General features: G+C 44.2%; 1 protein-coding gene across 1 annotated transcript; it reads left to right on the top strand.

Annotated features, from left to right (window-relative positions):
* The first annotated feature begins 30,636 nt into the window (after window positions 1-30,636).
* LOC123450670 lies at window positions 30,637-67,648 on the top strand. Its single transcript, XM_045127807.1, has 4 exons — window positions 30,637-30,762; window positions 63,642-64,029; window positions 64,115-64,267; window positions 67,144-67,648. Exons 1-4 carry the CDS (start codon window positions 30,637-30,639, stop codon window positions 67,302-67,304), a joined length of 828 nt encoding a protein of 275 aa, XP_044983742.1. The 3' UTR covers window positions 67,305-67,648.
* Window positions 67,649-72,089: the final 4,441 nt, after the last annotated feature.

Below are 72,089 nucleotides of genomic sequence, written 5' to 3'. Positions count from 1 at the left end.
GACCGGAGAGTGTCTCGGTCATGTCTGCATGCTTCCCGAACCCGTAGGGTCTACGCACTTAAGGTTCAATGACGCTAGGGTTATATGGGAATAGTGTACGAGGTTACCGGAGGTTGTTCGGAGTCCCAGATGAGATCCCGTACATCAAGAGGACCTCCGGAATGGTCCGGGAGTGAAGATTGATATATAGGATAAGGGGTTTTGGACACCGAAAATGTTTCGGGCGTCACCTGTAATGTACCGGGACCACCGGAAGGGTTCCAGGGGTCCAGCGGGAGGGGCCACCAGCCCCAAAGGTTAACATGGGCCAAAAGGAGAAAGGGAACCAGCCCAGAGTGGGCTGGTGCACCCTCCCCTCTTAGCCCAAGGCACAAGGAGAGTGGGAGGGGGCAAACCCTAGGCGCAGAGGAGGCCCAAGGCCCACCTAGGGCGCACCCCTCCTGTCCACCCTTTGGCCGCCGCTCTCCCTACCCCATCTAGGGCTGTCGCACCCTTTGGGGTGGGAATCCTAAGGGTGGGCACCCCCTCCCTCTCCTCCTATATATATATATCGGTGGTGTTGGGGTTGTTTGAGACACAGAAACCTCTCTCTCTCTCTCTCGACGCAGCCCTGCTCCTCCTCTTCCTCCTCTTCCGCGGTGCTTGGCGAAGCCCTGTCGGAATACCTCGTAACTCCACCGCCACCACGCCGTCATGCTGCCGGAGCTCTTCCTCAACCTCCCTCCTCCTCGATGGATCAAGGCGTGGGAGACATCACCGGGCTGTACGTGTGTTGAACGCGGAGGTGCCATGATTCGGCACATAGATCGGAATCACACCGCGATCTGATCAATCCGAGCATGACTCCATCAACCGCGTTCCAGTAACGCTTCCGCTTAGTGATCTTCAAAGGTATGAAGATGCTCTACCCCATTACTCGTTGTTGTTTTCTCCATAGATAGATCCTTGTTTGGCATAGGATTTTTTTTGAAATTACTACGTTCCCCAACAGGAGGCACTGCCGGCCCCCGATGCTTAGATGAGCGTGATGACCCAGCCAGTTGGGACCGGGAGGTGGCACTGCTGGAGCGCCTGTTATCTTCCTGCTTTCTTTATTTCCAAGTTTGTTATGGACAAGTCCACCCGATGGGTGAAAGTTTTATTGTAATGCACTCTCGGCCTTGCGCCTCTATCTTTCTATTTCGCACTGCAGTTTTAGTTTGAATCTGTTGTTGTTTGCTATTTCGTTCGGTACCTTTGCTTGGTTTAGTCTTTTTCCCATGTGCCCGCTCCATTACCTTTTCTCCTACCGGCCAACCGGTTTGTGGACTGTGGCCGGGAGAGGAGTGGGATGGCGGAGGCAGGTTGTTGGTACTTTGGCTTTTCGCAAGTTGAATTTTTTGAACGATACGAGTAGTGTGGCTGGACCCGGCCCGCGCCTTGTCAACATTTTCCATGTACTCCACCCCTTTTGTCTCTGCGCGTGCCAGAAGGACAACCAGGTTGTGGTCTGTAGCCGGCAAGGGCTAAGCTGCCCAGGAGGAGCAATCATGTTACTTTGTCGAGCCGGGGTGGGGCTTGGGTGACCCGACAGTCCCCGAGTCAGCCGGCAACGAGGAATAATTGGACCATAGCTAGGATGGGAAAGGCGGTCCCCGAGTCCTGTTGTGGGGTGCCGGTTGTTCATTGATTGAAAGTAGGGAAGATACGTACATACGCTTGTTCAACTATAAAATGGGTGGAGGAGCTCTGCGTTCCGCAGTCGCTGTGTCTCGGAGCAGGAGGCGTCGTTCTTGTTTTTTATTGCCTTCTAAGCATCGATGAGATAGTAGGCGTTATTGCTCTGAGCTTTGTTGATGATGAATGGGCCATCCCATGGGGTGGACAGCTTGTGCTGGCCAGCTTTCCATTGGATCACCGGAGCACCAGATCACCCTCTCGGAATGAGAGTGGCTTGACCCGCCGGGTGTGGTAGCGGTGCAGGGCCTGCTGGTAGATGGATGTTCTGGACAGCGCGAGCTCGCGTGCCTCCTCGTGGAGGTCGACGCCATCTTCTCTAGCTTCTTTTGGGTTGGCCTCGGTGTATAGGGTGACCCGTGGCGAGTCAAACTCGACGTCGGTAGGTCGGCCTCGGTGTATAGGGTGACCCGTGGCAAGTCAAATGCAACGCTGGTAGGGATAATTGCCTCGGCCCCATACACCAAGAATAAAGGGGTGAAACCGGTCGACCTGTTGGGCGTAGTTCGCACGCTCCATAGCACAGCTGGCAGTTCCTCAACCCAGGCGCCCGCCGAGCGCTCGAGCGGCTCGACCAGCCTGGGCTTGAGGCCGGCCAGGATGAGGCCGTTTACCCGTTTTGTGTGCTTGTTTGATTACGGGTGGGCCACGGACGCGAGGTCCAGCTGGATTCCCTCCTCATTATAGTAGCGGGTGAGTGCACCCTTGGCGAAGTTGGTGTCGTTGTCGGTGATGATGCTATTGGGGCACCATAGTGGATAGCGATATCCTTGATGAACGTGATGTTCGTCGGGCCGTCGAGCTTCTTGATTGGCCTGGCCTCGATCCATTTTGTGAATTTGTCGAGGACCATGAGGAGATGTGTCATGCCGCCTCAAGCGGTTTTGAATGGACCCACCATGTCCAGGCCCCATAGGCAAATGGTCATGTGAGAGGGATGGTTTGCAGGTCTGCATCCGGCTAATGGCTGCACACCTTGAAGCGCTGACACACGTTGCACTTGTCGACCAGCTCCTTGGTGTCTTTCAGGGCAGACGACGAGTAGAACCCGTGGCGGGATGCCTTGCCCACCAGGTAGCGCGAGGCAGCATGGTGACCGCACTAGCCCTGGAGGATGTCGAGGAGGTCTCGCGGCCTTTGCCCGCTTCAACGTAGTGCTGGAATACTCGAGACACGTTGCGCTTGACGAGCTCGTTGTTGATGATGGTATAGGCGGCGGAACACCTTTGGATCTATCAGGCCTCGACCTCGTTCGCACGCAGGGTGCCGCTTTCGAGGTACTCGAGAAAAGGTTGCGCCCATGACGGGGTCGTGGCCACTATTAGCACGACCGCCGTGGCTGAGTCTGTTTGAGTAGGGCGACAAGCGGCTGGCCGACTGCCGCAGTCCCCGAATCGGATGGGAGGGACCCCGAGGGAGGGCCGGCAGCCCTCGAGCCGGCTGGAGCATTCGACAGGCGAGCTGGAGTCGCACCTAGCAGGGTGCACGCAGTCCCCAAATAGGCGTTGGTAGCCCTCGGGACTGACGGCGCAGCCCTCGGGTCTGTCGGGACGTAGATGGACTCGGATTCTAGAGAAGGTGTGATGGAGTGCTTGCGAAGGTGCTCTTGTTGGGGAACGTAGTAATTTCAAAACAAATCCTATGCTTCACAAGTATCTATCTAGGTGAAACCAGCAACGAGCAATGGGGCAGAGCATCTTCATACATTTGAAGATCGTTAAGCGGAAGCGTTACTAGAACGCGGTTGATGGAGTCGTACTCGTAGCGATTCATATCGCGGTGGATTCCGATCTAAGCGCCGAACAACGGCGCCTCTGCGTTCAACACACATGCAGCTCTGTGACATCTCCTACGCCTTGATCCAGCAGAGAGAGGAGATGTTGAGGAAGAGCTCCGGCAGCACGATGGCATGGTGACGGTGGAGTAGCGTGGTACTCTGGGAGAGCTTCGCCAAGCGCTACAGAGGACGAGGAGGAGGAGAGGTAGGGTTGTGCCAAGAGAGAGATGAAATTGTGTGTGCAGCCCCAAAACCCCTTGGGTTTATATAGGAGGAGAGGGAGAAGGGTGCGCCAACCCAAGGTTTTCCACCCTAGGTGGTGCGGCAGCCCTAGATGGGGAGGGTAGGCGGCCAAGTGGAGAAGGGGCGGCGCCCTAGGGTCGGCTTGGCACCCAAGGCAGCCCCCGCGCCTAGGGTTTGCCCCTGTTGGCCCTCTCTTGTGCCTTGGGCTCAGGTGGGAGGCGCACCAACACATCTAGGGGATGGTTCCCTTCCACTCCTGGCCCATATAGCCTTGCGGGGCTGGTGGCCCATCCCGGTGGACCCCCGGAACCCTTTCGGTCTTCCCGGTACAATACCGACGATCTCCGAAACTCTTCCGACGATCAAAACCTTACTTTCTATATATGAATCTTTACCCCTGGACCATTCCGGAACTCCTCGTGACGTCCGGGACTCCGAACAACCTTCGGTAACCACGTATACTATTCCCCTTACAACCCTAGCGTCATCGAACCTTAAGTGTGTAGACCCTACGGGTTCGGGAACCATGCAGACGTGACTCAGACACCTCTCCGGTCAATAACCAACAGTAGGGTTTGGATATCCATGTTAGTTCCCGCATGTTCTACGATGATCTCATCGGATGAACCACGATGTCGGAGATTCAATCAATCCCGTATGCAATTCCCATTGTCTACCGGTATGATACTTGCCCGAGATTCGATTGTCGGTATCCATATACCTTATTCAATCTCGTTACCGGCAAGTCTCTTTACTCGTTCCGTAACACATCATCTCATGGCTAAATCCTTAGTCACATTGAGCTCATTATGATGATGGATCACCGAGTGGGCCCAGAGATACCTCTCCATCACACGGAGTGACAAATCCCAGTCTTGATTTGTACCAACCCAAGAGACATTTTCGGAGATACCTGTAGTGCACCTTTATAATCACCCAGTTACGTTGTGACGTTTGATACACCCAAAGCACTCCTACGGTATCCGGGAGTTGCACAATCTCATGGTATAAGGAATGATACTTGACATTAGAAAAGCTTTAGCAGACGAACAATACGATCTAGTGCTATGCTTATGATTGGCTCTTGTCCATCTCATCATTCCCCAATGATGTGATCCCGTTATCAATGACAACCAATGTCCATGATCAGGAAACCATGACCATCTATTGATCAACGAGCTAGCCAACTAGAGGCTCACTAGGGACACATTGTGATCCATATATTCACACATGTATTACGGTTTCCGGTTAATACAATTATAGCATGAATAATAGACAATTATCATGAACTAGGAACTATAATAATAACCACTTTATTATTGCCTCTAGGGCATATTTCCAACAGTCTCCCACTTGCACTAGAGTCAATAATCTAGTTACATTGTGATGAATCGAACACCCATAGAGTTCTGGTGCTGATCATGTTTTGCCCATGGAAGAGGTTTAGTCAACGTATCTGCGACATTCAGATCCGTATGTACTTTACAAATATCTATATCTCCATCCTGGATGTATCCATGAATGGAGTTGAAGCGGCGCTTGATGTGCTTGGTCTTCTTGTGAAACCTGGGCTCCTTGGCGATGGCAATAGCACCAGTGTTGTCACAAAAGAGAGTCATCAGGCCCGACGCACTGGGAATCACTCCTAGGTCGATGATGAACTCCTTCATCTAGACTCCTTCTTGTGCCGCTTCCGAAGCAGCTATGTACTCCGCTTCACATGTAGATGACGCCACGATGCTTTGCTTGCAACTGCACCAATTGACTGCCCTACCATTCAAAATATACACATATCTGGTTTGTGACTTAGAGTCATCTGGATCTGTGTCGAAGCTAGCATCGACGTAACCCTTTACGACGAGCTCTTCGGCACCTCCATAAATGAGAAACATATCTTTAGTCCTTTTCAGGTACTTAAGGATGTTCTTGACCGCTGTCTAGTGATCCACTCCTGGATCACTTTGGTACCTCCTACCATTAGGTCCAGTACACAGCATAGCATACATAATAGAGCCTATGGCTGAAGCATGGGGGACAATACTCATCTTTTCTCTATATTCTACCGTGGTCACGAGTTGAGTTCTACTCAACCTCACACCTTGTAATACAGGCAAGAACCCCTTCTTAGCCTTATCCATATAGAACTTCTTCGATATCTCGTCAAGGTATGTGCTTTGTGAAAGACCAATGAGGCGTCTCGATTTATCCCTATAGATCTTGGTGCCTAATATGTAAGGAGATTCTCCAAGATCCTTCATTGAAAAACCCTTATTCAAATAGGCCTTTACGCTTTCCATTAGTTCTATTACATTTCGCATCAACAATATGTGATCCATATATAATATGAGAAATGCTACAGAGCTCCCACTCATGTTCTTGTAAATACAGGCTTCTCCGTAAGTCTGTACAAACCCAAACGCTTTAATCACCTCATCAAAGCGAATGTTCCAACTCCGAGATGCTTGCACCAGCCCATAGTTGGAGCGTTGGAGCTTGCATACCTTGTCAGGATTATTAGGATCGACAAAACCTTTCGGCTTTATCATATACAATTCTTCCTTAAGAAAGCCGTTCAGGACTGCCGTTTTGACGTCCATTTTCCAGATTTCATAATCATAAAATGCGGCAACTGCTAACAAGATTCAGACCGACTTCAGCATTGCTACGGGTGAGAAGGTCTCATCGTAGTCAATCTCTTGAACTTGTCGATAACCCTTAGCGACAAGTCGAGCCTTATAGATAGTCACATTACCATCCGCGTCAGTCTTCTTCTTAAAGATCCATTTATTTTCTATGGCTCGCCGATCATCGGGTAAGTCCACCAAAGTCCATACTTTGTTCTCATACATGGATCCTATCTCGGACTTCATGGCTTCAAGCCATTTGTTGGAATCCGGGCCCGCCATCGCTTCCTCATAGTTCAAAGGTTCACTATTGTCCAACAACATGATTTCCATGACAGGGTTGTCGTACCACTCTGGTGCGGAACGTGTCCTTGTGGACCTTCGAGGTTCAATAGCAACTTGATTCGAAGTGGCATGATCATCATCGTTAACTTCTTCTCTTGCTGGTGCATGCACCTTAGAAAAAAAAACTTGTGCTGCACTACTCTCTGGTTCAAGAGGAGGTACGATTACCTCATCAAGTTCTACTTTCCTCCCGCTTACTTCTTTCGAGAGAAACTCTTTCTCTAGAAAGGATCCGTTCTTGGCAAAAAAGATTTTGCCTTCGGATCTAAGATAGAAGGTATACCCGATAGTTTCCTTAGGGTATCCTATGAACACACATTTTTCTGCTTTGGGTTCGAGCTTCTCGGGTTGAAGTTTCTTCACATAAGCATCGCAGCCCCAAACTTTTAGAAACGACAACTTATGTTTCTTGCCAAACCATAATTCATACGGTGTCGTCTCAACGGATTTAGACGGTGCCCTACTTAAAGTGAATGCGGAAGTTTCCAATGCATATCCCCAAAATGATAGCGGTAAATGAGTAAGAGACATCATATATCGCACCATATCTAATAAAGTGCAATCACGACGTTCAGGCATACCGTTACGCTGTGGTGTGCCAGGCGTCATGAGTTGTGAAACAATTCCACATTTTCTTAAGTGTGTGCCAAACTCGTGACTCAAATATTGTCCTCCACGATCAGATCGTAGGAACTTCATTTTCTTGTCACGTTGATTCTCTACCTCACTCTGAAATTCCTTGAACCTTTCAAAGGTTTCAGACTTGTGCTTCATTAAGTAGGCATACCCATATCTTCTTAAATCATCAGTGAGGGTGAGAACATAACGATAGCCACCGCGAGCCTCAACACTCATTGGACCGCATACATCGGTATGTATTATTTCCAAAAAGTTAGTTGCTCGCTCCATTGTTCCAGAGAAAGGAGTCTTGTTCATCTTTCCCATGAGGCACGGTTCTCATGTGTCAAATGATTCAAAATCAAGAGACTCCAAAAGTCCATCTGTATGGAGTTTTTTCATGCGATTGATACCGATATGACCAAGGCTGGAGTGCCACAAGTATGTGGGACTATCATTATCAACCTTAACTCTTTTGGTATTCACCCTATGAATATGTGTAACATCACGTTCGAGATTCATTAAGAATAAACCATTGACCAGCGCGGCATGACCATAAAACCTACCAGTCATATAAATAGAACAACCATTATTGTCAGATTTAAATGAGTAGCCCTCTTGCATCAAGCGAGATCCCGATACAATGTTCATGCTCAAAGTTGGTACTAAATAACAATAATTAAGGTTTAAAACTAATCCCGAAGGTAGATGTAGAGGCAGCGTGCCGATGATGATCACATCGACCTTGGAACCATTCCCGACGCGCATCGTCACCTCGTCCTTTGCCAGCCTATGCTTGTTTTGCAGTTCCTGTTTTGAGTTGCAAATGTGAGCAACATCACCGATATCAAATACCCAGGAGCTACTACGAGTGCTAGTAAGGTACACCTCAATAACATGCATATCATATATGCCTTTGACGTTGTCGGCCTTATTATCTGCTAAGTATTTGGGGTAGTTCCGCTTCCAGTGATTGGTTCCCTTGCAATAATAGCACTCAATCTGTGGCTTGGGTCCTTTCTTTTGCTTCTTCCCGGCAACTGGTTTACCGGGCGCGGTAACAGCTTTGCCATCCTTCTTGACATTCTTTTTACCCTTGCCTTTCTTGAAACTGGTGGTCTTATTCACCATCAACACTTGATGTTCTTTCTTGATTTCTACCTCCGCAGATTTCAGCTTTAAATACAACTCGAGAATGGTATTTTCCATCCCTTGCATGTTGTAATTCATCACAAAGCCCTTATAGCTAGGTGGAAGCGACTGGAGGATTCTGTCAATGACCGCGTCATCCGGAAGTTCAACTCCCAGCTAAGTCAAGCGGTTGTGCAACCCAGACATTTTGAGTATGTCCTCACTGACAGAACTATTCTCCTCCATCTTACAGCTAAAGAACTTGTCGGAGGCCTCACATCTCTCGACCCGGGCATGATCTTGAAAAACTAGTTTCAGATCCTCGAACATCTCATATGCTCCATGTTGCTCAAAACACCTTTGGAGCCCCGGTTCTGAACTGTAAAGCATGCCGCACTGAACCAGAGAGTAGTCATCACTCCGCGACTGCCAGGCGTTTCGAACGTCTTGGGTTACCGCGGGAACAGGAGGGTCACCTAGCGGTGCATCAAGGACATATGCCTTCTTGGAAGCCATGAGGATGAGCTTTAAATTACGAGCCCAGTCCGCATAGTTGCTCCAATCGTCTTTCAGCTTGGTTTTCTCTAGGAATGCGTTGAAGTTGAATGGGACATTTGCACTGGCCATTGGATCTACAATATTTGTAAAGACAAATTTAGACTAACTTCATGATAATTAAGTTCATCTAATGAAATTATATAATTAACTCCCACTTAGATCGACATCCCTCTAGTCATCCAAGTGTTAGATGATCCACATCGACTAGCCCGTGTCCGATCATCACGTGAGACGAACTAGTCATCAATGGTGAGCATCTCCATGCTGATCGTATCATCCATACGACTCATGTTCGACCTTTCGGTCTCCCGTATTCCGAGGCCAGGTCGGTACATGCTAGGCTCGTCGAGTCAACCTAAGTGTTTTGCGCGTGTAAATCTGGCTTACACCCGTTGTATCTCCAGTGTCCATGGGACTCCATTCCCACAGGAACAACTGACCTGGATAAATTTCTATCTCACAAGGTTGCTATCCTGGACTCCTATGTTCCAGGGTTGACGGCATCGTGCTCCTCTCCGAATGAAATCTTGCCAAGACAATAGCCAGGGACAAGCTAGTGAGTACTTTGAATGTACTCGCAAACATCAAGAAAACAAATAGGTTAAAGTAGGTGAGATGCATGCATAATTCACTTAATAACTCTATCATGCCATTAGAATTTAATTCATGGATGTATTCATGCAGATAAGCAATTTCCACCAATGTTGTATAAACAAGCAAGGAAGGTAACCATGAATAAGTAATAACATGCGTGCCGTAGTCGGGCATCGGAGCGAGACCGCCTAAAGGGCTCACGGGCAAGCAATAACAGTTGCCACAGTCGGGTGTCTAAGCGACACCACCGTAAGGGCTTATAAGAAATAATAATGAGCATGCCACAGTCGGGCGTCTGAGCGACACCACAGAAAGGGCTTATAAGAAATAATAATGAGCATGCCGCAGTCGGCCGTCTGAGCGACACCATAGAAAGGGCTTATATAAAACAATAATAACTATGGAATATCCAGGAGGTAGAACCGTCCCAGGGATATCCATCAGTCATAATCATAGGGGTTAGTCCACAATAATAATAATAATAATATGATCATCCACCACATTTCCTAATTAGTCTCGTGATTTATTTAACTTCCTCTGAAGACCGACACTCGGACCGACACTTGACTACTCAACTAGTCATCCTTGACCGTGGACACGACTACTCGAATAATTTTGACTCTGCAAAGGGTGTACTCTTTACCCACATCCCATGGGTTTCAATGGTCACTCAGACTAATCCCGCGTACGGTATATCAGAAGTAAACACTCAGAACCAGTACACACCCATTTTTCTCCCGCGAAGGCCGACATTACTCGGACTACGCTGCCAGAGAAAAACCATAAGACGAGGAGGCTCCAACCTCGACTAGCATGGGATCAAATTTATACCGCGCGCTACAAGGGAACGGTCGTTCCCTCTCGGTCCCAGACCGGAAACACCCATGCCCCGTGACCGGATGACTGGATTTAGTCCAAGGCCATGGATACCTTCATCCCGGCCTCTCTACTTGGTGTGTACCTAGTAAGAGATTTACGACCTACTAGACCGTATTCCCTTTCGGAAAGAACTACGGCAGCACGAAAGATAAGGTGATACACATACAAGACTCGATCTATGGTCGACTTAGGAGGTTTAACATTTTCCTGCAAGTGTTAATACCAAAGAATCTTGCTTACGGAATTAACTCATGGTTACTACCATCACACCCCGACATGCTTTCACTGACCACTCTCGTCCCACGAGATGTCAGCCCATGGTATCATTTCCACCAAACACACCTTACTCCGAGGTTGTCCATACCAACATAGCATGCAAATTATGAGGCAGTAACCACTCACCACTTGCCTTCCACAAACTTAGCAACAAAAATATCCATCACATGCTATTATGCAAGGTATGACTTCATGCGAGATTTTTATTAACATAATGTAAAATCACGCAATAGATGCACCACAGCAAACATCACACCACTTTATGCAAATCAGAGTTCAAGATGCCTGCCTTTGGAGTTTGAGGAGGGTGAGGTGTACCCCAAAATCTTGAAGTAGGTCTCCTCTCACCAAAATCCTATTTCGAAAATATTTCAATGAACACACAAACACAAAACAGCACACAAAAGTCGTTTGAATTTTTTTGAAATAATTTGGTAAATAAACTAGAGTAATTTTTAAAGAGGTAGGAAAAAGAATCAGTCCATTTGGAGTTTTCTATAAAAAGTTAGAGCTAGTTTAAAATCCTGCATGAATCTGTTTTTAAAAGAATCACAAAAGAACACAGTTTTATCAAACTACGCTACCGAGGAAGGGGAGGCGCACTCACGGAAGGGCGCTTCCTAAGTGGGAAAGCGCAGAAAGGGGCCGCGCCACTCGAGGGCTAAGGCTGGCTCACCGACAGGCGGGGCCCGCTTGTCGGTTTCTTCTAGCAACTCCCACGTGTGCCTAGGCAGGGAGCAGGTGCGAGCTCCGACGATGCTCACCGACAGCACAGGGCACCATCCTCGATGCTCGACCCATCCACAAGCTCACGAGGACGAGTCGCACCAAGTGGAGGGTAGAGGAACGCCTGGGGGGCTCTCGCTAGGCACGGCTTCGCCCATGGCGGACGAAGGCGTCGGGCAGGAGGGGAACCCCGGCTACGGTGGTTTCAGGGCTGAAAATGGGACGGGGATGGTCTCCTAGGTTCCTTAGGAGGCTAGAGGAGGCCTTAGGGGATCTGGATATAGCAGGAGGCGCCAGGAAAACGGCGGCGGTGCCGCGGTCGAAGGTGAGCAGGGCGAGGGGCTCCGGCCAAGCTGCTGCTCGGGATGAGCTTACTATGGAATTTTTGTCCAAAAGGACCCCCTCTCGAACGTGAATGCCAGAAAAGACCACCTGCGAATGCTAAAAAGGGAAAGGACCAGCTCCCCGGGTGGCGGCAGGCGCGCCAGGCGGCACGTGGCACCTGCCGCCACCGCCCGAGGCGGCTGGGGCCTGCCGCCACAAGCTGAGGCGGCCGGCTACGGACCCCGTTCCCGCCACGCCGGTCCGTAACGGACAGTGACTGGATGGGCCCTGCCGCCACCACCCCCGGCGGCCGGCCGAATCTCCGCGCTGCTCGTGACAGAGACGTTGATTTCGCTGACTACGAGGCTGCTGTCTCGGCAAACGGCGCTAACTTCCCGCTCAAATTTTTCCCGCTCTAACTTGCATGTGGTATTGGATGTAGTCCCTCCGTTCCAAAATATAAGACCTTTTAGGTATTTCACTAGGAGACTACATACGGAGCAAAATGAGTGAATCTATACTCTAAAGATGTCTATGTACATCCGTATGTAGTTTATTGTACAATCTCTAAAATGCCTTATATTTAGGAACGGAGGGAGTTTTTTTTTACAGAGGGAGATTTCCTAAATATAAGTCTTTTAAGAGTTTGTACTACAAGACTACATATGGATGTATATGGGCTTATTTTAGAATGTAGATTCTGTCATTTTGCTTTTTATGTAGTCATCTAGTAACATATCTAAAAAGACTTATATTTAGGAACGGAGGGAGTACACTTGTAAAAATAATACACGCCTTTGTAAAGTATTGCACTTGTAAAAATAGAACGACATTTCAAGCAGGGCCTAAAGGCTGATTGCACTAATAGCCACATGCACGCGATAACGACAGACGAGCAGTGCAATTTTTTCCCGCGTAAGTTTCCCGCATTATTTTCCCGCCTAAGTTTCCCGCTGAAGTTTCTCGTTTTCGCGCCATTTTTTCCCGCGTAGACATCTGACAGAGCCTATAAAAGGAGGCAGGGAGTGAAACTCTCTTCACCATCAGCCAGACTTCAAAGCACCTGCACCTCCATAGTCAGTATGAGTTTGCCTTGTTCGGATCAGAGCATTAGGCCTAGGAAAATGCAGAGTGCAAGCTTGCCTCGGGGGGTGGAAGCAGTTCGATGTTGGTGCGGAGATGTCTGCAAGGTGAAGGAGGTGATGGATTTTTCAGATTGGTTGGGCATGAAGTTTTTCATGTGCGCCAATTATGAATCTGATCCACCCGAATCTATTTCTGCGTACGTCAGGCCTCCGGTATGCTCAAGTCATCCAGATTATTGTTATTTGATATTATTGTTTACTTGAATCTGATCCATCCTTTAGTCTCCTCCTCCTCTCTGCATGTACTATCGTTGGATTGACACGGAAATGCCGGACTGGGCGGTGACCGAGATTCGTGAAAGAGGTCGCCGTGCATGGGCTAGCTTGGACTTGGAAGAGCGTCGTGAGAAGGCTGAAGCAGAGGAGAAAGCAGAGCAGAAGAAAGAGTGGGAAGATTACTGTGTGGAGCAGAGGGATTTTCATGATGAGATGAAAAGGAAAGATCAAGAAGAGAAACTTCGGCTGGAGGAGGTTTACAGACAGCGGGAACAGGCCTGTGAAGATGAGAGGGAGAGAAAGAGAGAAAGGGCTCGTGCCGCCAAGGCAGCAGAAGAAGCTCGTGATGGAAAAGGAAAATATCCACGTTGGACTCAGTAGATTTATTTTATTGTATGTTAATTTGTGTTAGTTGTATCTTAATTTCTGCAAGTTGTATCTTAATTTTGGCAAATTGTATCTTATTTTCAGCAATGTCTATCTTAATTTCCGCAATGGGTATCTTAATTTCAGCTACGTGTATGTTCATTTTATTCCGCCATTTATTTCCCGCCTCGCTTTCCCGCCATTTTTTCCCGCGTATAGCTTTGCCGCCATTTTGTTCCCGCCTCGCTTTCCCGCCCTCGCTTTCCCTCCTCGTTTTCCCGCCATTAGTTATTCGTCTCGCTCTGCTGCACCTATAAAACCCCCTCCAGACCAAGGTGGGTAAGGAGTGTCCTGAAAATATCCCATTATCCTTTCGATCGTAGTTTTCATAGTGGTATGTCCGAGTGTCTTCTGCGCTTAGCTAGCAATTTCAAGATAGATAATAGAATAGTTTCATGGGACGAACTCATCAGTAGTGACACGCTACTGAATGAGGTTGCCCACGCATTAGCTAGGAAGGGGTGGCCTGCAAGGACATATAAGGAGATTCGGAATGAACTTCTGTGGTTGAATGAAAGATGGAAGAAGAAAGGCCAACACATACGCGGTGGAGGTGGAGTAAAACATCCCTTTTTATGGATTGACGATAGTGAGGACGAAGACGATATCTTCATGCCGAGTACCAAGAGCGCATCATCGACGAAGGCCAATAGCGCATCATCGACGAAGGCCAAGAGTAGCGCTTCGTCAAAGGGCGAGAGCTCTGCATCGTCGAAGGATGGCGACGACTTTATGTAGTTTTTTTATGAACTCTACATCTTAATGTATCTTATTTTATGTATGTTATTTTATGAATCTTATTTTATGTATCTTATTTTATGGAAGCAACTTTAAATATATCGAGAACTTTTATTTCATGAAACTACATAGATGTCTTGTACGTACATCTGAAAGTTTGAAACTGACATAGAGAGATGCAATAGTTCGCACACATACATAGACGAATCACCCTATGCGACAACGACCAGCTGGCCTTGCCCGACGACCGGAGGGTGACAATCGTTCAGGGGGTCTGTGTTCACGAAGACCACGACCGTACTGTCCCTCGTGTTCATGTGTCTCCGACTCATGCATAGGTGGTGGAGTCTGAAATCCATATTGAGATGATGATTCTAAATTGTAGGTGAATGGCTGTGACTCAGAATTGATATAAGACGGACCAATAACGTCCTGCCCGAAAAAATCATTTATCATTCCTGGGAGCGTGCATTGAGTATCATGGGTCTGTGTGAGTATTTCTTTCTGTACACCACGCTGGGTATGTTCATCTCCCCATGATGGATCATTAATTTCCTGCTCCACGAAAAATTGTGTTTAAAATAAACTGTGTGTAAATAGAAGTTATGTAATTGCTTATTATAATTGTACATACCTGACCGCTGTTGTAGCTTTGTGCTCCCTCGCTTGTCTCAGCCCAACGATTCTCGTCGGGCATCCTAATCCCTCGCGTGGGCAGATATGGCTGAGATCCATGAGTGTGTGCGCCATATGCTGTATATGCATCCTGCTCCATGAAATGAGTCTGTTCGGGCGTCGAACCTAAATCTGGAGCATTTACCTGTGATGTCTGCCCATGTATTGGTAGAGACGAGTCATGTCGTGGAAGTGTCAGCGTAGTATTAGGACCCTCTCCCCACCGCATGGACGACGACGGCGCCGCACTCGGTCTAGCTGACCTCGGTTCCGGAATGTTGTACGCTGCAGTGACAACATCGTTCTCTGTACCGCATCTCGTAAACCTTGTGCTGACGAATTCGCTAATTTTTTTAAAGAAGGACCTGCCTTTAGGATCAATTCCCTAGGCTCGCATTCCTTCCCTCGCCATCGCTTGTACTTGGGTGCAAATATCAATCTCAAAAAAATCGTTGTTCGTTGGTTGAATTGTTCATGAAATGATGGACCTGAATAGCAAGATGTTGATTATTACTACGGAGTCACGATAGTAAGCTGATGATGTGTCCATCCGTCTCTGCAACTGTTCCATATGGGTTGGATGTGTTGGCATCGTAGGTGGTTCACTCGTCAGTCTAGTACGCGTGCTCATGCGATACCAATTATAGTATGCTTCTGTCGTAGTTGCATCGTATGTTCTGCATAAATAAATTAACATTAGTAAAGTTACATCACATTCTGTATTTTATAAGCACATAATTAAATTAACATTAGTAAAATTACCGTTGCCGAGGCACTATATTTTGTAGAGCTTCATTATTCCACTGATTTATCCATTGAATGTTTTCTGCATTCCAGTCCACACCAGATCTGCCCATATTGCTCATCCTGTAATTATAGATAACAAAAAAAATCAAGAATAGGTCATGGAATATCTATTTAGCTAGGTCACATCTTACTTAGTTATGAGTTTCTTCGTCGATACATCTTGGAACCGGTGGTGGAATATCTTGATATAGAACGAACTGTCTCATGACACGGTCAGGATTGTACGGTTCCACAAACCATAGATAGAGTAAATTGCAGCGAGTCATCCAGAAGGCACTATCTCTCACGCATTCCACTAGCATGTGTTGCAAACCAAATACTATATCAATGTGCGTCTCAGTCCACGGGTTCCATGTTATTAGTGAGTCGTTAAGAAGCTCAAACTGATCATGGTATATGGGGTAACAATTTTTTGCAATTTTAGTAGACCATTTTTTTCGACCCAGCATCCACCGGCTGGACATAGTTACAACACCCTCACCATAGTTGTACGGGGTTGCGGGTTCTACTATCTGCGGTCGTCCTACACGTAAGTATTCCCAGGACCACAACTGTAGAAACTCGTAGGAGACACAAAGTAATGGAGCTTTAGATGTGAATGCAGTTTTTTGAGTGGCATCACACAACCCTCGGTATGTGTGAGAAAGCAAAGCAGAACCAAAGCTATATGGTGGATTTTGGTGTAAAGGTTCGTCTACTATCTTTGCGGCAAAATAGATGAGACCAGGCAAAACTACCTCCCCGTGAGAATTAGGGAACATCACACCAAAGAGCCACAACAAATATGCAAACAAGTGTCACTTCGTTGTCTCAGGATCAGCACGGGTAGATAAAATTTCGAAGTTAGTACGAAGCCAGCTGAGTGGGACACCTCGAGGCGGACCAGAACGATCTGATGTGGGCATTTCGAGCCTCAGACGGCCAGAGATATCTGCTGGCCAATTAGGAGAAACTCGTGGATGTACCACTGGCACACCTCTAATTGGTAAAGTTGTGATCATTGACACATCTTTTAGAGTAGGTGCAAGCTCTCCACATCGAAAGTGAAATGTGTGGGTCTTCGATCTCCATCTATCAACTAGGGATGTCAAAAGGGATGGGTCAGCAGTAAAACTACCTCGACGAGCTTCGATGTTCGCAAAATGAAGGAGTCCATAAGCCTCAAGGTGTTCAAGGAACCGATTATGAATTGACCAGGGCGTCTTTACGGTTCGAAGCCGGAAGGTCCGAGGAGGATTTTCATGATTTGGATTTATGAAAAGCTGGCAACGGTGGTGGTTGTCGTGATAACCATTCAAAAGCTGGGGCATTTCAGCCATAACCTGCAATCACGATGAAATGAAATGAAATTAAATTAAATATTCATAATATTACATCACGATGAAATTAAAATACATATTCCGAATATTACATCATGATGAAATTGAATTAAATATTACGAATATTACATCACGATGAAATTAAAATACATATTCCGAATATTACATCACAAGGAAATTAAAATACATAGCATGATTACATATCATGCAGTGTTGTTGTTACGATACGGACACTCCATACGCGGGTGACCAGCACACCTAAATACGCGGCATCGCCTTGGTTCTCCCAACTGGTTGTGGTCCATGTCATTGCGATGACGCCTAGACTGACACCGTCCCTTGGTGGTTCGCATCAATGCGGGATCTGGAACCCAAGTGGTCCCTTCTGGCTATAAATGCTTGTAGTTCATATCAATGCCCCATGCCCAAAACTCACCGTTCCAAGTGTTGTACAAATTGTGCATGTTGAAGTATGGTGATACGTATGGCTCGACACTAATTTGTTGATGTGCAGCTGCCCGCAATACGTGACTGCAAGGATATCCCAGAAGCTTGGGCTTGTTGCAAGTGCACTCACACGAGGTTGCGCCAAGCGTCAGAACTTGTTTTTTTTCTCCCCTGTGGTGACCCTTAACAAACTTTTCTCGCACACTAACTTCCCATTTATTCCTATGTGCATCTACCTGCCTGCACCCATGTCTTTGCGACTTCTTTGCTTTGTCATCAAGATGTCTTTGCATCTTCTCAGACCAGGTCTTGTTCAAATAAACTAGTGCCTTGGCAACGGTGACTCTATCTGCAAAGTATGACACAGTCCGGTGCCAAGTTTCATCAATTAGTGTTGTGATAGGTAGTGCCCTCGCCCCTTTAAGAACACCATTGTACACCTCGGACATGTTGCTTGTCATTATACCATATCTAGCGCCAGTGTCCTGAGACTGCGCCCACTTGTACAAATTGGGACAATTCTCACTAATCCACTGGCTCAAATTTATTGCTGTTTGACGACCCCTCCGGTCTTCTCTCGCCGGGAGGGATGCGCGCTCGATCTGACAGTTGATACCTGCCCAGATAGCATTCATTTTTGCTGCAGTTTTCTGCATGCACATCCTCTTGAATAGCTTGAACCAATCTTTGTTTTTGAATTTCGAATAAAAATTAGCTGCCAAATGCCTCATGCACCACCTTGTCTCCAGATCGGGCCACCCCCAATCTGGATCTTGTGAAGCCTTAATTATCTCGAGCGCGCTTAATAGTCCGGTGTTGCGATCAGAGATGATGCAAACCCCTTCCGATCTTTGATGACACCCATCTTCAGGCAACACAGGAACCATAGCCAACTATGTTTGTTTTCGCTCTCCACTAGTGCATAGGCAATAGGAAGAAGTTGATTGTTTGCATCAGCTGCCATCGCCACTAAGAGTGTGCCCTTGTACTTTCGAGTGAGAAATGTACCATCAATTGATACAACCGGACGACAATGCTTGAATGCTTGTATAGTCTGGGCGAATGCCCAGAATAAGCGGTCCAGGATTTGATCGTCCAGGTTCAATGGATTTGGACGTTCTTTCCGGAAAACTTGAGTCCCCCTGTTAGCAACTGAAATCTGATGCAACATTCTAGGGGCAAAAGAGTACGCCTCCTCATAGGTTCCATACAACCTCTGAAATATCTTTTCCTTTGCATGACGAGCCTTGCTATAGCTGACAGGGAAACCAATCAGATCAGATGCAGTTGCACACAAAGCCCTAATACTAATATTAAGACTTTGCTGCACAATGGTTTGCATCACCTGTGACACATATTCTGCAGTCACATTGTGGTGCTCTGAAAGAGTGCCGGTTTGCTCACAACCATGTTGCTCTATTTTTGTGACATGCCATGGCTGACATACCCCAGGCTTCTGGCGAGCAATAACTCTTCCGCGGCAACCCGCTTCGCGATGGATGCATATGAGCTTCAACTCCTTTTTATCAGACTGCTTCACTCTATGTTGCCTGTGTATAGCAATTGCATAGCTATGTATTGCTTGTTTAGGAGATTTCTTATCTGGGAAAATCTGTCCAACGGCCAGACTCCCCGCGTCTAGGCCAGCAACAGAGTGAAATTCATTGGTGATGCTCATAACCTGTAAAAACTCTGGGTTGATTGCTGCAGCGACCGCCTTCTCAGGAGGAACAACTTCATCATCATCTGATTTCGAAGAGGCAGAAGAATGACCATCATCGTCATCATCTAGCGCCTCCGGCAATCCCTCGACATGTTCGCTCATGTCAACGACCGCAGACCAATATCCCGTGTCATACACTTGTTGGCCACCTGTTGGTTCCGATGGGCCGGCGTCGGGGGCTACAGTTATGGCCATATGTTGGCCACCACTTGGTTTCGATGGGCCGGCGTCGGGGGCTATAGTTATGGCCAACTCGGCCTCACCGGCACCGCTACTGCACTCGGCGACATCACTGGCAGAAATGAACTCCACATAAACCATGGGTTGTCCATACATGGAGTTATTGGGATTGCTTGCAAAACCCATGTACGACGCCCATGCTCTTTCACCAGTAACCCGTCGCAGAACCCAACGATTTCCTCCCTCAACCACGAAAGCCCCCATGGTCATTTTTTTCCATTCATCGCTGAACCAAACACCGCTCGGATGCACCTTCTAACTGCCGCATACTCTACATTTACCATGTCTTTCACTACAACCGTAGTCATCCCGCACCTAGACACATCCACACCAGAAGGACCCTCACGTACGATGTGCCCATAAAACACTAACAAATTTTCCATAGTACCTAACGAGCAGCCATATTTACATCGTTAGTCCATTAAAAATCATATTATTATATTTACATTGTAATAACAACATCCATTACTTATCTTTTTTACATATAACAATTTAATAAATACTCACAGACGATTGTACATCTACGCATAATAATTTATATTGTACCATTTATCGCGACACTACATCTATAAAATAAATAGAAGATGAATTACAATATGTCATTCATACCTCTGGTTTAAATAAGGATATCCTTCCGAATATAAAATATCACCAGAATAATATCAGCGAATTCCACCTATTTTCATATGAACAAAAATATTACACACATAATTATTTCCGTGCTAGCAAAAGTCTAAAAATACATACTGCATGCATATATATATCACGAGTCATATTTCTACGGGGTTGACAAATTATCACATAAACAAATATATTACACACGCGTCTTGCATGTAATAATACTAATGGAGCTAACATATTATTGCATGTTTTTTACAAAAATGCTAGTTACATACACATTTTTCCGGCTCCTTTCTAAATACCAGTTGCATGCAAACACGAACAAATCATCGGTAATATATGAACAGAGTCGACCTATTATCACATGAACACAAATATGAACAGAGTCTCAAACCTTGATCTTCAACTTAGTAGTTCATATCGCATGACAAAATAATTCCACAAAAGTGATAATACACTCCCTAAGACAAAAGATAAACACATACTACTTAGAAACTAATCAAACAAAATAAAAACATCATGCATGCAAACACGACCAACAGAAATGGAAAACTCTTACCTTGATCTATCTTTTCTTCAACTACAACGTCTTCAAAATCTAACTTTAAACCGTCCTAAATCGCCACATAAACTGTCATATGGACTAGTTCTTGAGAGAAAGGGAAGAGAGTGAGAAAGAGAAGCAGTGTGGGTTCAAGCAAAGAAGAGAAACGAGTGAGAGAGGAGGCAGCGATGCAGCTCCTTTATACAGAAAATTTTGGCACTGTTTTGTCGGTGGAGAGCGGGAAAAATTTCGACGGTGCAGACAGCCTGGGAATCAGCCGACAGCATGGGAATCAGCGCTGTCACGTGGGATTCAGAGCGGTCATCCACAGTACCGGCCGCCGGCTGCTGAGGCGACAGGGCCCGCCTGGCCGCCTCCTCTCGTGCGGCATGTCCCACCAGTGTCTAACCGTTCCGTCGCGGCTACGCTGGAACGGAAATCCGAGCCGGCCGCCTCGCGCCATGGCGGCAGGCCCCAGCCGCCTCGGGCTGTGGCGGCAGGTGACACGCGTCGCCTGGCACACCTGCCGCCACGGTGGGTGGGGGTCTTTTCTGCCACTTTCGTCCACAGGTGGTCCTTTCCAACAAATGCACTCGGCAAGGGGTCCTTTTAAACAAAAATTCCTTACTATGGCTCTAGGGTGAGGGATGGAGCATGCAGCAGCCTCGGGAGCGGCAATTTATAGCCGGCTCGGGTCGGTTCCACGGCGGTCAGGGGATAAGATCGTCGGGGACAGCCATACGGTAGCACAAGGGAGACAGTACGCAGAACGCAGTAGGGGCAGCAAGGGCAGCAGGGGCAGCGGGGCAGCATGAAGACGAGGCATGGAGGGGACTAGGGCACGTAGCGCATGGGGGAGGCTCAGGCGGCGCCAACCACTTCTTGGGCGAGCCACCGCTGCCGGCAAGCCGCTGGAGCTGCAGGCCGAAACGTTGTGCAGCTGAGGGCAGGGCGACCATCGGTCGAGGGAGGGCGTTAACGCGACTCTGCAGCTGACCAAAAGGGCAAGGGGGTGCGCGGACACGGCGGCTCGGCACAAGCGCGTGCAAAATGTGCGCTCAGGGCACGCCCAGAGCACGCAAGAAAGGTGTTCGACGTATTGACTATCGCCTCCAAACACCTACAAAGCTGCTCCAAATAAATAGGACTAAACTAGAGTTTATAGCAAACTTGTTAGACATGTTGGCCGAGTAGTGGGGCAATTTCATAGTGCAGGTCAAAGCTGATGCCAAGTCTGGCCATGAACCATAGGTGCCTGCTGAAATGCCAGAGGCTTCTATTGAGCTTTTTTGCAACCCAAAAACTCGAGATCATACTCTCCCTAGGTGTTAGTCATGAAGGTCAAGTCAGTTGAGCAAAAGGAAAAACTTGGTAATGCAATTGTTAGAGAAAATCATTTCTGGACTGAAAGTTGAGGCTAACATCACATGCATTTCAAATCATCCAATGGGGCTCAACTCATGGAGTTAAGGTTTTATTAGGGTGTTACACAAGCATGCAAAATCTTAAGGTAATCATAGCATGGAAAAACATGGTTGCAGTACAAAGTACCAAACTGGACCAGGACAGAAAAATAGTTGTTTTGCTAAATTTTTCCAAAGCACAAGGTTGGCTGTTTGCATAAAAGTGAATCCCATGCATTACTTTACATCCCCAAATTTCTATAGAAGTTTTAAGAGAATATGTCTAGGGGTTGTAGTACAAACTCCACTTTTGGCCAAAATATAAAGGAGCTAATCAGCTCAAAATTTCCAAAACACTTGGATATGTTTTTACAAAAATATAATCCACGGACATCACCTGTCACTTACAATTTTTTGTAGAATTTTTAGAAAAAAGTTATATAAAGGTTGTACTGCAAAAGATGCCCTTAAAGAAAATAAAAGTCATTTTTGAATAAAAGAAACCTTGGCAAAAATATTTAAAAAGAAAACCTCCAATGAGTTTTTTTAGAAGAAAAGAAATGTTTTGATGCAAGCACTCAAGTTCCAACAAAATTTCCAAAAACATTTACTTGGGGAAGAATTTTATAAAAGGAAAAAGGAGTGTTTCAAAAATCAATTGAAAACCCAGAAATCCAGATTTTAAATAAACATGGCCAAAATAATATCCCCATTTAATTAAATAAAGAGTTGAAAATGGTCTCAAGCAAGGGCACAAGCACTAAATGATCTTTAAAATGCCACTTGAAAGGAAAAGTTTTTGGAAAGAGGCTTTGAAAAGAGTCATGAAGTAAATTATTTCTCAAAAATTTTATTCTAGGCAATATTTTATTTTATAAAAATATTATTAAATTTTTGGGGTGTGACAGAAATCTAGCAGATGGATATCAAAACAATGTTTACTTAACAATTTCCTTAACGAAAGGTTGTATATGATGGAACGATTTGTCGATCCTAAGGATGCTTAAAGGTATGCAAGTTCCAGTGATCCATCTATGGACTGGTGCAAGCATCTCGTAGTTGGAATATAGACTTTGATAAGGTGACCAAAGCTTTGGGTTTATACAAGTTTATGGAGAAACTTGTGTTTACAAAAAAGTGAGTGAGAGCTCTATAGCATTTCTGATAGTATATGTGGTGTTGGGGAACGTGGCATGGGAAACAAAAAAACTCCTACGCACACGCAATACCTATCCATGGTGATGATCATCTACGAGAGGGAGAGTGAATCTACATTCCCTTGTAGATCGCTAAGCGGAAGCGTATATAACGCGGTTGATGTAGTGGAACATCTTTACGATTCAAATCGCAGCTCTTCCCGCGATCTCATCACGATCCGTCCTGCGATCCCATCACGATCCATCCCGATCTAATGCTGAATGAACGACACCTTCACGTTCAGCACTCGTACAGCTCGATGACGACCCTCGCCTTCTCGATCCAGCAAGAGAGACGGGGAAGTAGATGAGTTCTCCGGCAGCGTGACAACGCGTCGGTGATGGTGGTGATCTATTCCTGCAGGGCTTCGCCTAAGCACCGCAGAAATTCGATCTAGAGGAAGAACTACAAACTAGAGGAGAGGGTAGCACGTGGCTAAAATTGTGTGTCTCAAAAACCCTCAATACCTCTAGTATATATAGGATGGAGGGAGGGGAGGAGGCAGCCTCACACCCTTAAGGTTTGGCCGAAATTGGAGGTGGAGGAATGGAGTAGGACTCCTCCTTTCCACTCGGAAACCCTTTGCACCTTTTCCACCTTTGGGATTTTGCCTCCCAAACTTCATGGGCCTTAGTGGGAGCTTATGTCAGCCCACTAGGGGCTGGTTTGTATTCTCCCACAGCCCATAAGGCCCCTCGGGGCGTGACACCCCTCCCGATGGTCCCCGGTACCCTCCCGGCACTCCCGGTACACTACCGATGAGCCCGAAACTTTTTCAGTAACCAAAACAGGACTTCCTATCTATCAATCTTTACATCCGGACCATTCCGGAGCTCCTCGTGACGTCCGGGATCTCATCTGGGACTCCGAAAAACTTTTGATTACCAACACATATAACTCAACTATACCGAAACGTCACCGAGCCTTAAGTGTGCACACCCTGCGGGTTCAAAAACTATGCAGACATGACCTGAGACATTCTCCGGTCAATAAACAATAGTGGAACCAGGATGTCCATATTGGCTCCTACATATTCTACGAAGATCTCTATCGGTTGAACCTCTATGTCAAGGATTCAGTTAATCCCGTATGTTGTTCCCTTTGTCCTTCGGTATGTTACTTGCCCTAGATTCGATCGTCGGTATCTCCATACCTAGTTCAATCTCCGTACACGCAAGTTTCTTTACTCGTTCTGTAATACAAGATCCCGTAACTAAATCCTTAGTCACATTGCTTGCAAGGCTTGTTGTGATGTGGTATTATCGAGTGGGCCCCCGAGATACCTCTCCGTCATACGGAGTGACAAATCCTAGTCTTGATCCATGCCAACCCAACAGACACCTTTGGAGATACCTGTAGAGCACCTTTATAGTCACCCAGTAACGTTGCGACGTTTGATACACATAAGGTATTCCTCCCGTGTCCGGGAGTTGCATGATCTCATGGTCATAGGAACAAATACATTGACATGCAGAAAAACAGTAGCAATAAACTGACACGATCATATGCTACGTTTATAGTTTGGGTCTTGTCCATCACACCATTCTCCTAATGATGTGATCCTGTTATCAAATGACAATACTTGCCTATGGCTAGGAAACCTTGACCAATTTTTTTATCAACGAGCTAGTCAACTAGAGGCTCACTAGGGATAGTATGTTGTCTATGTATCCACACATGTATTTGAGTTTCCAATCAATACAATTCTAGCATGGATAATAAACTATTATCATGAACAAGGAAATATAATAATAACCAATTTATTATTGCCTCTAGGGCATATTTCCAACATGTGGATGACATATTATTGTTTGGAGATGATGTAGATTTTCTTGAAAACAGTTACAACCATATTATTGACCTAGTATTTTCTCGAAACTAATGCATACAATGAATGTATTAGCAAGTCACACATAAGACGACGAGGATAATTTTATCTGAGTATGCAATTTGGTCCTTGGAGGCTCTAAGTTTAGGTTTTTGCATAAAAGCTAGTTTTTCCTTGCTCAAGAGAAATCGAAAAAAATACTAGAAAGTTAATGTCATCAATGAGATGGTTCCACCAACCAAATTCTCATAACCCAAATTATAATTAAACCCAACTCAGCTATAGTAATTGTGTTGAAATTTGCTGATAATTCTAATTCCCGAGGCTCAAGTTATTTGTAACCTCGGACACACACAATCGATGAGTTTAATATTGTGCAGAGTTTTGCGCAATTTCCCCCAAAAGCCTTGAATCCTCCTTTTACGTCCTCGCACTGCTTGGTGTTTCAGAACAGGATGACCGAAACATGGTCTTTCAAAGATTTTCCCTTAACCACCGACAACGCCCATCCCATCCTATAATTAATATATCTCGTAGCACTGTCTAGTCAGAGTCACAACAAAGATCGTCCAAGCGAGAGCCCATATTGTCGTGTGGTTGCACAGGTAAGCTTCCGGTCTTGAAGTATCCATTTATCTCTTTGAGCGTGGGTGGAGCATAACTGGCCTACTGCAGCTCACTAGGAAAATCCTCTAGTACTCCAGGGGTGCCCTTCAACCGTTCCACCCAGAGGTGCATTGAGATTTTTTTCTTGAAGTATTGAAGTCTTGAGCTAGTAATCTTGATCAAAAATATTCTTCACTCTCATAACTCCCATGTATCGCCCGTACCAATCCTCGTCTATTAAAGTATAGCATCATAATAATTCATCGTTTTTCAGGGCTTAGTAACACGGGTCTGGGTTTTTACCTTATGATACTACTCAAGGTCAAAATTTCAATTTACCTACTTGATGCATGGTGGAAAGGTGAAACTAATGCAATAAAAAATAGGTATTGCAAGGATGATCAAAGTGACTTTCGTGGTAGTTGTGATGAAGTCTTCGCGCTCACAAATCCTGATAATTCTACTCATCACACTTCAAGAAATCTATCATAAACGGATAAAAATCCAGTAAATATCCATGCCAAAAAGAAGAACCAAAAGAACAAAAGAACAAAATATGTCATAGTGCAAAAAAACATATTAAGGTTTAATATGAAGAAAATATTATGGTGTTTTAAGATGAAAGGTGAAGGAATCAACTTAAAAGAGTTAATGGACGATGAACTAGTGATGTATAAGATTAGGTTTGACAGACTGTGGAATATGATCAAAGGTGTAGGGATAGCAACATGAATGTTGTTTGACAGATAGCATATGACATAAGAATTCATTTACAAAAAGAATTAATTGAAATGGGGCACCACAACTGTCACGCCCAAGATGCGACCCTATCCTCAATTTGGCACGAAGGCCTCGTCAGGGATAGAAGCGCATCTCGTCGTGTCGCAAGAATGGATATCGTTACAAGTACATGTACTGAAAAGAAGAGGTATATATGCAGAGTTGGCTTACACTCGCCACAAGCTACATCCGAGTCACATCAGTACATTACATAATCATCAAGATTAAGAGCAGGGTCCGACTACGGACGAAAACAAACGAGAAAAGAAGAACGACGTCCATCCTTGCTATCCCAGGCTGCCGGCCTGGAACCCATCCTAGATCGATGAAGAAGAAGAAGAAGAAGAAGAAGCAACTCCAAATGAACAATCAACGCGCTCGCGTCAAGTAACCTCTACATGTACCTGCAACTGGTGTTGTAGCAATCTGTGAGCCACAGGGGACTCAGCAATCTCATTTCCAAAGGTATCAAGACTAGCAAAGCTTAATGGGTGAGGTATGGTTAAGTGGTGAGGTTGCAGCAGCGGCTAAGCATATATTTGGTGGCTAACTTACGAAGACAAGAAATAAGAGGGGGAAGAACTACGCATAGCGGACGTGAACTACATATGACCAAAAGAATGATCCTGAACACCTACCTACGTCAGTCATAACCCCACCGTGTCCTCGATCGGAGAAGGAACTCATGAAAGAGACAGTCACGGTTACGCACACAGTTGGCATGTTTTAATTAAGTTAACTTCAAGTTATCTAGAACCAGTGTTAAACAAAATTTCCACGTTGCCACATAACCGCGGGCACGGCTTTCCGAAAAGATTTAACCCTGCACGGGTGATCCAACTAGTCCATCACAAATTACCACAAGCCGCATAGAAATCCTCAATCACGAAGCTCGCGATCTCGTCGGATTCCCTAATGGAAAACCTCAACTCTGAGATTACCCAAAGCATCACCGGAATCCCGATGCACAAGATATCTCGTCAAAGGTAAAACCAATCCAGCAAGGCCGCCCGACGTGTCGACGATCCCGATAGGAGTCGCGTACCTCGTTCTCAGGACAAGACAAATGAGCGATGGTTACCACGCCAAACGCCGAGTTGCCCCGGGTAGCGTTAATAAGCTGCTCTGTTTTGGACCAACACTCATGAGGAGCACTGGCCGGGGGTTGATTAAATTATCCTCGGGGTCCGAAAAGTCCCCATGCAATTTATTAGGTGATTAGGCAAATGTAGTACCAATGTTGGGCCTTGCCAGACCAGCTTTAATCTAAAACGAATTATCAAGGGGGTCCCCATAACGACCCCGATCGTGTTAGGAGCGCTCATTTATGGAACATAACACCGGTAGCCGGTAACTAAAGTGGGCAAAGGTGGAACAAAACACCAGGCTAGAAAGGCCGAGCCTTCCACCTTTTACCAAGTATATAGGTGCATTGAATTAAATAGCATAAATATGGTGATATGACAAGGGACCCATGTTTTTCACATGGAAGCATCTGCACCTGCAACTAGCAACGCTATCAATAGGGTTAAGCAAGCAGTAACATAGCCAATCAGTGGTTTGCTAGGTTGAACAGGTTGAAGGTAATCATGTCATTGTTGAGAGGCTGATATTCAACAGGTGGTAGGCAACGAGACATAAGCGATAGAAGCGATAACTAGCATGACAATGATAGTAATGGTATCTAGGGAAATGATCATCTTGCCTGAGATCCCGCTTGGAAGAAGAATGCCTCCGTGAAGCAGACGAACCGACGTAGTCGAACGGGTACTCACATCCGACACGCTTGCGGAACTCTATCGAGACGGGGAAACCGGAAACAAGCATCAACACACGATATTCACCACACGATGCACAACACATATGATGCATGAGCTACTGAATACATGCAAGTCACGGCATGACAATTCACACAATCAAACACTACACATTAAGTGAAGTTCAATATGCAACAAGTTGCATATTGACGAAACTTCACGTTTATTATTTAGTTCACTCCCGGTTAGATACACGGCAATATTAAATATGGTTAAACATGACAAGAGGTGCAGCGCAACTAAACTACCTGTCTAGGCATTTTAAATGAGGTCGGAAATGACATATAGCACCTCCGAGATGACCTCATATGTTAATTTACAAATCTGTCCAGATCTGAACTATTGCATTTAATTGGTTGTTAAACAGCAAAACAAATAGGTTCACGTGATTCTACGCGTCATGGCAAGCAATCTACACATAAAGAACATCTCCAACGGAGCTACGGATCAAAAGTTACAAGCACAGCAAGATATGATGGCATGAATGCAGTATGTGTGCAACGACGGTCACGAGCTCTTCAAAACATTCAAACAGCAAGAGAACATGAAACTACACAAGATTCTAAGCAAGTTTCATGTAGGTCACGATCAAATCGGAGCTACGGTTCAACAACTACGAGCAAAACAAGAAATCACTACAATCTGCCAAAATCAGCCACATAGCACTTTCTACGCCCCACAATTACGGCTACACAACTCCGATAAACTCAAGCTAGGCATGGCACGAAAGAGGGCAAAAAGCACTACTACAAACATCTAACAACAACTAGCATGGCAGCAAGGAGCACTAGGAAAAGAAGACACAAAATAGCATCTCACACACTATTTCAGACTTGGTGAAAATTACACCTCATGAAAGTGCAGTTTTCGATCTGAAGCAATATTGACAGCAGCAAAACCTATAGCTACAGGACTCCAAATGGCATGAAACTTAACAGCATGCTAGAGAAACATAAGGGGTACAACTAACTCCATTGAACCAACCTCAAAAGGGCTACAGATCACAAGATGCAAGCAAGACAAGACAACAACAAAATAATAACAGATTTCAGACTTAGAAATATTTCAGCACGCCTAAAACAGCACTATTTCTAGCAACTTGAGAGCAAGCAAACAACACCTAAACATGCATTTCTATTGCAACCAAAAAATACCAGGGGCTAAACAAAACATCCAAGATCAACTCTCTAGTTGACCACTCCGTCAAACGACGCACGGAATAAATCCTACGAATTAAACAAAAGGGCATCACGGCAAAATATCTCGCGAACTAACTTTCTCAAAAGCTAGAACTAATAGCACAGAAAAATCCATGAGATTTTTCTACCCCGGAAACATATAAAATATGTGGGGTTTACAACACAAAATAATACCACACATTAATGCGAGATAAACACCTATATACGGGAAAATAAACTACCGGCAAATCCCTACACGTAAAAATACAATTGACCGCTCTAAAAAGCATGGAAAAATGGTCACTAGAACATGGGCATTTCTAAAACGGCATACGGGCAAAACGGTCTAGCGCGAAAAATAAATACGGCGTCTATCCTATTGAAACAGCACACAAGACTAGGCGTTTGGCACGTTAAACTACGTCAAAAGATTATGCAAGTTTCAAATACGTATTCTACGCGTGAAACTACCACAAAACCATATATAATCCGCCTCGATCCGATTAACGGTTTAGAAACTACGCCCTTTTGAAAATCAATGCATTTTTCTGAAATTAAATAAATCCGAAACCTAATAAAAAAAAGGCTACCGGGCCTAATCTTCTAACATGCCGAATCTGGCAGCGGCGCATTATTGCTACACGCGCCACGGGCGCGGGATAGAGGGCAGAGGCGCACCTTGGGCCGGCCTGGTCTGGAGAGGGGCTGTCGGGCCGGATCGGCAAAGGAGGCCGGTTCCTGGGCCTCGGCTCGGGCGCTGGCGTGGGGTGGGCCGAACTGGCCTCGGCCGGCGCGGGCCCAGCTCGCGAGCAGCTGGTGCGGCCCAGGCGCGCAGCGGGAGAGCGAGGCGCTGGCGCTCGCCGTTCTCCTGCCCGAGCGCGCGAGCCATGGCGGCGGCCGGTGGCTCGATCCAGCGGGGTGGAGGCAGGCGCCTCCGACGGTTGGTGCAGGCGGCCGGTTCTGGGCGGATCCGAGGCGCGGGAGTCTCCCGGCGGGAACTGGCGCGGCGGCGCGCTGCGCGGGGAAGGCGGCAGCGGCTCGGGGAGCACGGGGCGGCGCGGCCGACGGGGATGGCGCGGCCCGAGGGCGACGGGGCTCCGGCGAGTAGGCGGGGGATGGGTCAGCCGGGCTTGCTGGCGGTGCGGCACTCCGGCGGCCGGCCGGACGGCGCTTGGAGCTCGCTCGGGAGGAGCTGCTGGAAGAGGCTCGGCCTCGAGGCGGCGGCGCTGGATCCGGGCCTGGTGCGGGCCTGCTGCGGGCCTCGCGGGCCGGCGGCGGCTGCGGGACAGAGAGTGCTGCGGCTAGGGTTAGGGTTAGGGCGCGGATTTCGAGGAGGAGAGAGGAGGCTGTCCAAAAATTAAGGAGGAGGGGGTATTTATAAACAAAAGAGGGGCTCGGTTAACCGGAATCGCGTTCCGGATCCAACCGCGGGGTCGGATTCGGACGATTCCGAATGCGGGTATGGGTACGCGGCCGTGCAGAGGGGATATCCGGAGACAAGAGGGAGAACGGGCGGCGCGGCACGAATTTTAAAACACCGACAAACGTCCGACGGTAGACCGAATACGGTGCCGCTATGGTCGACCGTTTGGGTACCAGACGGTCTCCGATCGCGACGAAATTCGAGAGGCGGCCTCGCTATAACTAATCACGACCGCACGTCAAATCTCAACCCGATCAGAGAAAGTTTTAAACGCGCTTTAAAAACAGGGTTTTGACGGTGCCGCGGGCGCGTGCGGGTGCGGTCGGACTCAGAACGGACAACGACGAGGACCGGCAACTACTAACGAATGCAAGTTTTAAAAATTGGTGGCAACGAAGATGCCGATGCAATGCAGATGATGCGCATGATGCGATGGTGATGCGACAAATATAAATAGACACACGACGAAAACGGAAAGAGAGGGGAATCTTCTGGAACGTCGGCATCGGGCTGTCACAACAACGCAAGGTATAGCAAACTGAAGCATGAATAAAATTTGAATTAAGAAATGCAAACGTATTTAAATTGGAGTGTGGTGAATATGAACATAAAGTATATGACACAAATGTTTAGGTGCAAAAGAAATCTATTGAAAATGTGTTATGGTTTGCAAGATATGATCAAATGAAGGTCCGGATTTAAATTTTAATCGCTCAAATTGGAAATGTTTAAAATGCGAAACTAATGAGGCTAATGGATGTAGGAGACAGAATTAGTAGATTCGGAATAATGGATCAACAAATAGAAGTAATCTAATATGACATTGAATCTGCTTAAAACGCTATGTGGCAACAGAGTAATGTGACTATGATCAAAATTATATGTTAAAAATATAACAATAATTGTACGGATGGAAATATTTCTTCGATACGAGTCCGGCATAATTAGATTCATTGGAAACAGAGCAATGAATAAAGATATAAGAGCAAACAAGATCTTTTTTTCGTTACTAGTTTAGAAATAATAAACAACAAAAGTTTAAAAAATAGAAAGAGAGTACCTTTGGAATCACAGAAGAGACAACTTTACATAGAAGGCGGCTTTAAGAATTCCCTCCCAAAACAAGAAATAATATTATTTTAATAAAGTTAGTCAAACCAAAAAATAGATTTAATTCGAACTGGATGATTTTTAGATGTGTATTGGGTATATATAAGTAGGAAGGAGGCCTAAAGGTTTATAGCTAGAAAATGTGAGACTAAACATATAAAAAAATAGATAAAAAGGAGATGGAGGTGGGCTTTTCCGTGGCGCTGGTTCCTTCGCTTTTATGCAAACTGGTGCGTGCAGGCATGTGAGTTGGGCCCGCCCAGCTTGTCTTTCTTTTCTTTATTTTTAAGAACAAAAACTAAACTAGCTGAACATGATTCGAACCCGGAACCAACATTGTCAAAACAGCTGATGCAACAACCACACGGGATCTGTTCGAAGTGAACTTGTCCTCTTTTATTACTTGTTTTCCTTTCCCATTTTTTTTTCATTTTTCATTTTCCTTTTTTGTTTTTTTCTTTCTTTTCATCCTGGTTCCTTTAATAGTTTACAATACGTGAATATTTTTGTTTTAAATCGCTGATTTTTATTAGTATGGTGGAGTTTTCCTGAAACTTGATGAACTTATTTTCAAATTTATGTTTTTTTCAAATCAATGAACTTATTTTCAATTTTGATGAACCTTAATTCAAATTATATGGATTTTTTCAATTTTGGTGAACTTTTTTCCCTATCAGGGAACTATTTTCACAATCAGTGAGCTAATTTTCAGATTTGACGAATTAAAAAAAACAGTGAACTAATTTTCGAATTTGATGAACTTTTTTCAAAATTAGTAAACTAATTTTCAAAAATTTGACAAACTTTTCACAAAATGAGTGAACTAATTTTCAAATTTGATGAACTTTTTCCAAAATCAGTGAAATAATTTCTAGTTTGATGATTTTTTTCAAAATTAGTGAGCTAATTTTTAAATTTGACGAACTTTTTACAAAATCAGTGAACTAATTTTTAATTTTGAGAACCTTTTTAAAAAATCGGTGAATAAATTTTCAAATTTGATGAACTTTTTTGAAAATCAATGAACTGTTTCTCAAAATCAATGAATTGTTCCCAATTTTTGAAAATTTATGAACTTTTTGTCAAAGTCATTGTCTTTTTTGCAAATATTGTTAACTTTTTAAAAAATCAATGATTTTTTTTCTAATTCGTGAACTTTTTTGAATACATAAACCTTTTCATATTTCGTGATTATTTTTTTAAATCAGGTAACTTTCAGTTTTTGTTCACATTATTGTTTCAGATGGAATCTCATTTTTCTAAATGTATGTGTAATAAATGGTTATGTACACTGTATTTTTTAAATGTTTAGCGCTGTAACTACCTAGTAGCTGCTATTGGCTCTATTGGTTTTGTTACATACCTCTTTTTAAGTGTTTGAGAGGCCTATTAATGCGCTTCGTGTAAATAGTGTTCGCTTTTTTTCTTGAAATACTTTTATTTCTTCAATTTTATTTTGAAAAAATATATAAATCTTTTTGCAAACATCACCGAAAATTGCAGCACAGGCCGGCCTGCTGGATGGGCTGCGCACGCGGTGCAAGGGTGGAGGTGGGATGATCGGTGAGTTTTTCTTACTTTTTAATGTGAAGCACAAAAGTAATAGATAATAAATAGTAAAGTAACATAAATGCAATTAATAATTTGCACAATAATAAAAGGAAGTATTTAGGTATTTCTGAAATATTTATTTTGCCAAAATTAAATATATAAATATTTACAAAAATTGCAGAAATAATCTAGTGCTCAAAAACAATACAAACTGACTTAAAAAAAATATCAAATGGCTCCAAAATAATTTACCAATATTTTTATCATGGAGGAAGTAATTTTATCCTCACTCATAATTAATTTATTTCAGAGGTAAAACATTTTGAATAAAACTAAAATAAGCCAATATTCAATAAATCAAGAAAATAGCTATGAAAATAGGTTAAATATTTTCTAATTATTTTTTTTGTGTCATAATTCATTTTGCCAATATTCTTACTCGTGTTTGAGGGAGTGATATTTCCTTCTCTATTTATTTTATTTGAATAAATGGAAATGGTTTTGCAACTCGCATGGGGAAATCCCAAAGGAAAATTTTCAAAAGGTGATCCCAATAAACTTTCAAACTTATTCCTTTAAACTTCCAAATCTCTTTCTTTTATGTTTAAAAGGTCCTTTTTATCTTCTCTCATGAAATCATTGAGTTGCATAAAGTTTCTCGTTTGAAATATTTTCAAATGAAAATCAAATCTTCTCAACCCCATTTTCATTTTTGTAATGGAAGAAGTCATATTTATCTTCACTCTAGGATTTGTGTTTAAATGAATATTAATTCATGGGAACCAAATGCAAGAATGAAAATTTGGGAAGTCCTCTTATTCCGTGTCATTTAACATTCCAAAAAGTTTCAAATTTGACTCCAATTCAAACAATCAATCAAGCACACAATCAATAAATACTTAGTTCGGTAACATTCCAAAGTTTAGAATTATGGGATGTTAAACCAGCACTGGGAAGTGGTCAGGGTGGCGCTCTCGGTTAAGCACCGCTTCAATGCCTGTTTTTTTAAAGTTTGCGTCGCACTGAGACGGCATGAATGCAACACTAGTGATCTAGAGCGACGCTAACCCCTTTGGGTAGGAAAGCGCGTGGGAGCGTAAAATGGTTTTTTGGTGGGGTAGGACAGTGAGACGCGGGCGTGGAAGTGATCCGAACACCCACAAAGCGCCCCCAGTTTGTTTCTGTTTCCAAAAAGTGCATTTGGACGATCGGCGAAACAATATAGGTCTACATTGGATGGCAAAATACGTCCTTAAAACGTTGTCTAGACGAGTTGGAGATGCCCTAACCCCCTTCATATAATTTGCTTGGACTGCATTGGCCTTAAAAAATAGCATAGTGTTATCGCCAAACAAGTGATAGACCCTCGGAGCTCTTCTGCAAATCTTGACTGGGTCTAAAGCCCCTGATTCTGCACCATTTCTTAGTAGTGGAGGCAACCCATCAGCACGAATAGGAATCCAAAAACGGGAATAAGAGAAACTCCAACAGGCGTTGCATTGTCGCACGCGGCAAATTCAGTTTGGAGCGCTGCATTCGTTAGTATAGGGCGCGCGACACAGGGGCGGTTCAATAGCTGCTCTAAAATACAGCGCAGCAGAAACGCAGCGCTCCAACAGGCGCGCTGGAGTGCAGCGCGCGCGGAACCACAAACCACAATTGCAAACATGTATACAACATCGAAGATCAAACAAAAACGAAATAATTCAAAAATAAATCAAGAATAAATAGTTTGGTTATTATTACAACGCAGACAAATAGCTTATCATCCATACAACAATAGTGCATCAATAAATAAACAAATATTTTAATAATAAAACAAATAAAACAAATAATTCACAAAGTTACCATCAAATAAACACACGAACAAACAACTAGTTCATGCACTAGTTGTTTTGTTGCCCTCTCCATGACCACCACTCCTCGATGAGATCTTTTTGAAGCTCATCGTGTGTATCGGTTTCTCGAATGGAATGATACGAGGTAAGAAAGCGGGCAATCATCTCCTCCCTCCTCCGCACTCGCACGAGACATCCTATCAATTCATACTCGGAGTAGTCTAAATCTTTGTTGGGGAACGTTGCATGGGAAACAAAAAAATTCCAACGCACACGAAGACCTATCATGGTGATGTCCATCTACGAGTGGAGGTTATATTTAAGTACCTTTGTAGATCGTACAGCGGGAAGCGTTAAGAAACGCATTTGATGTAGTGGAACGTCTTCTCATCCCTTGAACCGTCCCGCGATCCGTCCCACGATCCGTTCCGATCTAGCGCCGAACAGACGGCACCTCCGCGTTCAGCACACGTACAACTCGACGATGATCTCGGCCTTCTTGATCCAGCAAGAAAGACGGAGAAGTAGATGAGTTCTCCGGCAGCGTGACGGCGCTCCGGTGGTGGTGATGATCTACTCCTGCAGGGCTCCGCCCGAGCTCCATAGAAATCCGATCTAGAGGTAAAACTATGTTGTATAGGCTAGAGTTGCACGTGGCAAAGTTGTGTCTCAAAAAGCCCTAAACCACCACTATATATAGTAGGGAGGGGGAGGGGCTAGCCTTGAGGGACAAGGCCCTCAAGGTGCGCCGGCCGCCAGGAGGAGGAGGAGTCCTCCTCCAATTCGGTTTGGGAAGGAGGAGTCCTCCTCTTCCTTCCCACCTCCCTCTTTCCTTTTTCTTTTGGTATTTTCTTATGTGGTGCCATAGCCCTCTTGGGCTGACTCCACCAGCCCAACAAGGACTTGTTGCGCCACCCTAGGGCCTTGGGCTCACTCCTGGGTGGGTGGGCCCCTCCCGGTAACCACCTGGAACCCATTCGTCACTCCCGGTACACTGCCGGAATTGCCCGAAACTTTCCGGTGACCAAATGAAACCATCCTATATATCAATCTTCGTTTTGGGACCATTCCGGAAACCCTCATGACGTTCCCTGATTTCATCCAGGACTCCGAACAACATTCGGTAACCACACCACACATATAACTCAACTATACTAAAACATCATCGAACCTTAAGTGTGCGGACCCTGCGGGTTCGAGAACTATGTAGACATGACCCGAGGCACTCCACGGTCAATATCCAATAACAGGACCTGGATGCCCATATTGGATCCTACATATTCTCTGAAAATCTTATCGGTTGAACCTCAGTGTCAAGGATTCATATAATCCCGTATGTCATTCCCTTTGTCCTTCGCTATGTTACTTGCCCAAGATTCGATCGTCGGTATCCACACACCTATTTCAATCTCGTTACCGGCAAGTCTCTTTACTCGTTCCATAATACAAGATCCCGTGACTTACACTTAGTCACATTGCTTGCAAGGCTTGTGTGTGATGTTGTATTACCGAGTGGGCCCCGAGATACCTCTCCGTCACATGGGGTGACAAATCCCAGTCTTGATCCATACTAACTCAACGAACACCTTCGGAGATACCTGTAGATCACCTTTATAGTGACCCAGTGAAAGTGCGTTATATCGACTAGAGGGGGGGTGAATAGGAGATTTTTAGAATTTCATCACTGAGGAAATTCCTTTTGAGGAAATTCCTCACTGATGACTAACTTATAGCGGAAACAGTAAAGGATCAGGAGTGCAAAGTTTCACAACAGCAGTTTTTCAGTGTAAGGAATGTGAAAATAGATTGCACAGTGAGCAGGCATGCAGAAAAAAGATGAGGATTAACTAGCGTGAAGAATTTGGGGTTGAGGAATTTTAGAGAAGGTCTTCAGCAAATTCTTCAAACAGTTACAGTGAAAGTCATCAACACATAATCTCAGGAATGTAAAGAGTTGAGGAATTAGAACCCGTTTCACAGCGAAGGCAGTAGTTGATGACCCGTTCCAACTGATGTGACAGTTGTACATCTGGTTTGGAGCGGCTTGGTATTGAAACCAAAAGACACACAGTCCCGGGACACACAGTCCCTACCGTATTCTCCTTGGGCTAAGAACACACAGTCCTCGCACAACACTCGTGGTAACTCTTCAGGGCAGACTTCTAAACCCTCACAAACTTGGTCACCCGGCGATCCACAATTGACTGTTAGATTGCTCTAGACCATGACGCCTAACCATCTGGAGGATGCACAGTCCTCAAAGGTAAAAGGCTTCAGTCCCACACAGGAACAACTTCTTCAGTGATGCTCAATCACTTGGTTCTCTGTTTGTGGTTTGGTGTTTGGGGTATTTCCTCACTGATGAATTACTCTCGAAGACTCTTGAGGAATTGGGTTGCTCTTATGACAAGTGTCAGTTTCTAACGGAGCAGCCAACCAGCTAATGGTTGTGGGGGGGGCTATTTATAGCCTGGGAGCATCCCGACATGATTTGACACTAATGCCCTTAAATAATATGACCGTTGGTGTGGTTAAGACCAATGATGTGGCGTGGCTATCAAAACGGTCGGAACCCTCAACTATGAGAGTCCTCATGTCACTCGTATTCCTCACTTGAGGCTTTTGCTAGGATTAGGCTTGGGTTTGAGCATCATGAGGAAATTCATTCCAAAGTGTAACTTTGACCCCCTTTAACAGTACGGTGTTCCTATTACTCTAGTGTGAAGAAAACAAAACAGAAAGAGTAAATCTTCATGCTTCACAGTCTTCAGAATGATTTTCTTCAAGACACACCGAATTCCTCAAATTCAATATCTTCATGAGGAACATCAATTTCATCGCAGATTCTTCGCGATTCAATTCTTCAGCTTGAGACCAATTTCTTCAACCGAAGATATACATTTTTAGGGGTCGATATTCCTCAATTATTGCAAACTCCTCAGTGACTTATAGATCCTGTGTACACTCATGAACACATTAGATACTTAACCTATAAGTCTTCAAACCACCAAAATCACTAAGGGGCACTAGATGCACTTACAATCTCCCCCTTTTTGGTGGTTGGTGACAATTAGGTTAAGTCTTCAACAGGGATAAACATATGAAGTGTAAATATTCATTTGAGGAATTTGAAATCAAGATTCAGAGAGACTCCCGTGAAGATGTGCATATCTTGAGGATTTTGCTTTTCACTGCAAATGCACATTGATGATTTATATCATGGAGATCTCCCCCTGAGTCTTGTAAATCATGCATACATATGACATATAGTATGAAGAAATTGAAGATGCATGATGACAAATGGTATCTGACGAATTCCAGTATGCGTGCATTAAAAACTTGAGGAATAAGCATGCGAAGAAAAACGTTCAAAAGCGTCAGAGTACCATCAGGCTTAAGTTACAACTCATTACATAAAAACTTCATAAGAGCCAAGAGTTTGTAACTTAAATATAGTTCATAGGCCCCAAAATATCCCGCTTGAAGACTAAATCTCAAGTTTCTCCCCCTTTCTCATCAAGTGACAAAAAAGGGACAAACTGAGGACTAACGCCCATGAAGACTTCATTTCTTGGCGGTTGATGAAGATGCGTGAGGTTTCTTGGGAGTAGTCTTCTTCCTTGGACCGGTGGCAGTGTCGAGTTGTTCTTCATCAGATTCAGCAGTGCGGAATGAATAAAAGGAACTGTCTTCAAGGTCTGGAACTGGAATTGGCCTGAACTTCTTCTTTGGTGGCCACGACCAGTCAAAGTCTCGCTCGAACTCCAATTCTTCAAGTTCCGTCTGAGTCTTGAGATGAGCAAGTGTAGCCCAGGTGTGATCAAAAACCTCATGAAGATAGTGATGATTAAGCTTCACAAAATTCTATGTTTCAGTGAGGGTTTTCACAATGGCGCCGAACTGGCGTTTGACCCACTTGTGATTCCGATCCACCTTCTGGTGAAGACTGAGGAGAAGCTCTCTGGTATTCATCACACGAGGAGCAACAGGGCTTGGAGGGTGAGTCTCAGTATCATCCCATGAAGAATATGCTTCCGTCTCTCTGAACTGGCCATCAAGGGGCCTACGGCCTTCATCAATAACTGACTTGCCTTTTCCTTCAACTGGATCGAAAGTCTTCTTGTTGACCCTGATAGGAGGCATATAACCAACATGGTTGTTGAAATCAGCGTGGAAGTTGATGTGTGTCCTTGTCCTGATGAATCTCATGATCCATGGGGCATATATCTTGTGATCAAAGGTACACATGGCATTGTCGGCCAAAGTCCTCAAGAAGAAATCATGTATGTTGATAGGAATACCATGGATGATGTTGAAGAGGATATTCTTCATGATGCCTACAACATCTTCTTCATCATCGTGGCCCTTGATCGGCGCAAGAACATTGCAGAGGATTCTGTAAACAGACCTTGGTGCATATTTGAGCTCATGGACGAGGAAGGTTTTTCTCGGTGGTTGCCCTTTAGCCAAAGGCTTCATGAGGACTTCCATCATCCCGTTGGGCAGCTCACGCTCACCATAAAGCTTTACAGCCTCCTTTGAGGGAATTGATACTGACAGTTCACGCAGTAGCTCAGTAGCAGGAGCCTTGTAGTGAGTGTTTTGCGTCATCCAGTCAAACACCAAAGTGTTAATATCTTCAAGATCGGCAGATATGTGAAGAGTGGCATAAAATTGAAGAATGAGCTCACTGTTCCAATCAGAGAAATCTGAGCACATTGGTAGAAGTCCAGCTTCATGAAGGACGTTGAGGACAGGAGCCAGGCATGTATTGCTTCAAGTTCAACATGAGGAATATGCCTGTGCTGGAATATCTTGTTTCTTCCACACAACACAGAGGCATAGTAATTTAGCTGTGTCCTCGTCCAAAACTTTAGATGCCTGATTTGAGGCTTGTCATAGGGATTTTCTCCAATGAAGTACATGTGTTCTTCAAAGAAGTTCTCCTTTTGAAACTGTGGTCGCTTGGAGAATGGCTGACGCTGCATTGGCTGAAGATTTTGCTGTGGAACTGGAGGGGAGACAACAATTGCAGTCTCTGGGTTGAGCACAACGAAAGCATTGTCTTGGTCTGGTGCATTTTCCTCAGCATTGTCCTCAGGGTGAGGAATTTCATCAGCTTGGGCTTCAGGCTGAGGAGCATGCTCATGTTGTGCTTAATGTTGAGGAATGGGATCCGGCTGGGCCTCAGGCTGAGGATTGTCATCAACTAGAGCATCCTATTGAGGGTTCTGCTCCGGAGGAGGAATAGGTTCATTCTGAGCCTCAGTGTGAAGATCTTCCTCAGGAGGAGGAGTTGGGTCAGCCTGATCCGCAGGTTGAAGATTTTTCTCACGGCTCTGAATTTCATCAGCTTGAGGATTTTTGCTTTGTTCTTCCTCAACTTGCTTGGTGACAGAGCCAGAATCATCAGCTGGTGCAGTTGATCCTTGTGCAGTTTCTACCTGAGGAATGGAGGGCTTAGGACTGTCGTCAATGCGAATTTCTTCGTTAGTGTGTTCCTCAGATGCAACATCCTTCATTTCCTCATCTGGCCCTTTCTCCTGCTCGTCAAAGGTGACCATTTCATAAGATGGAGCGATGTTGAGGGGCACAGTGTCCAGTGGAGCATTTTCTTCAGGCGCTTTGAGGCGCTTGGCCTCAGTGTTTTCTTCTGCTAAGGAGGCCTTTCTCTTTTTGGCTTCCTTCTCAGCGGCCCTTGTCTTCTTCACGTCTGATCCAGACGGAGTCATCTTCTTCACCTTTGAAGCTTTTGGTGAAGGTGTTTTCTCAACAGATTCATCATCTGGCTTTGAGGAACCAACTTGAACAGAGTCATCTGCTGGCTTTGAAGCAGCAGCTGGATTAGGGGTAGTCTCACCAGCTGTAGCAGATTCATCAACTAGATTTTCCGTGGTGATTTCTTCAATTGTCGGTACATCCACACGACTTTCTTGAGGTATTTCCTCAGCTTAAGGAGTTTCATCAGCCTGAGGAGTTTCATTAGCTGGTTCTTCAATCAGAGGTTGAGGAGTTGGTACTGGAGGGGAAGCGTTCTTGTTGTAGTTGTCAACAGCTTCAGTGGCAAGCTTGATGAAATTTCTTTTGAGACTTTGACGATCAGATAGCTTGGAGTACTTATCTGTCAAAGTCTTCAACTCACCCTGTGTTGACACCAGTGCATCAAGCGTCAGGTTGAGGAGATTCTGCCTGAGGAATTTCTCCTTCTTGAGCTTAGCAACCTTGGCCTGTTTGGCTTGCTGCTCCTTCCACTTGGCCTCGTTGATGCATGTGTCCACCATGTGGTTGATGCCACGGGGAAGTTTCAAATCATCAAGCGGAGTGTTGGGATCCTCATACCAGATATTTATGTAGTCTAGGAGGACTTTGGGGTCCATGGCCAGAGGAATGGCGCTACTAGAAGCTTGAGCTACCCTCTCCTGCTTGTTTCTGATCATAGCTTGCAAGGTTTCATCATCATATTCATCACTACCCTCTGATGCAGAAGGGAATGTGATGATTTTGCTTGGGCTTGGTTTTGTTCCTTTTCCAGCAGACACCTTAGTCTTCATAGGAGGTGGTGAAGACTTTGTCTCCGAGCTGGTTGCGGCTGGGAGTGAGGAGCTGGAGGTAGCGGGCGGTGGCTTCATGACCGGCTTCTGTTCTGGTTTTGAAACCTGTGGTGGCGCTGAGGATTTTGGCGCTGATGGTGTTGTAACTGATGCCAGAGCTGGTTTCTCTTGAGGCTTTGAAGCCTTTGGTTTCGATGGCACAGACTTTTGTTGAGGAATTGCCGAACCAGAGGTCTCAACAGCAGAGGAAGTAGCTGCAGTTGAAGCAGCAGCAGATGATTCAATGAATTTCCTCACAGTAGCATCTGCCTTCTTCTTAAGCTTAGCCAAGTGCTTTTCCTTTTCATCAGGATAGTCATCAAGGGTCTTGAGGCTTGAGGGTGTGCTTCTTGATGATCCTCAAGTGGAGCCCGTTTGCCAGGAGTCTTCAGAGCGAATTTCTTCGCATACTTGGGAGTGAAAAATCTGCATTCCTTCCACTACTTAGCCCATCGGCGTTCTATCTTCTGAAGCCGAATCTTTCTCTTGGCCATTGTTTCATTTTCATCAGGTGTACAGTAGTCCAAGTATATATCCTCAGGGATGTCCAAAGCTGTATTCTGCTCAAGTTTCTTGCCTCCCTTTTGTTTCCTGTCATCCTCCATTTTCTTCAGCTGAGGATTTTGCTGATGAGATTGACCTCTTGAGGATTCTGATGAGACTTGAATATTTTCTTCAAGAAACGCTGCAAATGAGTTAATGTGATGAGAACCGAGAGATTCATCAACTGACATGTGTGTACCTGTGAACAGAGTATAGTTGCGAGGAATTTGGAGAGGTCATATGCGTTCTCAGATTTGAAGAAAATGAAAAAATTTGACAGTTGAGGAATTTGACCAGTGGTTGAGGAATTTGCCTAAGCATACTGTTCTTGGGTTCCAGAGTTGTACAAATCCGAAAATTCACACAATTGAGGAATCTCGTGAAAATATTAGATGCTTAGTGAAGTTCATCAGTAGTGTGGTGATAGGCAGTGTTTGAGGAATCAGATGTATATGGATTCTTGAGGAAAAACAGATTTCACATCTCAGAGGTAAAATAGTAGATCAAACTTGCTGTAAAATAGGGTTTTTATTTACCCTAGATGGCGCGCACAAAGAACAGAGAAGAGTTGCAGGGAGAAGCACTTCGGTGCGTGTCCAATGCGCCCTAACCCGGCAGCAGAGGACGTCTACGGCGGCGGCGGACGAGGATGGTCCGACTCCGGCGTGGTTTCGGCGAAGGAAAAGTCGAGGCAGTGAAGCTCTTCTTCGCCGGTGTTAGAGCATACATCTCCATATGTGGTTTTGGTAATTGATGACAATTCCTATGGACTAATGGTTGCCTTAAGTTATATTTATAGGATTTGTCCATAGGCACTTCTTGAAGTCCATCTATTGGGTTCAAGGAGTTTATATGATGACCAAGATGGTATTCAAGGTATTATCCAAAGAATGGTCATAGAGACACTAGGTTGATCAAGATCTCAGACAAAGAGTAAATCAAGATGATCAACAGACAAAGCGTATAAGATGTACCGAGAGGGATCAAGAGATCCCATGGTATGGTAAGCATTGTCCATTACGTGTTTGTGAACTAACCCATGGTATTTGTGAGAGTCCTATGTGGGGGTTAGGTGTGCTTCCATGGGCTTGCGTCAAAAGGAAGATCTCATACAACCCATGAAGTATGATGTCAAGTGGTGATCGTCATCAAGATTGTGGTGTGCAAGTTCAAGTGGATCAGCACGAATATATCATTGAAACTATTGTTAATGATCATGTGTTGATAAGGACAAGCTCATGTGCTAACAAGGACAAGATCAAGATAAGCATTCCTGAGCACTACATGCTTGATTCTTGTGGATGTTCACATGGTGGACAAATGAAGATGAATACATAAGCTAGGCTTTCCACATTGTGTATGGGAGAGCTACTTGAAGACTTCATCATGTCTTGCTTTCAACTTGAGCCAAGAAGGAACAACAACATCAAGCTCAAGTGAAAGGACTAACTCAAAGGTATCAGTTCCTTTGACGTTAGTTGTGCGGAGTGATGATCAGCGAATAAAAGTATACACTCAAGTATGGATCATCAGTACCCTTTTATGATTCTTGAGTCCTTAGGGATCCCGCACTATTAAGAGGGGATCACAGGTTTTGCGATGAACTTGCTCAAACTACATCTCCATTGTTCTGCTCATACCACATCTCCACTGCTCTGCTGTTGTCAGAAAACAGGACCAGTGCCTCGGATATCCGGCCTCCTCCGGACGTCCGAGGGTCGGACGTCCGACCTGCTTCGAAAATCCAAAATCCTTTACCAGAGAAATCAGAGCCATATAACTCGGACTTCCGGCTCCCTCCGGACGTCCGAGGGCCGGTCGTCCGACCAGCTTCGAAAATCCGGAGCTTTGCACCAGAAGAACTTGAGCCATATAACTCGGACTTCCGGATCCCTCCGGACGTCCAAGGGTCAGACGTCCGTCCCCTTTCGGAAATCCAGAATCTTGTACGAGAGAAGTTTGAGTCGAATAACTCGGACTTTCGGCCTTCTCCAGACGTCCGGTCCCTGTTCAACCTCATAGTGGTTCCACATATATTTACAGCCCTCGGACGTCCGACCCCTGTCGGACGTCCAACCCCTTGTGGACGCCCGAACATCCGTGAACTGCCGGATGTCCGACCCCTGTGTGACTTAAAGTGTCCCCAACGGCTGTTTTTCTCTCCCCACTATAAATACTCCCCTCCCACTTCGTGAGAGGGTGTCCAACACAACCTTATCCTCATGAGAACACATTTCTACCTCACACACACTTGCTCACACCAAATCTTAGATCCCAAGAGCATTTGTGAGCCCCTTTAAGAGTTGTTCCAATGAAAAGATAGATCGTCTCCCTCTCCTCCTCTCAACCCAAGCTATTTGAGATTTTAGCAAGTTTTGAGCATTCCCCGTGATCTTGTTAATCTCGGAGGTTGGAAACTCCAAGGCGGTAGGAGTTCTTCGGAGAGGAATCAATCTGTGTGATTTCCCCTGGAAAAGTTTGTGAGGGTTTGGAAGCCACCTCAAAGGCTTACCACTAGTGGTTGAGAAACGCCTTCGTGGTGTTATCTCAAAGGGAGAATAGGGTGAGCCTTCGTGGCGTTGGTGTGCCTTCGTGGTAACATCCACCTCTCTAACGGTGACTAGCTTCCCTCCAAGGAAGTGAACATCGGGATACATCTTCGTCTCAGTGACCTTGGTTATCCTTAACCCTAACTCCTTACTTGTGGTTTACTTGTGTTACTTGAGCATACATACATTGCATATTGTTTGTGCTCATTATATTGTGTTGTCTATTTCTTGTACAAGATTAATCATTCAAGCATACCCTCTATATCCACACGTTCACACTTGCAGCTTTTGATATATCGTGTGCTATAGTGTGATCTAGTATCTTGTGTCGTTAACCTACTTGTCGTGTGATATAGCTCAAGTAAGTTTGTGTAACTTACTTGTGCTTGTTAGTAACTGTATTGTGTCCAAGTTGGTAGATCGTGTTGTTGATACACGTTGCAGTGCCTAGTGCATTTAGGATTTGCTTGACAAGTACCCTCTTAGTTTATTTGCGCATTAGGTTCAAGCCAAATCCGAAGAAGTTTTTAAATAGCCTATTCACCCCCCTCTAGGCGTCATCGAGGTCTTTTCAATTGGTATCAGAGCTAGGTCTCTCTTTAATTAGGTTTCACGACCTAGAGAGTATCGATGTCGACTATTGGATTAGTGCACAATGGCACCTTTGACTTTGATGGCACAAATTATACCCTATGGAGAATCTGTATGCTTCATCACTTTCGGGCCATGGGCCCAAATACTTTACGAATTGTTCTTGTAGGAATTGCCGACAAAAAGGATGATGCATCTTCATCTACTAATGAAATGTATCTTGATTGTGAGGCTTTTCTTGCCATTCATCGAACCATAAGTCCTGAAGTGTTTAAGTCTATCTCGACTTGCAAGTCATCTCATGAAGTTTGGACTAAACTTGAAGATATATATGGTGGGTCCAATCTTGATGAAGACGATATTATGATGAAGGAGTTGGTGCATGAGCTCTTCACTCTTTTCGATCATAAAGAGTCCACCACTACTTACATATCCGATTGCTTGCACACCTCAACATCTTCAATCTCACAAGGTAATGACATGGTGAGTGAAGAAATATATGTTGATGAAAATGTCATAGCCTCTATGGACATGAGCATATCTAGCACCACACATAGTGTAAATTATTGTGCTGATAGGTCATGCATTTCACCTAAAGATCCCTCGACAAATGTTTGTGGTGATATGCCTGCTCTCCCGTGTCCTCTTGATCAAAATATCTTGTTTCTCCCTAGTTGTTCTATGACTAATCATTTAGGGGAAATCAAGAAATATGAAGTACTTTTGACTAATGAAGAATCTGATTCACCAAAAGAATCATCATCAACTCCTCCAGTTCACATGTGCCTCATGGCAAGAGGTAATAATGAGGTATCATATTCCCTGTGCAATAACGATGATATTTGCGATGAGGATGATGATGATGACTTGACTAAAAATATCTATGTGATCAGTAAAATTCTTCATAAAGCTAAAAATAACGCTCTTCAAAGGTTCGAAGATTTTCTTGTTTACTTTGAAAATTGTAATGATTCACTTAATCATGAACAAGCTAAAAGTGAACAACTTGAACATGAACTTGAGAAGAGTCATCAAGCATGTAGAGACTTAAGATCTTCAAAAGGAGAGATTGAAGTTACTCATGATAAACTTAAAAGGGATTTTGAGGTCCTTCTCCTTGAATGCAAGAATGTCAAGGGAGAGCTTGTCAAAACCTCTAAGATCTATGAGGAGCTTCAATCTACTCGTGAGAAGTCTCTACTCGCTACTTACTCCTCTCATATTGTTGATGATACTTGTACATCTAACCCTATCTCTTTTGAAGTATCAACATTGAAGGAGAATGTTGAGCTACGTGCTCAACTTGATTTACTAACTAGAAATTATGGGAAGTTGGAAGAAAACCATCTAATGCTCACAAGCTCTCATGCCGATCTTCTAACATCCCATAATGTGCAAAAGTTAGCTCATGAGGCTATCATCACCAAGGTAACATCAAGTGAGCCTCATGTGGACAATGGCACTACTTCTAGTCAAAGTACTATATTTCCATGTGCTAGTCCTCGTAATTCGTCTACTCATAATGTTGCTACCTCATGTGATGAATTACTTTCCTTGCCTTGTTGCTCTAACATTGAAGCTTACACTTCCTCTAGTACTTGCATTGATACTAACCGTGCAGAGGAAATCGAAGAGCTCAAGGCCCAAGTCACTTCTTTGAAGAAAGACTTGGAACAGTGTCATGAAGGGATGTCCACACTCAACAACGTCCTGTGTGAGCAAACATCTCCGAATGACAAAAATGATGTTGGAGTAAACTCAAACAAGAATAAGAGGGGCCTAGAACAAGTCAAGAATTCGGCCAAAATCATTTGCTTCAAGTGCAAAGTCAAAGGGCACCATGTTAGATCTTTCCCTCTGAAGACGAAGTCTCAAAGTCACAAGCAACAAGGGAAGCGGCCACAAACTCAATCACATATTCAGCTACAAGTTGAAGGAAGGCCTCTTCCCAGTAAGACCCAAGCCAACACTTCCCGAGGTGAGAAATCAACTGGGAAGAAACCAAAGGGTAGATGTTGCTACTTATGTCGTGAGAAGGGTCACGTCGCTTCGTCTTGCACAAGAGGTAACTTATCCAACCCAATCACTATTGATGATATCTATTCCCTTGGGAAGGATAAGGTTGGCAATGTGTTTGCCAAGTTTGTTGGTACTCAAAATGGTGTCTAGAAAAGAAGCATTTGGGTTGCCAAGCCTATTGTGATTAACCTCTTAGGACCCAACGTAGTTGGGGACCAACAAGCTCAAACTTGATCAATAGGTGACTATGGAGGACATTAGAGACTTGGATACATAATGAAGAATTAAGGGGTCTTCATCATTCATATTATCTCAAGCCAAGTCAGTTGGATTATCGAGTTTCTATCTTATATCCAATGTGCCTCCTTACGGTAACTTGTACTTAAACTGTTTACATTGTTAGGTGCTTGCCCCTTTGCATGTTGTGGTTTTGTACCTCGCATACATTTGTATATGTTGTGCTTCCAACTTTCTTATCTTGAGTAATCGAGTATGTGTATGTTGGTTTGCATATCATGTACATGTGGGTCTTATATTGAGCCCTTTGCATCTTGTTTATATTTTTGTTGGCTCTTGTGAGAGACTAATGGATTATCCCATTGTGGGGGAGTGATGTGCTTTGCACACCTCACAATCCTATAAATGTGTATACATGGGAAATACCACTTAGTTTTGATATTTCAAGATTATCTAGTTTCTATGTGGTATGTCTTACTCATGAGAAATTCAAATTCTATATGGTCCATTAATTGTCTCTTGTTGGTTTAAATTTGCCACTTGTTAATATTGTTGGTTTATCACATTATGGGGGAGTAATATGCTATGTGCATATTACAAACCTAGAAAATGTGTACATTTGAGGTGTTGCCACTTAGTGATTGATATTGTAAATTATCTTGTTCCTAGGTGGCATGTTAGCTCTACAAGTGTCATTTGCTTGCGTTTTATGGGTAAAGATGATCTTGGATATATTTGCGATCTACCAATGCGTATCACTTCCAAAATACTTCTTGTCCTTGACAATTGGTATTCCCATCATGTGATAGGAATTGCTAATCGTCTTTACATTGGATTGTGTGTTTCGTTTGTCTTCCTTGCCTCTTATGGATCTACTTTAACATGTCTAGTGTTTTTATAGATATAGAGAACGTGATGATCCCATCGTGTGCATTTTGTATTTAAATGCAAATTCTATATAATGCACGTCCCTTGGGGGAGCTATCCTATTTTCTTTAGAACACTCTCTTTATTCATCCATCATAAAATCTTTTGATCCCCATCAAGTGTGTGTTGATGGGAGGCAAGTCTTGCTCTTTATGATGCTTTGTGCCATCATGAAAATTTTTCGAGGGCTTGGTTTGTTGGAACCTAGCTCTCTTTTGGAAATTAGATACCTCGTATTTGTTTTCCTTCAATTGGTTTCTTGTTTCCTTTTATTTGGCATGTGTCAATGGATATCTCATTCCTTGAGGTATCTTTTAATTGATATCCTTCAAGTGATAGTTCTTTTTTGTTTAAGATCTTATTATCACTTGATACCTTGTCTTTTGGTGACTTATCAACTTTGTGTTGAGTTGATTCTTGAGAGTCTTGAGCATGCATATCTACTATATACAACTTCTTTTGCTTGCTCTCCTTCTTTGACCCAATATATAGGGGAAACTCCACCTTGTCGTAAATTGGCTAAAGTGTGCATGAAATTCAAATTCATATCTATATGCACATATGTATGTGGAGTTTGTCCTATGTATTGTTGGTTTTCTAACTCTTTGGTCCCAATGAGTTTGGGCACCATTTTGTTTGTTTTGCTGTTCCAGGAACAACTGGAGATGCATTGGATGCTCGGCTCACCTATAAGGTGTTGAGACCATGTGATTATTGGAGCCAAGTTAGGATGATCAAAGAACAACTATCTACTACATCAATCCAATGTTGTCTCGGTAACAAGTATCCACTTCATGAATTCTATTCTTGCAAAGGCCCCAACCTGTCTTTTCTTTTCCAGGTTGCATCATGGCATGAATCTCTTGATTCGTTCTTGTAGTACTTGTTTTCTTTCTCAAAACATCCGAACGATGATGTCTTACTACTAGTTGGGATGTATTTGATGTTCGTATGTTGGAAATTCATATTGTATAATAAGAAAATATTAGGCCATGTGCTATGCTTCCAAGCAAAAGATCTCATTGATATATTTATGACTTCCTTTTGGATATCTAGTTTGTTCCTTCTTGTAACCATTTCGTGTGTACATCCTTCTTTGTGGATATATATCATCATGATTGTCTTCTACTTAGAATCTTTTACACATGAGAGAAGTTACATCTCTAATTGATATCCTCTTTTCTTTCACGTCCATCGTTGCATTTCCTTTTTTAGTTTTTGGTGGCTTCGTGAAAGGATTTGTTTTGAGTGTGTATCTTATTTTCCTACATCTTGATGCACTCTTTGGCCGTGAAGATTATTTTTCCTCATGCTTGTCTTGATGAGGGTTTTGCCATTTCAATGATTATCCCTCCTCTCGACAAGGTTCTTACTTCCTATCTTCACAATGGGTTGTCACAAGCGTTGGTTCTTATTTTGTTTATTAGTAAGCTTGTGAACCCATTTTCTAGTATGTGTGTGTGGGAATGATATGTCTTGCACTTTGTATCTCATTTCATCAAGACTATGTTGATGAGTAATGCTCATTCTTATCTTAGTCTTCTCAAGTGATTTGCCATGACTCACACACATTACTTTGGTTGAGCCTATTCTTAAGTTGCTTCTTTTACATGATGCTCAACCATTTGTTTTGTGCAATTGATATGCTTATTGTCTCATCTATCTTGTTGCACTCGTTGTGTGTTTTTATTCATTTTGGGGGAGCAACGATCCTATTTTGTGCACCTGTATCAAATACAAAAATCTCGTATTAGTGCACAAATCATGGGGAGCTTCTCTAGTTTTTGATAAAACACTATGTTGCCTTTATCATAATATATTTTATTCATGTGGTTCGAAGGACCATATGATTGTTTGTTCCATCTGGAATCTTTTGATTGCTTGCCTCTATTTTTGTATGTCTTTGTGGCATACGATCCTTTTATTTGCAATCTTTGGGTCCTCCATATAGTTTGTTTTCCTCCAACTACTTATCATTGTATTTTGTATTTCTCTACACTCATGTGCTGAGAAGTACACACTTTTTGGAGGACCACCTACTATATTGGCTTTCTAAACTTTTCGTCCATTTTGGCAATCGATGCCAATGGGGGAGAAGTTTAGAGAGTTTACTTTGGATATGTTTAGAGGGTTTTGCTTTTATTGCGTAAGCATTTACATCTTGCACGCATGCATTATTACCTTGTATGTGTGCGCTTGGTTATGCTTATTTCCTTATATAAACTCTCTTGAAGTGGTTGTCTTCAATTACCAAAATGGGGGAGATTGTTAGAGCATATATCTCCATATGTGGTTTTGGTAATTGATGACAATTCCAATGGACTAATGGTTGCCTTAAGTTATATTTATAGGATTTGTCCATAGGCACTTCTTGAAGTCCATCTATTGGGTTCAAGGAGTTTATATGATGACCAAGATGGTATTCAAGGTATTATCCAAAGAATGGTCATAGAGACACTAGGTTGATCAAGATCTCAGACAAAGAGTAAATCAAGATGATCAACAGACAAAGCGTATAAGATGTACCGAGAGGGATCAAGAGATCCCATGGTATGGTAAGCATTGTCCATTACGTGTTTGTGAACTAACCCATGGTATTTGTGAGAGTCCTATGTGGGGGTTAGGTGTGCTTCCATGGGCTTGCGTCAAAAGGAAGATCTCATACAACCCATGAAGTATGATGTCAAGTGGTGATCGTCATCAAGATTGTGGTGTGCAAGTTCAAGTGGATCAGCACGAATATATCATTGAAACTATTGTTAATGATCATGTGTTGATAAGGACAAGCTCATGTGCTAACAAGGACAAGATCAAGATAAGCATTCCTGAGCACTACATGCTTGATTCTTGTGGATGTTCACATGGTGGACAAATGAAGATGAATACATAAGCTAGGCTTTCCACATTGTGTATGGGAGAGCTACTTGAAGACTTCATCATGTCTTGCTTTCAACTTGAGCCAAGAAGGAACAACAACATCAAGCTCAAGTGAAAGGACTAACTCAAAGGTATCAGTTCCTTTGACGTTAGTTGTGCGGAGTGATGATCAGCGAATAAAAGTATACACTCAAGTATGGATCATCAGTACCCTTTTATGATTCTTGAGTCCTTAGGGATCCCGCACTATTAAGAGGGGATCACAGGTTTTGCGATGAACTTGCTCAAACTACATCTCCATTGTTCTGCTCATACCACATCTCCACTGCTCTGCTGTTGTCAGAAAACAGGACCAGTGCCTCGGATATCCGGCCTCCTCCGGACGTCCGAGGGTCGGACGTCCGACCTGCTTCGAAAATCCAAAATCCTTTACCAGAGAAATCAGAGCCATATAACTCGGACTTCCGGCTCCCTCCGGACGTCCGAGGGCCGGTCGTCCGACCAGCTTCGAAAATCCGGAGCTTTGCACCAGAAGAACTTGAGCCATATAACTCGGACTTCCGGATCCCTCCGGACGTCCAAGGGTCAGACGTCCGTCCCCTTTCGGAAATCCAGAATCTTGTACGAGAGAAGTTTGAGTCGAATAACTCGGACTTCCGGCCTTCTCCAGACGTCCGGTCCCTGTTCAACCTCATAGTGGTTCCACATATATTTACAGCCCTCGGACGTCCGACCCCTGTCGGACGTCCAACCCCTTGTGGACGCCCGAACATCCGTGAACTGCCGGATGTCCGACCCCTGTGTGACTTAAAGTGTCCCCAACGGCTGTTTTTCTCTCCCCACTATAAATACTCCCCTCCCACTTCGTGAGAGGGTGTCCAACACAACCTTATCCTCATGAGAACACATTTCTACCTCACACACACTTGCTCACACCAAATCTTAGATCCCAAGAGCATTTGTGAGCCCCTTTAAGAGTTGTTCCAATGAAAAGATAGATCGTCTCCCTCTCCTCCTCTCAACCCAAGCTATTTGAGATTTCAGCAAGTTTTGAGCATTCCCCGTGATCTTGTTACTCTTGGAGGTTGGAGACTCCTAGGCGGTAGGAGTTCTTCGGAGAGGAATCAATCTGTGTGATTTCCCCTGGAAAAGTTTGTGAGGGTTTGGAAGCCACCTCAAAGGCTTACCACTAGTGGTTGAGAAACGCCTTCGTGGTGTTATCTCAAAGGGAGAATAGGGTGAGCCTTCGTGGCGTTGGTGTGCCTTCGTGGTAACATCCACCTCTCTAACGGTGACTAGCTTCCCTCCAAGGAAGTGAACATCGGGATACATCTTCGTCTCAGTGACCTTGGTTATCCTTAACCCTAACTCCTTACTTGTGGTTTACTTGTGTTACTTGAGCATACATACATTGCATATTGTTTGTGCTCATTATATTGTGTTGTCTATTTCTTGTACAATATTAGTCATTCAAGCATACCCTCTATATCCACACGTTCACACTTGCAGCTTTTGATATATCGTGTGCTATAGTGTGATCTAGTATCTTGTGTCGCTCACCTACTTGTCGTGTGATATAGCTCAAGTAAGTTTGTGTAACTTACTTGTGCTTGTTAGTAACTGTATTGTGTCCATGTTGGTAGATCGTGTTGTTGATACACGTTGCAGTGCCTAGTGCATTTAGGATTTGTGCTTGACAAGTACCCTCTTAGTTTATTTCCGCATTAGGTTCAAGCCAAATCCAAAGAAGTTTTTAAATAGCCTATTCACCCCCCTCTAGGCGTCATCGAGGTCTTTTCAGCCGGCGACGAGACTTCCAGCGGTGGCGCTAGGGTTCGGGGATTTTGCTGTAGCAGGAGAGCGATGGTGCGAAGAAGTGTTTGCCGAGGGGGATAAGGACATATTTATAGCCATGCGGTTACTGTTGGCTCGAAGAAATCAGACCAAATAGCCCCTGCCTCTATGTCTCCGCAGGACACATGTAGCTCCCGAGCAAAGCGATGGAGATCGTGGTTATCCGAACGAGGGAAGTGGGGTTTAGTTACTGTGCATTAAAGAAACATTTTTGAAGATTTGAGGATTTTGTTACACAATCATCAGCTGACAAGGACGTAGTGAGGATTTTGAACAAAGTTTCAAGTAGAACGCATATGAAGAATTGAATAGACTGGATGAGAATAGCATAGATGGAAAGTAGGGTCCGATCACATTCACTTAGATGAAATATCAACTTGAAGAAATAACAATAAGTGAATGCTGTTGAGGACTTGAAATCTCAGTCTATCTAGTTAAACGAAAGTCATCAAGTGTTTTTGAAGATTTGACTAACTTGAGGATTTTGTAATAAATCATCACAATGAACAACAACTGTTTGAAGAAAAACAATTTTGAGGAAATGGAACTTTGAAGAAAATCAACTTGAGGAATTTCATGTTGGGCGGTGGCGTGACCCACCATATAAGAATGTTGATTACAAACGCCGCGTACAATTGTCGTAGGGCCCTGAGAATCAATTTCTTCGTTGATTTCTTCACATTCAGAGTGATATTCTTCATCAGTTGAAGAAAATCGATTCATCATGTGTTGCACATCTAAGTCATCAATTTTGGATAAGTGTTAGGATGTGTGCATGTTTTTGCAAAACATTTGAAGATTCTAAGATATTTAGCTCACACCGCAACTTGCAAAACCTTTTCTCATCCAAGGGCTTAGTGAAGATATCTGCCAGTTGATCATCAGTCTTCACATGGTCGATGAGGATATTGCCCTTGAGGACATGGTCCCGAACAAAAATGATGACGAATCTCGATGTGCTTAGTCTTCGAGTACTGTACTGGGTTGTATGCAATCTTGATTGCACTCTCATTGTCGCAGTAGAGAGGCACATTCTTCATGTTGATGCCGTAGTCCTTGAGGGTTTGCTTCATCCACAGCAATTGAGCACAGCATGAACCAGCAGCAATGTACTCAGCTTCGGCAGTGGAGAGTGATGCGCAGTTCTGCTTCTTTGAGGACCAGCAAACTAGTGATCTTCCGAGGAAATGGCATGTGCCAGAAGTTGACTTGCGATCCACACGGTCACCAGCATAGTCAGAATCAAAATACCCTACCAGATGAAGATTTGAGCCCTTGGAATACCATAATCCTAGTGTTGGTGTGTGAGCTAAGTATCGAAGAATATGCTTCACAACCTTATGGTGTGATTCCTTCGGTTTTGCTTGAAAACGTGCACACATGCAAACACTAAGCATTATATCTGGCCTAGATGCACATAGATACAATAAAGAGCCAATCATAGAGCGATATACCTGCTGATCGGATTCTTTACCATTTTCATGAGTGCCGAGGTGGCCGTTGGTTGGCATTGGAGTCTTAGCACCTTTGCATTCATGCATGTCGAATTTCCTCAGAAAATCCTTGAGGTATTTCTCGTGTGATATCAAGATTCCATTGCGTTGTTGACGAATTTGAAGACCTAAGAAGAATTTCAGCTCCCCCATCATAGACATCTGATATTCTTCACTCATCATGTAAGCAAATTCATCACTTTATCATTTGTCAGTACAGCCAAATATAATATCATCGACATATATCTGGCACACAAACAGCTCATTATCATAGGATTTAGTGAAAAGAGTTGGATCGAGTGAACCAGGTTTGAAGCCTTTCTTCATGAGGAATTCCTTCAATGTATCATACCATGCCCGAGGGGCTTGCTTGAGACCATAGAGCGCCTTTTTGAGTCTGAAGACTTTGTCTGGATTCTTTGGATCCTCAGAACCTAGGGGCTGAGAAACATATACTTCTTCCTCAAGCTTACCATTGAGGAATGCACTTTTCACATCTATTTGATATAATATGATGTTATGATGATTAGCATAAGAAAGTAGTATTTGAATAGCTTCAAGTCTAGCAACAGGTGCAAAAGTTTCATACAAATCTATTCCTTCAACCTGGGTGTAGCCTTGGGCTACAAGTCGTGCCTTATTCCTCACCACTTGACCATCCTCATCTTGCTTGTTTTGGAAAATCCACTTGGTTCCGATGATATTGTGCTTGCGAGGATCTGGTCATTTGACGAGCTCCCATACGTCATTCAGCTTGAATTGAAGAAGTTCGTCTTGCATAGCTTGGATCCACTCCGGTTCCAGGAAAGCCTCAACAACTTTTGAGGGTTCTGTGATAGATTCAAAGGAGAAATGCCCACAAAAGTTAACTAAGTGTGAAGCTTTTGAGCGAGTGAGAGGACCTGGCGCGTTGATGTCATTGAGGATTTTGTCAAGTTCTACTTCATTTGCAATCCTCGGATGAGCTGGTTGAGGATTTTGTCTGGGCTGAGGAAGTGGTTCTGGAGCAATTTCCTCAGGAGCACCTTCTTGATTTTCATCAGTGATGGGGATGGTTTCTTCATCAATTTCCTTAGTGGGAACAATGTCTTTAGTAGGTTTGAGCTTTATTGCTTCCTGAGGAGACAACTTATCTGGATCAGAAGGCAATTGCTCTCTTTGCGAGCCATTAGTTTCATCGAACCGCACATCTACAGTCTCAACAACTTTGTTGTGATAGTTGTTGAAGACTCTGTAGGTGTGCGGGTCCTTTCCATAACCGAGCATAAAACCCTCATGTGCCTTAGGTGCAAATTTTGAGCTATGCTGAGGATATCTAATCCAACATTTTGCACCGAAGAATTTGAAATAACTTACATTGGGTTTCTTATCAGTGAGGAGTTCATATGAGGTTTTCTTGAGGAATTTGTGAAGATATACCCTGTTGATGATATGGCATGCAGTGTTGATTGCTTCAGGCCAAAAGCAACGAGGAGTCTGATATTCTTCAAGCATAGTTCTTGCCATCTCAACCAGAGTCCTGTTCTTCCTTTCGACGACACCGTTCTGCTAAGGAGTATAAGGAGCAGATAATTCGTGAGTAATACCAAGTTCATCAAGATAATCATCAAGACCAGTGTTTTTGAACTCTGTTCCATTATCACTCCTGATATGTTTGACTTGATGCCAAAGTTCGTCGAGGCCCTTGAAGAAAATCGTTTGAAGATTTCCTGCACTTCAGTTTTATATACGATGATATGCACCCATGTATATCTGGAATAATCATCAACTATGACGAAGCCATATAAAGATGCTGCATTGGTTAGTGTGGCATAGTGAGTAGGTCCAAATAGATCCATATGAAGCAATTCGAAGGGACGAGTAGTGGTCATGATAGTCTTCGAGGGAAGCTTGGATCTGGTCATTTTCCCAGATTCACATGCACCGCAGAGATGATCCTTGAGGAATTTGACTAATTCGATGCCGATGACATGCTTCTTCTTCGCGAGCGTGTGCAAATTCCTCATGCCTGCATGACCTAGTCTTCGGTGCCACAGCCATCCTTCTGAGGTTTTTGCAAGTAAGCAAGTGGCTGGTTGAGGACCTGTAGAGAAAACAACAATGTACAAATCCCCTCTTCTTACACCTTCGAAGACTTTGGATCTGTCAGATTCCATCATGATAACGCATCTATATCTACCAAAGATAACAATCATATCAAGACCACAAAGCATCGAGACTGACATGAGGTTAAATCCAAGGGATTCAACAAGCATCACTTTGTCCATATGCCTGTCCTTGGAAATAGCTACTTTGCCAAGTCCCAATACCTTGCTTTTACCTTTGTCAGCATATGTGATTTGCTTCAGAGGTGATGGAGTTAGTGGCATATTCATCAGCAAGCTTTTATCACCAGTCATGTGATGTGTGCAGCCACTATCAAGAACCCACTCAGTACTCTTGGGTTTGTCATCCTGCAGATGAATTAGTACAGCTTACCATCTCATATGCTTCAGACTTGAAGAATATGATATCAATTTCGTCAGATAAGAATTCATCACAACAGAATTATAAGGACGTGTGAAATATTTCTATCTCATCAATATTAGCTTGCTTCCTATCAAGCATTTCCTCAGGTCTCCAGCAATTTCTTCAGATGATGATTTTCATCTAGAGACCTGACCTGCAGAAGTGATTAGTTCGATTTCTTCACCACCCACATCTGAAGGGGTGGTAAAGGATTCATCATCCTGCGAGCACCATGTGAAAAAGGTGGCATTGAAGCTAATGCACTTCTCTTAACAGTAGGGGGGTTAAAGTACTCATATGAATATGCAGAGAACTGGTTTGAGGATTTATGAACACAATGATTTGAAGAGTAACACTCATATTCATATTCCTTGTAGTTTCTATGCATGTTAGAAGTATTAGCACGGGAACGAGCATAATTTTGACCAGTTGAGGATTTTGATCCTCTTGAAGACTTTGGTCCTCCTGCGGAATTTGATCTGGGGTTCAGATTCTTCATCGGTGGTGTCATGAGGACATTCATGTGAAGATCTTCAAGACAACTTTTGGGAACCCATATTTTGTTCAAGGGAGGGCCATTCCTTCAGTTAGTTCCAACATATCGAGCTAATACTTCACTAGATTGATTTTTGAACAGTTTATAGTTGGAGTCAAATGACTCATCTGAGGAATAGGATAATTCACATGAAAAGCCAGTTAGATTGGATGGATCAAAAGGAGGCCCAATAGCAGCAACCCATGAGGTTTTGGGATACTGCTCAGGTTTCCAATAAGATACATCAGCATTCAATTTCCTCTCAAAGGCAATTCCTTCTTTCCTCGAGTTCCTGTTCAAGATCTGTTTTTTGAGCACATCACAAAGGTTTTGATGTACTTTGAGGCTTTTGTATATGCCTGTCACATACAATTCCTTCAGCCCTGCATTTTCATCAGTAACATTTGTGTTTTCCTCAAGTGAGGAAATTGACACTACAGGAGCAGTTGAAGAATTTGTAGCAATAGAAGCATTTGATGATTCTGGTGAAGAATTAGCAGTTTCGCGTTCAATGCATTTAAGACATGGAGGAATGAATTCATCTTGAGCAGCGGTGATCTGTTGAGCTAGTAATGAATCATTTTCCATACGAAGATCATCATGAGAAATCCTCAGCTTCTCTAGATCAAGCTTCCTTTGAAGAAATTCATAGGAAAGTTTCTCATGATCAGCGAGGAGTGTATCATAACGATCTTGAAGATTATCAAATCTAGACTGAAGATTCACATCTTCAGTGAGGACTTGGGTAAGATTCATTTCATCATTCAATAGATCATCACTTCTATCTAGCAGTTTCTGAAGCTTTTCCAGGGCAGTTTGTTGTTTAGTGGCAATGATAGCAAGTTTACTGTAACTGGGTTTTTTATAATCATCAGGTTCACATTCACTTGAATCAGAGGAGGAAGCATCATTCGGTACCTTTGAGCCTTTTGCCATGAAGCAATAGGTTGGAGCGAAGTCATCAGCATAGTCATCAGTGTGGATGGTGTTATCATCTTCTTCAAGGTTGAAGATTGACTTGCTGACGAAAGTGGTTGCAAGTGCAAGACTAGCCTGTCCGGATTCTGAGTCTTCATCAGAACCCTCCTCTTCGTCACCTTCCTCTGATTCTGCCTCGGAAACCATTCCCTTGCCAATAAGTGCCAGAGCCTTTCTGAAACTAGTCTTCTTGTGCGATGAGGGCTTTGAAGATGAGGATTTTGAAGATTTCTTCTTCTTCTTCGAGTCATCAAAACTGTCATCCTTGTATTTCTTCTTCTTTGATTCCTTTCCCCAACGGGGACAATCAGCAATGTAGTGACCTGACTTCTTGCATTTGTGGCAGGTTCTTTTCTTGTAGTCCTCAGATGAAGATTTTGATTTCCTCATATCTCTTCTTGAAGATTTACCGAACTGGCCACGTCGTGTAAACCTATGGAATTTCCTCACGAGCATTGCAAGCTCCTGTCCAAATTCTTCAGGGTCACCAATGCTGTCATCCGAGTCTTCTTCTTGAGATGAGGAAATTGCTCTAGCCTTCAGTGCACGTGGTCTAGAATAGCTTGGTCCATATAGATCTTTCTTTTCTTCTTGCTGGAATTCATGAGTATTGAGCCTTTCGAGTATATCAGCTGGATCAAGCATCTTGTAGTCTGGTCTTTCTTGAATCATCAGGACTAAAGTATCAAATGAAGAATCCAAAGATCTTAACAGTTTCTTCACAACTTCGTGATCAGTAATGTCTCGAGCTCCCAGTGCTTGCAGTTCATTTGATATGTTAGTGAGGCGATCAAAGGTATCTTGGCACCTTTCATTGTCATGCCTCTTGAAGCGATTGAAGAGATTGCGAAGAACATCAACACGAGAGTCACGCTGGGTTGATACTCCTTCATTTACTTTGCACAGTCTCTCCCACATAAGTGTTGCAGAGCCCAAAGCACTCACTCTTCCAAACTGACCTGGGCTCAGATGGCCACAGATGATATTCTTCGCTTGAGAATCAAGTTGCTTGAATTTCTTCACATCAGCAGCAGAGACACTAGCAGGGATGATGGGGATGCCTTGTTCCACAATATACGAGAGATAATTGTCAATAGCTTGTAGATGCATCTGCATCTTGGTCTTCCAGAAGGGAAAGTTCTTTGGTTCAAAAGTAGGACATGTTGCAGTAACCTTAATCATGCCTATAGTCGACCTAACTAAAACTCCAGGTGGTTAAACCAAAATCACACACAACAAGGGAGTACCTTGCTCTGATACCAATTGAAAGTGTGTTATATCGACTAGAGGGGGTGAATAGGAGATTTTTAGAATTTCATCACCGAGGAAATTCCTTTTGAGGAAATTCCTCACTGATGATTAACTTACAGCGGAAACGGTAAAGGATCAGGAGTGCAAAGTTTCACAACAGCAGTTTTTCAGTGTGAGGAATGTGAAAACAGACTGCACAGTGAGCAGACACGTAGAAAAAGATGACGATTAACTAGCGTGAATAATTTGGGGTTGAGGAATTTCAGAGAAGGTCTTCAGCAAATTCTTCAAACAGTTACAGTGAAAGTCATCAACACATAATCTGAGGAATGTAAAGAGTTGAGGAATTAGAACCCGTTTCACAGCAAAGACAGTAGTTGATAACCCAGTTCCAACTGCTGTGACAGTTGTACATCTGGTTTGGAGTGGCTTGATATTGAAACCAAAAGACACACAGTCCCGGGACACACAGTCCCTACCATATTCTCCTTGGGCTAAGAACACACAGTCCTCGCCCAACACTTGTGGTAAGTCTTCAGGGCATACTTCCAAACCCTCACAAACTTGGTCACCCGACGATCCATAATTGACTGCTGGATTGCTCTAGACCATGACGCCTAACCGTCTGGAGGATGCACAGTCCTCAAAGGTAAAAGGCTTCAGTCCCACACAGGAACAACTTCTTCAGTGATGCTCAATCACTTGGTTCTCGGTTTGTGGTTTGGTGTTTGGGGTATTTCCTCACTGATGAATTACTCTCGAGACTCTTGAGGAATTGGGTTGCTCTTATGACAAGTGTCAGTTTCTAACGGAGCAGCCAACCAGCTAATGGTTGTGGGGGGCGGCTATTTATAGCCTGGGAGCATCCCGACATGATTTGACACTAATGCCCTTAAATAATATGACCGTTGGTGTGGATAAGACCAATGATGTGGCGTGGCTATCAAAACGGTCGGAACCCTCAACTGTGAGAGTCCTCATGTCACTTGTATTCCTCACTTGAGGATTTTGGTAGGATTAGGCTTGGGTTTGAGCATCATGAGGAAATTCATTCCAAAGTGTAACTTCGACCCCCTTTAACAGTACGGTGTTCCTATTACTCAAGTGTGAAGAAAAAAACACAAAGAGTAAATCTTCATGCTTCACAGTCTTCAGAATGATTTTCTTCAGGACACACCGAATTCCTCAAATTCAATATCTTCATGAGGAACATCAATTTCATCGCAGATTCTTCGCGATTCAATTCTTCAGCTTGAGACCAATTTCTTCAACCGAAGATATACATTTTTAGGGGTCGATATTCCTCAATTATTGCAAACTCCTCAGTGACTTATAGATCCTGTGTACACTCATGAACACATTAGATACTTAACCTATAAATCTTCAAACCACGAAAATCACTAAGGGGCACTAGATGCACTTATACCGAGTTACGTTGCGACGTTTGATGCACACAAGGTATTCCTCCGGTACCAGTGAGTTATATGATCTCATGGTCATAGGAATAAATACTTGACACGCAGAAAACAATAGCAATAAACGACACGATAAATATGCTACGTTCATAGTTTGGGTGTAGTCCATCACATGATTCTCCTAATGATGTGATCCAGTTATCAAGTGACAACACTTTGCATATAGTCAGAAAACCTTGACTATCATTGATCAACTGGCTAGCCAACTAGAGGCTTGCTAGGGACATTATTTTGTCTATGTATCCACACATGTATCTATGTTTTCATTAAATACAATTATAGCATGGATAATAAACGATTATCTTTATACAGGAAATATAATAATAACTTTTTATCATTGCCTCTAGGGCATATTTCCAACAATCTTGCCCACGCTCATTCTCAATGATCATGCTATGCATGATGGCGCAAGCGTTCATGATGTACCATAGCATGTCTTGATCCCAGAATCTTGCCAGTCCTCTCACAATAGCAAATTGGGATTGCAAAATTCCAAATGCCCTCTCCACATCTTTCCTAGTAGCGGATTGTGCATTATGGAAATCAACTTATTTCTTACCTTGCGGTTTGCGAACCGGCTTCACAAACGTTTGCCATCTCGGGTAGATGCCATCCGCAAGAAAATAGCCATAGTTGTATGTGTGGCCATTTGCAGTAAACTCGACCGGTGGAGTCTCTCCCTTTGCAATCCTTGCCATGAGTGGTGACCGATTAAGAACATTGATATCATTGAGTGAACTGGGCATTCCGAAGAAAGCATGCCATATCCAAGTCTCGTGGTCAGCCACGACTTCTAGGATTATAGTGGAATCCTTATGATGACCTTGGAATTGTCCATGCCATGCTGTTGGACAATTCTTCCAACTCCAATGCATGCAATCTATTGAGCCAAGCATACCTGGAAACCCCCGAGCTTTGTTGAACTCTAAAAGTCTAGCCGTGTCTTGAGCATTGGGAGCTCTCAAATATTCTGGGTCAAACACTTGAACAATTCCAACAGCGAAGCGCTTCACACATTTGATGGCTTGACTATCCCCCATTGCCAAGTGGTCATCAATTAAATCCACTGGAATCCCGTATGCCAACATACGCAAAGCGGCAGTCACTTTTTGATAGGTGCTATGCCCAAGCTCTTCGGCGGCATTCCTCTTTTGTTGGAAAAATCGATCATGGCTCGTCAACCTCTCTGCGGTGTACTTGAACAAGTTTGTGCTCATCCTAAAACGTCGACGAAAATATCTCTTGGGTTATGTGGGATTCTCCACAAAATAGCACTGCATCAACTTGTTGTCGGCTTCGATTCTATTCCTCATCAATCTTTGACGACCAAAAACCGAACCCCCATGCTTCGGTCTCTTCCTCTTCTTGTACAAAGCTAGGAGCAAGTTAGCTCCTCCTCTTCTTGAAGGTCGAATTCTTCATCTGAAGAATCGTAGGACATCTACGAACAACACTATGAACTAGCTATAAGCGGCAGTAAACAAAAAATGCATTTGACGGTTGTCGGGCAAGAATTTCATACCTTGTAAGAAATTCATCAAACACCTTGTGTGCGGGGTGTATGATGACGCTTGCCTGGCGCTGCTCGCTGGGCTGCGCGCAGAAATCAGTGGCGGCAAGGGCGGCGAGCTCGTGCGCGGGCCTTCCGCGGCCACAGCGCAACTAGGAGTGACCGCGCCGGCACCGGATTCACGCGGCGGAAGCGGCCGGTAAAGGTCTGATTCCTGTCTCACTCCCGAACAAGCCGTTCCTCTCCTTCTCCTTTCTCTAGCTCTCCTCACCCGTGAGGCTTCGCTCGGTTACGCTTTCCCCTGTTGGGATCGAAGCCGGAACCCGGTCAAACCCCGGGGTTTTGCCCCGACCGGGATTAAATCCTTGTGAACCAGTTAACTGTCTTCGGTTAAATTCGACCGGGGTTACATCCCGTCCAAAATCGTTGTGTTTCAGCGGGGAATCAACCCCCACCTCTCCACCCGTAGAATCAACCCCCGCCTCTCCTCCCAAAAAAAGAAGGCGCCTCCTCCTCTCGCGAACCCTAGGCGACAACGACGACGGCGAAGGTGCCGGCCGCGGGGACAGAGGGCACAACATCGGCGGGAACAAAGAAGCGCCAGCCTTCCACGAGCGTCCTTCCTTCGTCCTCCACGAATCTATCAGAGGTACGTACTCCGCCTCGCCTGCGTTTCTAGGCCAGATCCGTGCCTAAATCGACCAGAGCTGCCGCCGGCTGCGTTTCTCTGCCAGATCCGTGCAGAGGAGTGCTCCCCTTTGATCGAGAAGGGGAGAGGATGAGAACAGAAGGAGGGGAGGATACGGGCATATGGCTGAAGCGAGGAGGTGAGGGCAGGAGCTCGACCTGGGAGGAGCTGGACTTGCAAGGCCAAGGCCCACACGGAGGTAAAAATGTCACCTTGAACATTACACAAATTTTCTGAATGTAGCAGGTAAAAACAGAAATCTGAATTTAGCAGGCACTTGCCCTGTGCAAGCACCTGCATAGTCTTCAGCAAACTGTGGTACAGCTTGCTTGTGAGGTCATATGAATTTCTCCACAAATACCACCACTGCAGCAGCAACGCTGCCGTCCAGACGCCGGCGGCGATGCCTCACGTCGCACGCGTGCATTACTCCCTCCTTTCTGGTTTATAGGGCTCATCTCAAAATTTTCAGATTTCCATTATATTAGGCTCATTTTGAGTCTAATTGAGTTAAAGTGATTTGAGTCCCACGCCATATTTAATACATAGAGTTTAGAAAAAGGAGATGAGTGGCTATGCATACATCGTTTTCTACATCCACTATCCAAGTCCAATGAGAAGGAGGATGCTACATTTATTGTCTTGGAAATTGAATATGTGAGAAATATTTAATTGGGTAGTTAAAACTAGTGTAATCCACTCATAATTCACCTTGGTTGATGAGATTTCAGATTTAAGTCCTATAAACCGGAAAGGAGGGAGTAGCTAGCTTAGGCCCTGTTTGGAACCATCCAGATTATATAATCTGGTTTTTATAATCTATTGTATTTTCAAACAGGACAGTTTATATTGTAGATTTTATAAACTAGATGACCAGATTATTATAATCTCATAATCTCCTCTACCCCAGCTAAAATGAGATTATGGATTACAAATGACGTGTTATCCTTGTAAACTTCAAGAGAATTACGCAGTGCCACCGCCACTTTCCTATTTTTCCTTATAAACTGAGGGCAAACATGTCATTGTACAATTTAAAAGCTGGTTTACAGTTTATATAATCTGGCATCCGAACATGCCCACCTGGATTATTTTTATAAACCAGATTATATAATCTATGTTCATAATCCAGATTATTATAATCTATTATGGTTCCAAACAGGGCCTTAGTAGTTTTGCTCTTGTTTAATTAATCTAGCGTTTGAGACTTGATAGGTATGTAGGTGTCTCTTTCTTTTGGGCACCCCAAAACTGGCATGCCCAATCTTCCACTAATAGCAGTAGTATTAGTATCATTCAGAATATCCACGTGCATATGTAGAGATCCTTTTTTGTTTGTTGCTGAGTTTTGTTATGTAAATGGCAACGGCTTGCCGCACGCCCTCGTCCGGTGCACCGTGAATAGCTTGGCACCTAATTAGTTATGTAACCATAATATATATATTTTAATCTTGTCGCTTAAACAAATATTTCAAGCAGGGCAGACTGATTTTATGTACTCCTATGTATTACCAAAAAAAGTTGTATGTACCAATGTACTCCTATGTATTACTATTAGTTACTTTTGCATGTACATTTGTTTGGACACCTTGCACTATTGATAACTAGTGGCCTTTTTCTTCTGTAGTCATAAAATGGATTCATATATGAGGGATTGCATTAGGAAGAGGGAGGAGGAGGATGACGAAATGATGCTATTTGTTTTGCCTGCACTACATTTGATGGAGACCGGTGGAGTTTGGAGACAGGTGGAGTTGCTAGTAGGGAGCCGAGGATTCGGCGTCATACGTCGTTGCTAACAGGCGAGATGTTTGTTAATGAGTTACTCGAAGGACACATCAAAAACTGCATGGTAGCATTTAGGATGGAACCTCATATTTTCAGATCTTTGGCTGGTTATCTTCAACGCAAGAATTTGGTGTCTGACACTAGAATTAAAGTCGAAGAGAAACTAGCATCGTTTCTATGGATGTTATCCCACAATTCTTCCTTCGAAGATCTTCAAGTTCGTTTTGGTCATAGCGGGGATACTTTCCATGGGCACATGAAGAATTTCTTCAACATCATCCCTACTCTATCTAAGCATTTCTTGAAGCCTCCAAATCATGATCAAGTACATCCAAAGATTCAATCGAGCACGAGATTCTTTCCTTATTTTCAGGTTTTTGCTTCGTCAACTTCCATCCACATCGTCCATCCACATCGAGATATTACTCTTTATGTTTTAGATGCTAACTTGTACGATTTTGTTATAGAACTGCATTAGGGCCATTGATGGGACACATATTCCCATAACAATTTCAGCAGAAAAGGCCGCATCGTTCAGAAATAGGAAAGGGAGCCTGAGCCATAATGTTATGGTCATGTGTGACTTCGACTTAAACTTCACCTTCATTTCTTGTGGTTGGGAGGGATCCGCGACTGATGCTACAGTTGTTCGCTCATCACTTAACAATGGGTTTCAAGTACCTCCGGGCAAGTTTTATCTGGTTGATGGCGGTTATTCCAACACTCCTTACTTCTTGGCACTGTACCGTGGTGTTCGGTACCATCTCAAGGAGTTTGCACGCGGTCGCCGTCGACCCCAAAATCATAGGGAGCTCTTTAATCATCGGCATGCCGTGTTACGAAATCATATCGAACTGTCATTGGGAGTCTTGAAGAAGCGGTTCCCAATTCTGAAAGTGGGTACACATCATCGAATAGTGAATCAAGTCAAGCTTACAGCAGCAGCGGCAATCTTACATAACATCATTCGATCTCGCCAAGGAGATGAGCGTTGGTTAGATAATCAACCAAACAACATATCTCCCATGAATTTTGTGGATCTTCTTTCAACTTCCAGTTTACTTTCTTTCATCAAGGAGAAACAGTTGGTTACCCTTACATTCCTTCAATTCTAGTTTACTTTCTTTCATCTCACTCGCTGTAGACCAATGGTTATTTCTTTTATGTGAGAAGCCCATGACATGCTTCTTAGTTCTTACCATGTTTACTTGTGTCAATTTCTAAATTGTTCATTGCATTTATACTTTTGATGTACTGCTAGCGATATTTGGTGCTGTATTTATGCAGGAATGAAGAGTTCATGTGTAGTGGCCATGTTTGTGGAGGAATTCATGACCAACATCACCAGCACTGAATGGACACTTTCCATCTGGCCTATCAAATGTTTGGATAGGAACCACTGTTGGACGCCGATAGGACAGTCATTGAGGCGATGTGCTCTAACTTGACCCCATGGTGTCGTGTCTGATATGTGATCTGATGACACCATGAGCGATTGCAAGAGGCATGACTTGTTTGTTGTCGTTGTCGTGGCTGCTAGCAAAAGCACACAATTAAATAATTCAGCATTGACTCTTTCGTTGATGAGTAGAATCTGGTGTGATTGCTAAACCGTAAATCCAGCCTGTGTTTTTGCTTCATGAAAACTGCTACTATGTTGAGCTAGATCGGGCCATTTTCAGTGGCAAAGTGTTAGCTGATAGTGTGTTAGCTAGCTTCCTGTTTTTAGGGACAAGTGTTGTAGATGGAAGGGTATAACTGAATAGAATATAAGACAAAGGGATTGTGGGGATCTGTGGGGAAGGGGTTGGCCGGGGATGGGTGACACAAGGGGATTCATCAAATCCCTGCGGGTGTTGATTACCTATGGGGATGGAAATCCCAACAACCGAATGAAGCCTCATTGAATCTCTCGTTGGTGAGGGATTTCCCCCAGCTTTGCAGCAGACTGACATGAATCTGCCTTGTCCGAGCTTTGCTACATAACTAGCGCCACCCCAAGTGAACCCGAGGAGAGCATGTGCCGCTGTGAGACGGGTCACGGGTCTACAACTGTTGCGACGGCGATGGTGATGGCCCAGGTGGTTTGACGCTTGACGACGACGATTCTACAACAGTCTACGGTGGGGTTGCTCCGAGTTCACCAGAGTTTCTACAACGATGGCGTTGTCGCAAGCCGCTGCTACGAGTGGCGCCGAACAACGATGCTCGTAGGGGCTACAAGTCTACGAGAGGTGCACGTTGCCGCGGGGGGCTGTCGTTGATGCTGCAAGGCTGCTGGAGCTCCAACGAGCAGTATTGTAAGGGCATCATCGCTAGAGGTCTTCCGGCGAGGAGCCGAGCATGTCGGTGTGCCACACACAGATGCTACGATGGCGCCACTGTGTTGTGATGGCATCTCGACCATGATGATGTTGCTGCAATGGATGCTATGACGATGACTCAAGCTGCTCCGACGATGATGCGACGGATGCTCGAGCTGCTCCAGTGTGCTGCAACGACGGCTGGCTCAGGGTTGCTCCGATGATGCTATGACAACTTCGTCGTACTGCGAGCCGGTGTTGCGAGGCCGCCAGAATTTTTGCGAGCAGGTGCTCCGATGGTCGTGTTGCGAGCCGGTGCTTTGACGGTGCCATCGTGCTGCAAGCCTGTGCTTCGACGGTGCCGCCGTGTTGCGAGCCGGTGATTCGGTGGTGCCGCCGTGCTGTGAATCGACGCTTTAGAGAAAAAACATCACCTTACATGTTGTTGACATGGAGCGCCTCCTTCTGCTTTGACTTATCTGATAGTTGGGAACACTTAAATAGAAGTGAATTTGACGGTGGCACAGGCGGTTATTGTTTGTCCAAATACATACGGATGGCGCTTAGCACGCGCCTTATGCTTTATCTTTTACAAATTGCTTATATGTATACGAGCGTATATATGCTTTTTATCCTAGGAATGCGCTGTGAGTTTTCTCCCAACATATAAAGATCTTTGAGAGAAAATTTGGTTGCATCTTTGATGCCCATGTTTTAGGTTCGGCGTGTTGGGAATATGCCCTAGAGGTAATAATAAAGTAGTTATTATTATATTTCCTTATTTTTGATAATTGTCTATTGTTCATGCTATAATTGTATTAACCGGAAACAGTAATACATGCGTGAATATATAGATCACAAGATGTCCCTAGTAAGCCTCTAGTTGGCTAGCTCGTTGATCAACAGATGATCATGGTTTCCTGATCATGGACATTGGATGTCCTTGATAACTAGATCGTGTTGTTCGTCTGCTAAAGCTTTTCTAATGTCAAGTATCATTTCCTTGGACCATGAGATTGTGCAACTCCCGGATACCGTAGAAGTGCTTTGGGTGTATCAAACGTCAGAACACAACTGGATGACTATAAAGATGCACTACGGTTATCTCCGAAAGTGTTTGTTGAGTTGGTACGAATCGAGACCGGGATTTGTCACTCCGTGTGACGGAGAGGTATCTCTGGGCCCACTCGGTAGAACATCATCATAATGAGCTCAATGTGACTAAGGATTTAGTCACGGGATGATGTGCTACGTAACGAGTAAAGAGACTTGCCGGTAACGAGATTGAATAAGGTATAGGGATACCGACGATCGAATCTCGGGCAAGTATCATACCGATAGACAAAGGGAATTGCATACGGGATTGGTTGAATCCTTGACATCATGGTTCATCCAATGAGATCATCGTGGAATGTGTGGGAACCAACATGGATATCCATACCCCGCTGTTGGTTATTGGCCGGAGAGATGTCTCGATCATGTCTGCATGTCTCCCGAACCCGTAGGGTCTAGACACTTAAGGTTCGATGACGCTAGGGTTATAGGGAAATAGTGTACGTGGTTACCGAAGGTTGTTCGGAGTCCTGGATGAGATCTGGGACATCACGAGGAGCTCCGGAATGGTCCGGAGGTAAAGATTTATATATGGGAAGTGAGATTTTGGACACCGGAAATGTTTCGGGCGTCACCGGTAATGTACCGGGACCACCGGAAGGGTTCCGGGGGTCCACCGGGAGGGACCACCAGCCCCGGGAGGCTACATGGGCCAAGTATGGGAGGGAACCAGCCCCTTGGTGGGCTGGTGCGCCTCCCACCCAGCCCAAGGCGTAACAAAGGAGGGAAGGGGGGAACCCTAGCGCAGGAGGGGGCCCACGCCCACCTGGTGCGGCACCCCTCCTCTCCGTGCCCTGGCCGACACCTCCTGGCGCTAGATAGGGCTGTCGCCACCCCTAGGGTGGGAACCCTAGAGGTGGCGCACCCTCTTTCCTCTCCTCCTATAAATACCCATGAGTTGGGGCTGTTTTGAGACGGACAAACCTCTTTCTCTCTCGGCGCAGCCTTGATTGCAATCCCCAGCAACGGCGCCAGAAAAATGCTGATCGTGCAATCTCTGGCGTTAGCTAGACGAATTCTTATGACAACAAACCTTCTCCTGCAACGGCACCAGAAGAATGCTGAAAGCACTCCCCAGCAATGAGACTAGAAGAATGTTGTTGATGGCCCACCAGCGCGTGGGTTCGCAACAGTTTTAGAGGGTAGAGTATTCGACCCAATTTGTTGATAAGCCAGTCAGGAGGTGAGAGTATACTCTCGAGTATTAGGAGCTGAATTTGTCAGATTCAACCACAGTGAAAGATTAGTATCTGCAAGCACAATAGTAACAACAAAGTAGCGAGTAACGGTAGTGTAACAAGCAATAACAGCGGCAAGGAACAACAGTAGTTACAGCAGTAGCAAGAGACAGTAGTAGCAACAGTAGTAGCAGCAGCAGCAGAGCAAGACAAGTAACAGCAGTAGCAACAGTAGTAGCAGCAGAGCAAGACAAGTAACAACAGTAGGACAAACTCGTAGGCAATGGGTCGGTGATTTGTTTCGATGATATTCATCATGCAACAACTATAACACGGAGAGATATGTGGCTAGCTCCCGTTCGTCAATGTGATGTAGGCATGCATTCCGTGTGTCGTCATACGTGCTTAGGGAAAAGAACTTGCATGGCATCTATTGTCCATCCCTCCCGTGGCAGCGGGGTCCAAAAGGAAAATACGGGATATTATGGTTCTTCTTTTAATAAAGAACCGGACCAACGCATTAGCACTTGGTGAACACATGAACTCCTCAAACTATGGTCATCACCGGGAGTGGTTCCGGTTATTGTCACTCCGGGGTTGCCGGATCATAACACATAGTAGGTAACTACAACTTGCAAGATCGGATCTAAAACACATATATATTGGTGACAACATAATAATTTCAGATCTGAAATCATGGCACTCGGGCCCTAGTGACAAGCATTAAGCATGGCAAAGTAGTAGCAACATCAATCTCAGAACATAGTGGATACTAGGGATCAATCCCCATCAAAACTAACTCGATTACATGATAGATCTCATCCTACTCATCACCGCCCAGCGAGCCTACGAATAGATTACTCACGAACGACGAAGAGCTTCATGGAATTGGAGAGGGAAGAAGGTTGATGATGACGATGGCGACGATTTCCCCTCTCCGGAGCTCAAGACAGACTCCAGATCTGCCCTCCAGATGAAGAACAGGTGGTGGCGGCGCCTTCGTATCGAAAACGCGACGAAAATTTCTCTTTCTTTTTTTTCTGGGACGAAAGGCACTTATAGAGCTGGAGTTGGCGGCGGCAGGTGCCTGTGGGCCCCACAAGCCTGCCCACCGCCACCAGGGGGGTGGTGGCCGAGCAGGGGCTTGTGGCCCACTGGCCCACCCCCTGAAGTGGAACTTGGCGCAAATATTTCTGATATTTTCCAAAACTGCTCCCCGTAAATATTCGGGACGTTTCGAGAACTTTGATTTCTGCACAAAAATAACACCAAGGCAATTCTGCTGAAAACACTGCCAGTCCAGGTTAGTTCCATTCAAATCAGGCAAATTATAGTCCAAAACAAGGGCAAAAGAGTTTGGAAAAGTAGATACGTTGGAGACGTATCAACTCCCCCAAGCTTAAAACCTTGCTTGTCCTCAAGCAACTCAGTTGACAAACTGAGAGAGAAAGAAAAACTTTGACAAACTCTGTTTGATCTTGTTGTTGCAACTATGTCTAACTCATAACCAGAATTTCAGCAATATCACAAGTTAACCACATAAGCAAATGACACAAAGGTTTCACGGTAAACTAATATCAATGGCATAATCAGCTAATGAGGAAATAATAATGAGTTTCAAATACCAACACTTCAATCA

Source organism: Hordeum vulgare, chromosome 4H (genome assembly GCF_904849725.1).
Source record: "Hordeum vulgare subsp. vulgare chromosome 4H, MorexV3_pseudomolecules_assembly, whole genome shotgun sequence".
Lineage (NCBI taxonomy): Eukaryota > Viridiplantae > Streptophyta > Magnoliopsida > Poales > Poaceae > Hordeum > Hordeum vulgare.
Note: the sequence above shows the minus strand (reverse complement) of the source record. Positions and strands in the feature narration are given on the sequence as shown.

Excerpts from the sequence above, each read along its gene's own strand:
- LOC123450670 (XM_045127807.1), top strand. The coding sequence starts at position 30,637 with ATGGGTCAGCCGGGCTTGCTGGCGGTGCGGCACTCCGGCGGCCGGCCG. Across the intron at positions 64,030-64,114 it reads CCTCCACGAATCTATCAGAG|ATCCGTGCAGAGGAGTGCTC; the intron begins GTACGTACTCCG and ends TTTCTCTGCCAG. Across the intron at positions 64,268-67,143 it reads AGGCCAAGGCCCACACGGAG|GAATGAAGAGTTCATGTGTA; the intron begins GTAAAAATGTCA and ends GTATTTATGCAG.